The 72,089-nt window shown below is 41.3% G+C and overlaps 1 long non-coding RNA gene across 2 annotated transcripts; it reads right to left on the reverse strand.

The window, feature by feature from the left end:
- Positions 1 to 25,794: 25,794 nt before the first annotated feature.
- LOC120382964 lies at positions 25,795 to 29,774 on the reverse strand. 2 transcript variants are annotated; one of them, XR_005588299.1, is made up of 3 exons: positions 29,692 to 29,774; positions 29,238 to 29,338; positions 25,795 to 26,409 (listed from the first exon to the last, which is right to left on the reverse strand). It is a non-coding gene; the product is annotated as an uncharacterized LOC120382964 (long non-coding RNA). The 2 variants fall into 2 exon arrangements; XR_005588298.1 differs by having other exon boundaries at positions 29,238 to 29,344.
- Between the last annotated feature and the right edge of the window lie 42,315 nt (positions 29,775 to 72,089).

The raw sequence follows: 72,089 nt of genomic DNA on the forward strand, positions 1-72,089 counted from the left end.
AAGGATGCTTCCCTGAATTTGAGCCTGATTTACTATCATTTATCATCTGTGTTCTGGCCCCTAAGAGAATACAGGGACTCATAGCACCAGGTGCGGAACTTACCCAAGAGAAGAGAGTTCCTGCCTAGGACATGGTGTGTGTGTGTGTGTGTGTGTGTGTGTGTGTGTGTGTGTGTGTGTGTGTGTGTGTGTGTGTGTGTGTGTGTGTGAATAGCAGAGAAAAAGAGAAAAGCAAAGGAGGATGAGGGCAACCAGAGGCCACTTCCAGTCTCCCAAGCCAGATGCCTATGTTAGAACATCTGATCTCACAGAGCGTTCTCTCACATGATCCCAAGTCCTGACTAGAATAAACAACTTTATCTTGACTCTTGGTTCTTAACATCGCAGGGTGATAAGAAAACTCTTTGCTACCAGCCTGGGACTGAAGGAGAGGGAAGACAGATTTATGCATGTTTCAAACCAGCCTCCTCCCTTCCTAATCTCTCAGAGCACTGGAGAAACATGAACTTTAATCATGCAGCTTTTTGAATCTCTGCTTTCCAAGAGGCTGTACATCACAGCATCAGCCCCCGCTCTCCCCACCTACCAGGCAATCAGCGTGCAGCTACGATATGTTTGTACATGGAAATTACTGTGTGCCTCCCCCCTGCAATTTATTGCAAAAATGATACTTGGCACTTCTATAGCATTTTCCTTTCCAGGACTCAGAATGCTTTGCAGACATGACTATATTAAATATTATGCCTACAGTACCCCAGAGATAGGATTTTTTTTTCACCATTGTACAGATGGGCAAACTGAGGCATAGACAAATCTTAGTGTCTTGGTTGTATTTATTGCTGTGCCATGGATGTGCAGAGTGCTTTTATCTGATTTCCAGTCCCCTGTTCTGACCTCTAAATGATCTTTCTCACAGATACCTGCAAGTTAATTTTTTGTATTGGTTCTTTCCCTCTTCCTCCTAACCTCAGTTCTTTAGGCAGCTGCACAGCGTTGAATGCAGAATTATATTTGGAAAGTTGCCTCTATGCAGCTTTCATGAGTGTATTAGAGCCTATTGTTGAAAGTCCCTCATCTTAGATTCAGCTTAATCAAAATTCATCACTGTAGGTGTACAGAGTCAGCGATTTAGGGTTTTAAAAAATTTTGCTCAGCTCCTTTCTCAATTTTTACTTATAATACACTCGTCACTCAACAGAAAACATCTTCCAAAACTATTTAAAAGAAGAATGGGTATTTAAAAATAGATTTATGTGCCTCCTTTCCTGTCTTTCATCAGATAAAGGCTTAAATAAAACATATTTCAGAAATGGGAAAACTTTAGCAGGCATCGGACTTAATCTCAGGTCTATTTACTTAACTATTTTACTTAATTTCCCTTGCCAGTTAATATAAAAGTAACAACCGGGATTAGGGGCCTTATTTTTTCTTTTAGCTGACTTTTTTTTCTCTCTGAGCATGAGAGTCTGTTTGTCTCTTTCACACAAGTAGTGTGTGTATGTTTGTGTGTATGATATTACTGTGAATGAATGGGGTGTGTGTGTGTGTGTACTTGCTTACATGAACTTTCCAAAACCTCTGATTCCCTTTACATTAATTTACATTTCAATCACTCATTTAGCTCTTTTACTCAACACCACATATTAATGAAAATATTCGGAACTACATATAAGCACAGCAGCAGACTCTCAGAGCTCTGCTTGGGCACAGTGCATGTGTGTGGGGGGAGGAGGAGGATGCACAAGGAGCCAATTATGTCTCCTTGATCTGCAGCCACCAGCATAAATGAAAGCTGCCGGGTTCCTCGGGGACATTACACCTTTGGAGATTAAGGCATAACAGAGTTTTGCTGCACTTTGCCCCTTTTTCTTCCTCTCTGACCCAACTCAACTTTCAGAATATCCAAGACAAACTCCTCCTTCCCACTTACATTAAGGGGGAGGGGAAGGTGGCTTGGCATGGGTGGTGCGTGCATGACTCGAACTTTCCTTAGCAGGCTAGAGAAATATTTAAATTTCAAGTCGATCTGGTGAAGTCAAGGTTACGATGCTCATTAGTATCAGCTGAGGATCTGGCCCATCATATTAGTTTCCTAGGAACTCAGCCATTGGCATTGATCTGTTATACTCAACTGCAATTTCCAAGTACTAATTTCTCACAGGAAATGGTAGACGGTGTGGAAATGCCTGTACCTTTCTTCCTCTACTTTGCCTTCCTTGGACACCAGGGGAAACTTTTTAGCTTTCTTTTTAATTGTTTCAGAAATGAGGAGGATATAGTCAAAAAGTACCTTCTGGTTAACAACTTCTCAGAGAATAGGAGAAGCTTGGCTGCCTTCCCCTGCACTGTTTGAAGCTGGTATTAGCAGAAGGCTTGTGCCAAACTGCTGACAAGAATCTAGACACCTGTGAACATAGAGAGGAAGATAGTAAGCTCTTAGCTAATGGAAGCATTCCTGACTCTTTCATCGCAGATTTCACGAGAGCAAGAAAGTTAGAGCTTGTTCTATACAGCACCCAGCACATTGTCAGTATTCAATAAATAATTTAGGATTGATTCTCTGTTTTCTTACACTAGCTTTATTCCAGTGCAACTCACTGAGATCAGTTCAATTGTCAATTTGACACTGGTTTCAATGAGGTTACCTCACTGAAGAATTGTTGCAATACTATGGAGAATCAGTCCATGATTGCTGATTCTGGTTCTAACGTGTTTTAGTGAAAGACTTTTGACATGTCGATTTTGCCTGTGTACCTATCCGATGAGTTAGTGTAAATATTTGTGTTTGTCAAAACAAAACAAAACAAAAAAATGGAATCAAAACGTAACTCAAGATGGAAACTTTTCATCCAGTTCTGTGATTCCACAAAACTATATGGATGTGATAGAATCTGGAAATGGCATGGTGGCCATCTTGGAAAAATTTCTCATGTGGACTAAAGTTAGGCAAAGAGGGACAGAGGGAAAATATTGGTAAGAAGGATAGAGATATGATACAAAGAAATATCTTCTGCCCTAGTAATCTATCGGGATGGACAAAGTGAAGTCAAGTGACTCTCCCAAGGACATGCAATAAGTCAGTTGCAGAGCTGGGTATAAAGCCAGTCTCCGGCCACATGAGCTGGTCAAAAAATGATAAAAAAAATTTCATCAAAATGTTGAAAATTCTAGACCATCTGTATCTGACAGTCTGGTGCCAATATTCTCCAGATGGCATTGTCTCCCTCTGAAAATTAGCCTTAAAATGAGAGTTTCAGATTTTTTTTTAAATCGTATATAGCTTAACTGATTGTGTATGGACATAAAACTGTGGCCTAAGCCCTGCTATTTCTTAGGGGTAGGGATGGTTTTTTTAGTGTGTTTGTACAGTGCTAGCACAATGGGTCCTGCTCTGTGAATGGGTCTCCTACCCAGCCAATCTGCAGACTGGTCTGGTGACTCTCCGGGTAGGTATATAAGCCCTGCAGGAGGAACAGCAGCTCAGTTTGCTCAATGTTACTCCAGGGCTTGGAACGGTCTTCTGCCTGGTGCTGGTAAGACCCCCCCCAAACTTTAGCTTGCTCCAGGCTTGGTGTCACTCCAGCCTTGCTCCAAGTCCACTCTGGACGTCTAATTCCAGCGCTGACCTCTGGTTCCAACCACTCCGCATGACTGCCCCCATCATGGTTTCTGATACCCAGACACTGCTCTAAAACAAGTCATACTAATAATAGTTCCTACTCGGATCCAGGAAGTGGGCGGGCGGAGAGCAGATCCAAGCTCTACTGAAGCTAATGAGGCCCAGGTGGTACAGAAATCTGCCTTAATACAAGAAGTTGCCTGATTAGTGCCTTAGCTTGAACAAAAGCTGACCTGAGCATGTGAGAAGTTTAAGTCAAAATATCACACAGCTATAAGTAAAGGTCATCGTGAATGGCGTTCTCTGCCAAGACAGTACTGCAAAGGATCTGCATGTCAGCATTATATTGCAAGCTTCTTTCTTACATCTCTCCCAAGGCACTTCCAATGTATCACTGTGGACTGTAGTTGGCTAAGAACAACTCTCATGAACTCTGATAATGTCTTTATGTAGCTAATAAAAGTGACATTAATTGTACTGCTGATTGGAGTAATGATAGTAAGTATTGCACAATTAAATTATAATAATTTTATTAGTCAATGCTGGAGCCACTGCCAAATATACCAGATACACCCTGCCCTGTAAGAATCTTCCCCCTTTGCTTCATCATCTATTGAACATGTCCCAACTGGAGGCTGCTTGTCATGGTACCTCCATTTCAAGTGGCAGAAAGTAATTAATCACCCAAAGGGTTGCAGACCCCGGTGTTTTGCTTCCATCTGTCTGCGCTCCTATACTGCATCTATCTCCATGATATCTAAGCATCTTTTGGCCCTTCTGAAAAGATAACAAATCATTGATTTCCTTTGGCTTCCTGAACAGCTGAATAAAACTCCCTCTGTGTTTGTGTGTGTGTATGTGTTTGCAAATCTTTTGCTAAGTGAGGAGGCCAGTGACTACAAGTTGGCAGCATTCCTTATCTGTGCTTATTAGCAACTTCCCAAAGAAGCAGTTTGGCATCCAATTCCGAGAATTGTTTGGGTGTGAAGCTCATGTTAGGAAAGCACATCATGCCCTTTGAAAAATTCAGATGCTTATAGACACAAAGACGTTAAATCTTGCACAGACCTTAGAGGGCTGGGGGGTGCCATAGAGTGGGCTCCTACATTTCAGATCATGTAAGAAGTGCTGGGGTACAAGTGGAGATCTTCTCCCATGAAACAACAGGGAGCAATGGATTGTTCTCAACTGGGAGGATATACTCCAGGGATGTCACTCTTTGGAGCAGCAGTGCAACCTCAGCTCTGAGGAACTGCAAGGGGAGATGGGATGCCTCAGCACCTTACAAAATCAGGTGCTCTTGGTGCAAAATCTGAGAGCCCAAGGAGGTGGATTTGAAAGTGGATGGGTCTAATGACTCCACATCTAAATGTTAATTAAAGGAAAAGAGGAGGATGGTTGGGCTGGGCTGGGCAAATTGCAGGAATATCATAGGGATCAGTCGCCCTTCTAGTGAAGCGGTCTCCTTCCCTTCAGTAAATCTTGCCGCCTTGGGAAAATTGATTTTATAGATCACTGTATAAGCAGCAACATGGAAAATAGCTCCTCTCACTCTCTCTCTCTCTTTCATTCTTTGGGGACACAAGAAGGAAGGGGAGGGATAGGTCAGTGGTTTGAGCATTGGGCTGCTAAACCCAGGGTTGTAAACTCAATCCTTGAGGAGGCCTCTTAAGGATCTGGGGCAAAAATCAGTACTTGGTCCTGCTAGTGAAGGCAGAGGCTAGACTCGATGACCTTTCAAGGTCCGTTCTAGGAGATAGGTATATCTCCAATTATTATAATAAAAGGCTGGCAGGTTTTAGATGGCTACAATACAAAATGTGAACTAACAGCAGATTCAGCTTCATCTCAGTTTCCAGTGATGTAATGGGTGGCACTGACTATGTACATTTCCTTACCATTCTGGTTGACATGCTGGATGGCAAGTGTACCGGGTATTGCATGTCCAATTGTTTGTTCCTCTCATCTCCTTGCTCTGAGCTGAGAACCCAAGAGAATTTGCACTAGCTCCTGAATCTTCGAGACAGTCTCTATGCAAAAGAATAAATGGACACAAATCAGACATCAAGAATTGTAACATTCAAAATCCAGTAGGAGCACACCTCTATCTCATCTCCCTGGACACTCAATAACAGACTTAAAAGTGGCCATTCTTTAAAAAAAAACAAAAAAAACCCTTCAAGAACAGATTTCAATGAGAAACTGCAGAACTGGAATTAAGTTGCAAACTGGACACCATCAAATTAGGCCCGAATAAAGACTGGGAGTGGCTGGGTCACTACAAAAAGTAGTTTTCCCTGTGCTGATATTCACCCCTTCTTGACAACTGTTGAGAATAGGCCACTTCTACCTTGACTAAATTGGCCTCATTAGCACTGACCCCACCACTTGGTAAAGTAACTCCCATCTTTTCATGTGCTGTAATACATATACTGCCTACTGTATTTTTCACTCAATGCATCTGATGAAGTGAGTTTTAGCCCATGGAAGCTTATGCCCAAATAAATTTATTAGTCTCTAAGGTGCTTCAAGGACTCCTCATTGTTTTTGCTAGTACAGAGTAACACAGCTACCACTCTGAAACCTGAATCTTCAATGGCACTCATATAAGATGGGTGGGTGCCATAATCCCCAACACTGTTGATCCACCAACTCTGCAGTTTCTTAGAAACATATGCATGCAAGTCAGGAATGGGTTCAAATACTGAGAAAGTTGTAGAAGGTGAGTACAATGATGATACCTTTTAGTAGAAAGGCTACTGACTCAGCTGGTGAACTTGGACCAGATTCTTGAGGAGCGGTTAATGAGGGAGAAAACACCTTTTCTAATTCTGTACAGCATAATCCATTAGCGCAAGCAGGAGAGAGCAGCAGCACCCTGTGGCTGAACAAATTCTTTATTCTGTGAATTTCTAACCAACAACACAGATTGTGATCTCAAGAGCCACAATGGGACAGCATCACTTGAATATGATCTGGTCTTCTTCACTTCACGTCTTTCAGCTCAGCAGCAATGATGAGGCCAAATTAAGTCTTTCTGGTACCAGCTTCATGGCTTTGTTCATCTTTAAACCTTTTTCTTCTATATGGTTCTTCACTGTGTCTATCCAACACATCCTCAGTTTTCCTTTCCATCTCGTTCCTTTACAGTCTGGCATATCACCATATATAGTATCCTTCCCAGGTCCATTCTTGACACACATCCAAAGCCTCTCAATTGTTTTTCTTGAATCTTTTGTAACATCGTTATGCCTTGTCCTAGCTGTTTTCATATCACTTCATTTATTTTCTTCAGTCGTGAAATTCTCAGTATTCCCCTTAGCCAGTTCATTTCTGCAGTCATTAGCTTTTATTCATTGTTTTTTTCTCATATTCCAACATTCCAAACCATACAGCATGACAATTCTCATTTAGATTGGTTTTCATTTTTATTGAAATGTCTTCCAGATCTTACAGAGTGTTTCAAATGCAATAGTGACTAGTCCAATTATTGTTTTTCTCTCATCTTCACAATTCCCATTCTTTGATATTAGTCCTCCAAGAGAGAAACTTTTGCCACTTGGTCCAGTTCTTTGTCTCTGAGTTGGATCTTTACTTCTTCCTCTTGTCTTCCAATTGCCCTAATTTTTGTCTTCTCCATGCCAATCTTGATTCCAAATTGCTGCTTTCCCTTGTTATTTTCTGTAAATCCCCCTTGCTTAATGCTATGAAGTCGATATCATATGCTGTGCAATGGTACCATCTAGCTAACTACCCTCTTCTCCTCCACAGAACCTCAAAGCAACTGTCAAAACTTTAAGATTCCTTCCTCTCCATTTGTTTTATCTTTGTTTTAAATTTGTACTTTTCAATTACTTTCCCCCACCTATCCTGTACCCCATAACACTCGCTCCCCATCTCCTGTGTTAAAATCTACTTTAGTGCAGCCTTCTAGCAGCATAACTTTACAAACCTGGATCATCCTAACAGCTTTTTAGTGTGGGAAAAGTGATACCATTCCAACTACCCTCCTCCCCCAAGGTGAAAATGAGAACTTATTTGCATTTTCAGGCATCCACAAAAGTGTACTCCAGTCCTCATCCCTTACCTCCTATCCCTTCCCCCTCCACTCAGTTTTAACAGCCCTGGAAGTCACAACTCTGATCCCAGCATGTTCGCTGGCATCACTTCACATATTAAGAGTTTGCCCAGAGGTAGTGGGTATTCTGATCCTGCTCTGCCTGTAATTAAATACTTCTCTGCATTGTTCAGTGTTGGAAGCAGGTAGCACATTAGTACAATAAAATCTCTTCCCCCATGTGACTAGAGCACATGATGCACAGGATGTTGACTAAGCGGAGAGCCCTTGGAAAGCAGCATCGGGTAACACAGGAAGTGAGCTCAGCATTAACCCTATGCATTGAATTTAGCCTATTATAGTGAATATGCTGCTGGCAGAAGCACACGCAACTACAACAGTGCTTACACTACAATAGCAACGTTATATTTTTATTAACTCTTCTTTCTAGATCTTTCAAATACTATTTCCTTAAGTAAATCATGTCTTGATTTCCCCCAATCCATGTTCCATTATTCCTCATCAATGATGACAAATACATAAATACAGAGTCATTTTATGCGAGTAGTTAATGCTTCCAATTAATGGGGAAAGAAATTCAGTACTTATTTCTCAGGGAATCACAGCCTCATTTTTTTTTCCTTTGCAGATCACGTGAGATAGAACCTGAGGAGTAGTGTTCAGATACAGACCCTGATTCAGCAAAACACTTATGCACATGCTTAGGTCATATTAAAATCCACAGTTTTTAAGCACATGGTTTAGTAGTTTACAGAATTGTGGCAACGATTTTGAACTGGGGTGTGAAATTCAGATCCCCAGGTCTTTGTCCAGCATATTGGTACTGTTATATCACTATCATTATAATTATTGTTCAGGGAAACACTAAGAAATACTTCCTTTTTTTTCTTTTAAGCCAAGAGAAATGTTTGAGCTGAGTTTAAAAAAAGAACCATTAGTACAATCTCAGATCTTTCACTGTCTAAGCAGAGCTCTGGCATGTGGGACTGTGAAGTAGTAAAAACTTAATAAGGTATAGCCCCTGTAATTGGCGATATTAACATCTTATTCTGTGCCCTTGCTCTCCAGTACCCTGAAAGTGATAAAGTGGCCAAGTTATGCTGATCTGGAAGAAACTTCAATTTTGTACTAACAGGTTTGGCATATTTTGGGAGGTATGTGTTCTGGTTTCCATAACAACTGATACTTGCTCTTCCTCTGGGATAGAGAATTCTCATTAAAGTCAGTGATATGGATGTATCAAAGGATTTAGTTTCGGGATTAATTTAGTTCACAAATCAGAACTCATTTAATTTTTTCTCCTCTCCCTCGACTTCATCAACCCTTTTTCCAAAACATTGTAGAGAAGGATTGAAAGATGGAAGAGGAAAGCTGGAGACATTACCAGTGGAACAGACAGCAGTGGTGTGTGTGTGTGTGGGGGGGATGATTGTTATCATCATTATTGAATATGTACATTACAGTAGCATTCAGAGAACCCTCTCAGAGATAGCCAGAGTTCCTACTCAGACTGTAAGTTCTTTGAAGAGAAACCAACTCTAAATGTTAGGTTCGTAATGCACAATGAGGTTGGGATTGGTAGGTGTTACAGTAATACAAATAATAAAATAATACAAAGAATTTATAATCTAGGGAGTTAAAATTTAAAGAAAGTGGAAGTACTTGCATGCATGAGTAAGGATGCAAGATCGAAATATATCCAACCTGCTCATGGATGTCACCTGTCCTATTACTCATCAGGAGATAGGCACCACTCTCACTCTCGTTCATAACTAGTGGTGCTGATAAGTCATATGAAATAAATTGTTCTTATTCGCCAGAGGTATGAAATGCTGAAAGAGTGGTTACCATCATGATTTAGGGAAAGGCATGCATGAAAAGTTCTAACAACAGCTCAACTGTTTGTTTAGCTAACACTCTCTATCAGGCTACAGTTTTTTACACCCACCTTATTGACTGTAGCCTGAAGATTATTAGTAAAAGATGGGCATTCATGAACTGGCTTGATCCAAGCAGAAGGCAGATCTGGGATCTAGAAAGAGCCATTTTTACCTCTTCCAGTTTGTCACTGCATCTCTTTAGAGGAATATACTAAATTTCAGCTGCTACTGTATGATCCATCTTCCTACATATACAAAGCAAAGATTTTCCCCGACCCTTGTTTAACTGATTCATGCACGTGTGTAAAGCTACTGGATGAAGATGTCACACCTGAGAGAGAACGTTTATGATGGTTCAGAGTGGAGTATTATCATTATTATTTATAGTACAATGGTGCCTCGCAGTTCCAGAGTTCTTGGCACTGTACAAGCACATAGTAAGAGACAGTCCAAAGAGTGGGCAGTCTAATAGATAAAGGCTGTAAGAGGATGGGAAGTAGAAGGATGAAGAGGGGAAGTGACTTGCCTTAGATCACACGGCAGCTTGTAGCAGAATTGACACTTGAACCAAGGGATCCAACTCCCAGCATAGTGTCCTCGCCACTGCACCATACTGCCTCTCTGGCATACATTAAGTTGAAACGGATCTAAATACCAGGGAATGTTCCCTAATAGCGAGGTCTGTTAGACAGCAATAGCCTTCCAAGAGATGTAGAGAGTGACAGAGTTCTGGGAGCTTTCAGGTGAGCCAGCACTCTGATCACTTAGGCCCCAGTCAGTTCCCACCCCCAATGAAGGCTGATTGGGGATATGCAGCTGATTAGGCTGGGATGGCTGATGAACCAATTAGCCTATCAGGTGAGGGGTATTAGAAAGACACAAGAAGGAAGTGGGGGAGAGAGGACCTGGGCCAGCTGAGCCCAGTACATTCAGAGATCTTAAGGCAGGGAGACCTCTGTTCCTCAGGGAAAGGGCTAAAGTTAGAGAAGTGCTGTAAATAATTCATTGCATGAGACTGTATTAGTGTCGGTGATGGGAATGTAAATGAATCACACCAAATTGCCACTTACTGGACAGAGTCTAAGAGGTTTCTGGGGCATCAGAGGATAGGGGATGGAGCCCACCCCATGACATGAAGGTTGCACCATTTTTGAGTCATTTAGAAGGAGAAGTAGTAGGTGAGGAACCAGCGTACTAACAGTATTACTGTATGCTCTGGAGGCAGCTACATTATGTGAAATAGACATCAAAAGTCTGGAGGCAGTAGAGATGAGAGTGCTTGGAAAGTTGGCAGTTGTCAAGTGGAAGATTTTAAGACGAAGAAGCTAGAAGGAGAGTAGGATGTGAAATGAAGGTAAAGGACTGGCTAGAGTAGGAAAGATTCCGATGGTGGGGACACCGCAGAAGCCAAACAGATGGTAGGATACATGACATAGAGGCCAATCACCATGAAGAGACTTCGCATGTCGGGTCATAACCGGACTGCGCTTAGATGTGAAACAATCCATGAATGACAAAATTGCATTAGTCACTGGGTCTGCAGAGATACTTTTGGGATGAAGAGACCTAACAAGACTGATTGAAACACGGAAGAATATACTGTAGGAAGCAATCCTGCATTGTCAGTTGGGGAAATGAAGTGGGTAGCCTAGCAGGTCTTTCCATTTCTCTATTTTTATTATCCTATTAGAAATCTTTACAATAATTTTCTGTATGAATCATACACTACATATTTACTATGCTGCAGTTAACTCGCATATAAAAGTTATGTAGCAACAAAGAAAAAGCACATACCACTCACCTCGGCTATTTGTAACTCAGGAAAACACAAGCCTTCCACCAAAGTATTCACTAACGCCTACTGTAGAGTGCAGTAAACCACTGTCTAGTTATTGGATTATGTAACAGGACTTGTCTGTTCCCATGCCACTTAACAGATTACACATTTCCAAGAAAAAAATGTGTTATATACACTAAAAGGTTAGTGGGGCTTTATGAGTGTGTGTGCTCAGCTGCAAGAAGGCAATTAGTTTAGTATTCTGTCTGGCTGTCCTAGCACAGCTCTCCACTATCTGATCTCATTTGTGTCATTGTAAGCCAGGGTTAACTCCATTGAAGCCAATGGTGCTACACCAGTATGAAAAATATGTGAGAAGAGAGTTGGCCCTTGCATTCCATGGGCCTCAGAAAAGGCTCCAGGACTGGACCCCTGGATAAGTATCCAGTAGTCTGGTGTTTATCAAGATTTCTCTGATGTGCCTGATTCTAGAAGATTGCCTAGAAGATCTCACCCAAAAATCGGTTTGGTGAAATTTCCACTGGTTCCACTTTCGATTCTGGCTAAGAATGTCAGAACAGTTGCCTTTCTTGTGATACTTAGAAACCTCAGATTCCAAAGCTAGCAGGACCCCCTAAGACAAAATGAAAACACAAATAAATAAATAAATAAATAAATACATAAAATTAAACTCCACAAATCCAAAAATTTCAAATGCTTAAAGCTTTGTTTCAGTTTCTTAAGGTCTGACTAAAAGCTCATTAAAGTCAACAGAAAGAGCCTCATTGACTTCAATGGGATTCAGATGTTTGAATCATATCCTAAGATTTTAAGCTGTCTGGGGTTAGGACCATGACTACCTCTGTGTTTATTCAGTTTTTAGTACACGAGGGGCTCTGTTCCTGATTCAGAGGCTGCCATAATATAAATATAACATAAACAGTACTACTAATAAATGGGTGAATCTTTGGATTTCAGGTATTATTATGGACTGATTCATACCTTCTTCTCTACACTGAAACTGAATAGAGGGGAAGTTGCTTACTTTACCGCTCAGTGCCCTTCAGAATGCACTCCCAGTCAAACGGCCCTTACACAACATGAAGGATGAGAGTGAATTTATACCGCTCTTTTGAGTCCACTTTCTTCCTTCCTCCTCTCCTGGACATACCTTAAGATACTTGATGTCAATAAGGGCTGGAACTAAACTAGAAATCTCTAAACAAGAAATCATTTTCCTGAAGTTCACATCGGGCAGTTGTTCAGCTGATATCATCTAACTCAGGATGCCCTGACAAACAAGACGGGATGTGTCAGCCTGGTAACACCAGGACATTAGAGAGTGGTGTCCTGTACCCTCTGAGCGTTTGAAAGTTCACATGGTTATTGCAAGACATGTAGAAATCCTGCCAGGAATAACTCATGTGTGCAGATGCCCCTCAGGACTGATACAGAAATAAGCACAGAGTCTCTCTCTCTTTGTAAACAAGAGGGGATAATGGGAGGGGAGAGAGGCATGGAGGGTATTTGTAACACAGCCTGCAAAGCAGAGCTTCTGGAGTTCAGCTCCATCCAAAGAATAAAAATAGACACTAGTAAGCTGGGAGATGCACACTTCACCTAGGAAATCGTAGGGAGAAACAGTAAGGGAAAGCAGACTGAGTCAATTTAAACTGGAGGGAGGACATGAGGACGGCAAGAATTTCACTGCAAGACAATCGACGTCTTTTTGGAAATTTTAACTGAGGGTGATGCTGACCTAACTCTGTTCCCACCTGAATTCATGGCAAAGCTCCCATTGAGTTCACCGCTGAATGCTTTTGGAAATCCCACTGTAAGGATCAATTGTGCCTATTAACTCTGGCCTGCTGTGGGGTCCATGTGGCAAAGATACTACCCCTGGAAGACCCTTTGTGCATCCATGTAAGAACCTGACAGAATCTGACCCCAAATTAGCACAATCAGCCACAAGGATTAGAGGGTGTGAAAAGAATACTGCAGATCTCTTACACCTTAGGGAGCTGCTCAAAAGCCCTTGGAAGTCAATGTGAGTCTTTCCACTGACTTTGGATCAGGTCCTATGTATGGGATCTCCTGCTGAGAGTTGTACTCTGGCATTTGCAGAAATTTGGATTCTGTGAACTACCATTGTTAGTCTTTCCCATTTCTAACTACTGTGACCACAAGCCTTGGCAGAGCTGATATGCAAGGAAGGACAGTGACTGAAATCTGAGGCTCATTTCTTAACACTGGAAAAGGAAAAGAAGAAAATGTCTATGCCAGAGAAAATATGCAGCACTCGGGAGTCTTGGGCATCGGCTGTGTTGATACATGCCTGCTGCATGCACACAGTATCCTATATGTATAGTAACAAGTCAAGACAACATATAGTTAGAGTGTAGCTTAAGTTTCCAAATACCACATCACTTTACATCACTAAACATCACTAAACACTGAGTAATGCTCTTGCATGTTATGCAACGCTGTGAATGATAGCCTGTTATTCTGTACATTGCCAAGTGAAAAACTCTGGATATTTAGCGCTTTTCTTTTTAAAAAGCCATTTTACATGCCATAAAGTTTGGTTCCTTTTTCATTTATTTTAAATCCGTTTTCTAGAAAAGGAGAGTTAAGTCCTTTGGAAACTATGGGCATGAAAAGCCATGCCAAATGTTTACTGTATGAAGGAGGGAACATGGTAAATAATAACTCTATTAACTAGGCTGATAGGGAGAGCCAAGTGAATGATTCACAGTGAATATTTTATCCAGTTAATTTTGCCTCTTTTTCTGCTCGGGGATTTGTTTATTTTCTCTGTGTACATGCACTTCTCCGACCTCCCCCAAACTCTACAGATTGATTGTGAGCGAGTCTTGCAACAGATCAGTGTGTTTTGGTTAGTTGTGAATGGTGGTGTAGGCCACAGGGTCAGAGTGAAATTCCATGACTGGATGACTAGGATAACATCATCTAATGGTTGGGATCCCACCCAGTAGAAGACAGACATGCAAAAAAAAAAAAAATAGTCCTTCCATTATGCATCTGATTCAGTGCCAGCAGAAATCACTGGGAGATCCTTTCATGATTTCAATGCGGGTTGAATTGATCCCTATAATATCAAAGCTCTAAAAACTCCTGACGCATGACTTCACACCAAACAACCCTAATTACTTGACTTCCTGCTTGTTGGATGGAGCTCTATAGACTTTCAGCCCTAAGTGTGCAGCAAACTATCTGGCTGTTCAAACAAGCAAATCATCTTGAAACCATAAGCAGCCCCTCTCTCCTGGGGGAAGGGAATCAGTGTGTGTACTCTTCAGACTAACACAGCCACCACTCTGAAACCTCTCAATTTCAATGCGTGTTTCAGAGTTTGTTGGAGCCTGATTTTTCCAAGACGGGGCTTCAGAGGAATTAAGCATTCAATGTGCTTTGCCTGTGTGATCAATTTACTCTTCCAATGAAGTGGTCTGTGTGTGGGAGTGGTTTGGAACCCTGGGTTTCCCTTTGCTTCTAAAAGTCAAAGATCAAAGCATGCATTAACTGTATTGCCAGCTGTACCCTTACACATGCCCAAAATTCTGACCTTTCAATTTTAGTCAACGTACATCCATAGGATCATCTCAGTTCACGATTTATACTAAGTCATGTGTCAGTGAGTAGTAAAGGGATTTACAACAGATGAAGACAGTATACAAACTATTGTAGGTCAAAATACATTGGAAAAATTGGAAGCAGAAGTAAATGTAGCATAAATGAACATACAAGGTATTGAGCTGATGCCAGAACATATATGAGATCTAAGTCATTGTTTTCTATGGTCCTGAGCCAAAAATGTATAACATGCCAGATTGGTAAAATTATGAATGAACCATTAAAAATAGTAATCAAGTTTGTTAAAGAAAAAGAAATCTGAATGTTATTACTTTGATTCAAGATTAAACTCAACATAAATGTCAATGGGAAATGGAAACCTTGCAATAGCTAGAGTGAAATGCAGAGAATTTCTATAGATGTATTCACAAAGTAAAACTTTTACTCTGGTAACATCTAAACCTTCATTTTCCTTTCAATGTGTTTTCCCAGCTCCCCATTTATATATAAACTGACTGCACTTATGGTTTAAATTCACCCATCAAGACACCACAATCTATTGAATTCTTTAGAAATCATACTTACCTATCATTTATTTGCAGCATAACACACTGGTCCAACTCTACTGTATAAAGATATGCTTTAAATTACGTGTTTCTAGTTGCAAACTATATGAGAAATATATGCGTGCTTCTAAGCATCACCTGAATTCCCTCACCACCCCACCCAGTTCATACTTAGAAAAAGCCAAGAATCAACAATCCTAGTTCTGGGATGTTTGTTTTATTTCCAAAATTCCTTGTGATCAATAATAAAACAGAAAGCCTTTTGTATGTATCTTCAGTACATCATGAAAGCACTGAGTTTTGTGAATTCTGATCTTAGAGACTTCAAATATGTCATCCATCCATTCTTCACTACATCTTATTTTTTACATTTGAAAAAAAAAACCCACTTAATAAGTGAATGTATTTTTTGGGTATTGCATTCCCAACACATTGGCAATATTCAGAATCAGGTAAATTAATTTCAAAACTCATTCCTTTGGTTTCCATAGGAGTTGAGGGCACTTAGCACCCACTAGGATCATACACAGATGAAAGCTTTTAAAAATATTTTGGATCAGGTCCTCATCTGGTGTAAACCCAGGTAGCTTTATTGACTTTAATGGAGCTGTACTAATTTGTACCAGGAAAGGATCTGACCCCTTGACCTTTATTAACAAAAAATAATCTGCAATCAGTCTGATCCTCAGTAAAATGACAGCCCCACGACTAGTTACAGTTTCCAGATTGATCATTTTGAGTCAAAGTCTGCTCTCAGTTACAATGATGTAAGTTAGGGGTTAGATCTTTACCCCTGCACTGGCCCGTTTGTGCCATGTAAGAGGGCCCAAGAAACATAAAGGGTCTGAAAATGTCCATTTCCATGAAGGGAGGATTGCCCTTGTGCAGGCACTGCAAACACTGCCTCCTGAGGCATTGCAAGTGCCTTAGTAGGAATACCCCCAGGGCAGTGCTGGGGCGGGGCTGCAGCATGCAGGACTGGAAATCTTCCAGGTAAAGCTGTGGCTGGTCGGGCAGCTGAGGGAGGCTGTCACAACTTAGATAGGGCCCCATGGCTTTCAGAGTTATGCTGGGGGCATCTCCGCCCCTCGAGCGGCCCAGAATCAGTAGGGAACAAGGCAGGCGGCTTAAAGCCACATCATAGCCCTCCACCGCGTATCCTCCCTAGCTGCGAGTTCTGTGATTAGCCATAACTAAAGACCCCGGGCTACACTTGGGGTCTCATTGGTACCGTTTTCCATTTCCCTCCTTTTCAGCTGGCTTTGGATTCTGGGTTACACAAAGAGTCTTTCCTCTCCTTCCCCCTCTTTCATTTTATAACAGTATCTAACTGCTGGGGAGACTTTTCTCATGAGTTCTATTTCAGTCTCCTTTACCCATCCTTCTAGTTCCTTTCTTGTTTTTTACATGCACCTTCCGGTCCTGCTTAACACTGCCCTTCCTCACCTTCCTTCCTGTTTTTGTTTGATGTCACTCAGCTGTCATGTCTTGCAGTGACTCTGAGCTTTGGTGGTCTCCGTTTTCTTCTGGGTTGGTCATTTACCCGTTTTGGGAAACCGGATAGCACAGTTGTGAATAATAAATCGTGGCTGGGCTTTGTAAGAGAGTTTAAAGGAGTTTCACAACGAATTCGGGTACCTAATTTCCTCAGGCCTGATCTATGCTGTTAAGATGATTTACCTGCATAAATGTGGGTGCAGGTGTGGGTTTTGATTTTTTTTTTAATTAACATAGTTGTAGGGGTAAAATCTCTAATATAGATGCAGTTATACCACTATAAAGGGGTTTATACCTGTATAGATTATTTTGCTTCGACAAACCAGAGTTAGCTATAGCTGCATAAACTCTTTTGTATTTGTACACTTGTGTTTCCACTAGGTGTTGTTTTTTGTTTTGTTCTGATGCTTTAGTATAGTAAAGTGGCAAAACTTGAGGCTACACAAGCCCTTGGATTCTTTTGAAAATCCCAGCAGTTTTTGCTCTCTGGTTCCTACAAAATGCAACTTGAGTTTTACTAATTCCAAACAGAATAATTTTAATTGGAAAGAATAAGCAACTGGAAAGATGTAATGAATCAGATATGCTAATATCAGCTACCAGCCTACTAATAAAATCACTGGCTGTCAGTCAGGAGGGTGGGAGTAGGTGGTAGGTGGTGTTGCTTTCACAGCAAAAGAGAAATCCAAGGAGATACAGTGCAAACTTCTCTTTTATGCCACTTTTACTAGACGGTCCAAAGCTGCTTTACATTCCTCATTAAATAATCTAAATAGGCAAAACTTCTGTTCAGCTGGAGCGGCATAGAAAATAAAGCATGTCTCCAGTGTACCTTCAGAAATACAGCAGAAATGTCATCTACTGTACAGACCAACCCAAGGAGTGAATTCCCAGCCGTAGGATCTGAAAGCTGGGCTATGCATACACATTAATTTCTTATTAGTGTGGGACTGTCTGGAAGATCCAGACAGCTGGCACTGCACTGGGAACACAAGTTTACTCATGTGTGCTGGGCTCTGCACATGGATATGTCATTTTAGGGTTGTGCACGAGACCTAGCTTGCTTATACTAGTTTGCAGATGAATGTTTGGGAACAGCTGCATTTTTTATCTTCAGAGAAAAGAAACATTGGAAATGTAAGAGAAAAGATCATGAAGTATTTGAGTTTAAAAGATGAATGTTACATAGATTTTGCCCCTATCAGATACTGGCATTGTGCTTTTAAATTCTGTTAGACTATATTCAGTGTTTAATAGGTTCAGATTATTATCACCCAAGCCTCAAATAAATCTGCAATTACTGTATTGCTCAGGTGAAAATATCTTGAATTCCAATCAGATGCCAATTACATGACTTTATGAAAGGACTTTGAATCTGTATTTCCAGAAACCCCATACACCCAGTGTTTGCAATATATTGTTATTTAGCTAATTAAGATTAGTGATTATGGGGGAAAAGGGGAAAAAACAGGGCATCTTCTAAACTGATCATTCTCTAGAGTGCTTCCCCCTCCCCCCAGATCTGCTATAGCAAAAGGATACAGGGCACTATTCAAAACCACATGGATAATGTTGATAAGATCTCCCCTTTTATCTGCAGCTGTTAAAACCAGTAAACATCTGAAGCTGTCAGTGCACCACCAGCATAGGATGAAAACGTAAATAAAGGAAGCTGACTAATCACTGAAATAAGAAAAAACTCTCTGAAGCAAGGAAATAACACTGGATTTTTGTCCATGTGACTGAAACAGAATAAAGTACAAAACAACAATACACAAATAAAAAAAACAGCTGCACCTCATTTGCAGTCTTTCTAAGCCAAATCATTTTAGTCAAACAAGGTGTAGAAAACTAACAAACAAGACAAACAGAAGCTTGGTGGAAGGGTCAGAGTGTCATTAAAGAAGTTTGCTTTCAGATTAGCGGTGATTTCCTTTCAATCTGTTCAGTGTCCCTTTTTGAGAGTTTACTCTGTTGTGAAAACACCTTTCATTTGTGGGCATGAAAACAGATTAGAATGATGCTACTGTTTGTAGAGCACATCATCCGTAGATCTGAAACTGCTTCATACAGGTGGGTATGCAATTTTAAAGATTTCTTCGTCGTCTTTCCAGTGGCCTTATGCCGTTTGTGGTGGTGGGACAATTCAAAGTGTGGGGAAATAGAATTATTCCCATTCAAATGACAGAATCCCCCAAATATGGCATCCTTGCAAAATACAACTGAAACGCAAGGAGTTAAAAAAGCTAGGAACCAAAGTTCTGGGTAGCTGTATTATAGGCATATCCTATAACCCCCACTTGGTTAAGTGTATTAGGTTGTTTAGCTTTTACTTCATTTCAGGCAATTCCTCTTTATCCCTAGGAATCCAGTCCCCTCTGGCAGCAGGTATGTTGCTTGTCACCTGATGCCTTTTATTCCAAGATGCCATCATTTTGGTAGATCTCTTGTCATTAGAAAAACAATGCAACAATATAGTGATATTAATGAGAACCCTAAGATGTGCAATAGAGGGCATTTGGGAGACAAAGGATTCTAAAAGCAGTCATGTGTTAATTAAACAATCATTAGTGCTGTAAGAGTTACTTGTTAAGAGGGTGTTTTATCTTTTTCTTTCTGGGTGTCGCTCTTTCTTTCAATCTGGATACTCTTCGATAAATTGTGCAGTCCTGGCAGGTACTGTTCAAATCAATGCACTAAAAACCTGACCTACAGCATTCTCCCCTAATTAGAGCTGGGTGGGAATGGGATTTTGCTGCTTCACATGAAATTCCGTTTTGAAGCAGAACAAACAAACAAAATAAAAGAAATTTCCCATGAAACAGAATCCCGATGACAAAAGTTGTTTACATTAATTGGAAAGGCTTGTTTTGATAAAATGGAAATGTTTCATCCTGATTTAACTTTATTAATTATTAATTATTAATATATTGTATTATAGTAAAAGAAAAATGGAAATGAAGTCATTTCCAAATAGAAAATTCAAATGTTTCAGTCAGTCAATTTTGTTGAACTCTACACATTTCCACGTGTGGATGAATAAGTATTTTCCAGCAGAAGAATGTTCCACTGGAAAATTTCCAACTAGCTCTATTGCTAATATAGTTGGGAACAGAACGCAGGTGTCCAGAGTCTTGTGCTTTATCTGACAGACCATGTTGGGTCCGTACGGGAAAGCACCATTATTGGCAACCTGTGTTAACAGCCCACTCAATAACATTTCCAAATTTACTGAGTGCAGCATGGTTCAAGGTCTTCTTCGAGGGCATCGGTGTTTGCACGTTCACTTAAGTCCAAACAGATTTGAGCAAGACAATCATCTTCAGAGAAGTTAGAGCTTCTTTGCTAATTGGGTAAGTCGGGTTTCACTGCTATCCATTCTGTGAGTCATTCATCAGGATTGCAATGTGTTATCATCAGAAGCAATCCTGATATTTTAATAACATTATAATAATCTCCTAGGCACAATAGAGACTGTATATCACATGCCCACTGCACGTTGTATCATGCAACCTTCATTTTAATAATGGGTCTGTAGAACCCGTTAAAAAAGTAGAGTTACAAATATCTGTTTCACCGAGTAACTCATTAATTGCTAAGGGCTGGGTTCATGCATTCAGCTGATGGTAAAATGGAAATATGTTAACCGCACTTTCGTGGTGACAGATTAGCTCAGCTAATCATATTGAATTGATCTTCTAAATGGTTCCCTAATCCATCCATCTGTGTTTGCCTATTAACTCTCCATACCCCATTTTATATTCATTCAACACCCATTAATGCCTGGGACTGAAATGGTTAAAATACAAAAAAGCCGGTCCTCCTCTTTGCCTTTCCCAACCTCATTACATTATTTCTCTGCATTTCGAAGAGCCACATATCCCTCCTCATTTTAGGGGCATTCTTGGAAGCATAGTGAGGTGTGTTATGAAGGGGGTTTGCAATGGGATTATGATTCGATGGATTTATTATTATGGTGATAGTGGAGCGATTAAATCAAGCTGAGCTGGATGATGAAGAGCCTTTTCTACATGGGTATGTACGTTGTATATAACATATCTGTACGCCAGCTAATGTACACCAGTGTAGCTCCAGTTAAAATCCATGGTCCATGTGAAGTGCGTCGTGATGGTGCTTTAGTCCATTCTCTGCTCTGTGTCATGTTACATACACACTTCTATAGTGGCTGCTCCTGAGCATTAGGGTTTTCTTTGGCTAGAACCAATTATTTTATTAAGAATGGTTCCTGCGACAGTCACAGATAGGGTGACAAACTTTGCTTGCTGCTCAGCATGTAAGTATCCTTTCACCTAATCCTTGATTTCATCGGTGTGCATTTGCCCTTTGTAACTTGGAACTAGTTCACTGCTTTGGCTTTCATTTGTTTCGGTATGTCCCAAGCAGCCACGCTATTTCTGTCAAAGCCAAATGCTTGGTATTCCCGCTAAGACCTGGTCAACTTCCAGTTTCTGTTAAAAGAAAAGAAAGTAATAACAAAGACCCAGACTGACAGATCTTTTTCCAGACAGACATGGCATTATGGGAATAAAGGTTTACTGATATGTGACGTTTCACACACACAGAACTATGTCAAAGGCATTTTCATAACTTCTCCCCTATGTACATTTCTCCAAAACATCACAAGCCACTTTTCTTTATAGACCCATGGGGAAAAAATACCCGGCAATGCATGTGTCAACAGGTGAAGTCTAAAAATTTCATTGGAAAGAGAGGGGGAAAAAAAAAAAAGCGTGTAGTGATGGTGGTGGTGGGGGGAGCAACAACAGCTGCAAACAAGTTTGGAGGAAGTCAGTGGAGCAGTTTCCATCTGTTTCATATGCTGAAAAGTTTTTATAAGACTTGGAACTCAAATATCACTTATATTTTGGGGAGTGAGCTATTATTGTATCTCTGATTTTAGACAGCACAGCAACAGTTACCCTGCCTCTGCCCTCCCAAAATAAAATAAAAAAAACCCTTCCAGATTATTTTTTTCTTTAGCAACAAAAAGAACTCCACGAGGGGGATTTAATATAGCCAAGGTGGGAATGTTGTGAGATCTGTTATTCTATGTGCCAGCAGCCATGGAATGGCCTGTTCATTGCGAAAAGCAGAGCTTTCATCCTTCCGCCCAAGGGAGCTGGGGTTTTCCAGCTTGTGTGTGACATTATCGTAGAGTATTCCTGCTTCACAGCCAGCGAAGTTGGAGTCTAAAGGCATGTACAGCTTAACAGTCCCTGGCCCTTCAATCCCTGATTGATAAGTGGGACTCTGATAGCGTTCATGATCAGTACATGTGTACTGCCGTGTCTATGTGCAGCCCCATAATGAGATTTTGTAGGTACTATAGTTCTTACCATTATTATTTGTACTGCAGTAGCACCTTACAGCCCCAAGTCATGGATTAGAACCCCATAGTGCTAAGCCCTGGACAAAAACAAAACAAAAAGACCATCCCTGCCCCAAAGAGTTTACAATCTAAGTATAAGACAAGAGATAATGGGTGGAGACAGTCAGACGGGGAAGCACAAGGGAACATTTCTTATTATTGCATATGATTTCACACAATAGTTACATATTTAAGCTTGAAAGCAGTTGATCAGCTGAAAGGATAACCTGACCATTGGACCGCTGCACAAAAAGGTCCCAGTTTTGAACATCCTCTTATTTTGATGTCAGACCACAGACCAAATGGCCAAAGTTCCCCCACTCAGACCTTGATCCAACAAAGCACCAAAACACGTATAATTTTAAGCATGTGAGTCAATAAGCCAATGGCTTTATACATGCTCAATCATAGCCTCAGTTGGGGTATAGCATTCTGGATGGAAAATGCCTCATTGTGGCCCTATTTAAGCACATACTTGTGTCTCATTGAAGATCAGATAGAACTGAAGCAAGTGTTTAAATTCTTTACCAATTTGCAACCTACATGTTGTGATGCTAACACCAGGGACTAGAGCTTTTCGGAAAACTGACATTTTTCACGTGCAGTGATGTTGTAGCAGTGTAGGTCCCAGGATATTAGAGAAACAAGGTGGGTGAGGTAATATCATTTACTGGACCAACTTCAAGCTACACAGAGCCCTTCTTCTGGTCTTGGAAAAGTACTCAGAGTGTCACAACTAAACACAAGTTGGAACAGATTGTTTAGCATAGGTAATTAGCATATATTCTAAGGGACTATTTGAGTTGAATTAGTCCATTAACAAAAAAGGGGGGTTAGTGGGTCATAGATTGTTGTAATAAGCATTAACACAGTGTATTGATTAAGACCATGATTTTTCATGTCTATCAAAGTTATGAATTTAAGTTCCCAGGCTTCTCTTTTGAAGGTTTTGTGCAGGTCTCCTTTGAGAACAAGGACTGAGAGGTCAGACCTGGAGGATATGGTTTTTTTTGTCTTTTATAATTTTTTCTATGTGAGTTTGTTTGAGGGTGTAGTGATTGTCTGGTTTCACCCATATAGTTGTTGCTGGGGCAGTTAGTACACTGAATGAAGTATACAACATGTTGTATAGGACCCATTGATCTTGACTCACACAGCAAAATTAGCTTGCCACATGAACAAGAAAGGGCTCCAGATCTATTGGCTATGCCCACGTGACTTTCTGGTAAATCGAGACATGATGGAGAGTGAAGGAAGTGAGAGAGTAAAGAACCAACCATTTAAGAAGGAAGTGGCCTGTTTGCAAGAACAACAGTTTATTCCTTACTTTGCAAACAGTCCCAGATGCAGCATATGAAAAGGTCACAGAGTCAGACCCAGGTGAGGCAGAGAAGAATCAAGGAAGGAAGATTCACTTATGACTGAGATTAAATTAAAGGCAAGTTTATCTTTTTTCTTCTTTTTAGTAGTCTTCTGCTGTTGTTTATTATCCAAGAGTCAACAGTAGCAATTTTCCCAACCTGGAAGATGAAAACTGGCTGATCAGATATAATGAAAAGCTAATGTAGTGATTTGTTCCAATTCCTGCATCCAGTTGTCTGAGTGCCTGCAAAGCTTCACAATTCCGATGCAAAACAGGAGCATACCAGCAAATCAGGTCCACTAACAGTGTTATTTCTCAGCCAGTCAACTTTTATTCATCCTTTGCTCTTCCTGTGCAGCATGGGTGTATTTTACATATAGCATTCTGCAGTAAGCAGTGCATTACATAAGTGTATTATTTTAATTCAGCTGCTCCCAAAGAACATAAACTACCACAGAACTGATCAATTGAACTAGTCCAGTTAAATTCAGAAAGCATGAGCCAAATTAGAGAGAGAATTTTTCTCTCTCTCACTGTGACAGTCATTCTGCCTAATCTCATTGGATATTGTATGCCAAGGGGGAGGGGAAGAGGATCAGAATTGTTCTGGTTAATGAAAGATAATTTTCTAAACACTCAAATCATGGTGATTCAGATCCAGTTCCCTGAAGGACAGGGACCTTAGACCTTAGATAGGACTAAAGAGACCAGGGTTTCTACCACAAACTCATTGTGTGCCCTTATCCACTCTGTGCCTCAGTGTTCCCATTGGTAACATGAACATAGCTGCAACCACTCTAGCTGGTGTTTCATATCTTTATGATGTAGCTCACGTCAACAGATAAATACAAAGCTCTAAACCAATGAAAATTTCTAAAAAAATATCCATAAAATCATCACATTCATTTCCTCTGCCCAAGCTAAATATTGATTTGTATGAGAGAAAGGAGCATAGAGTTCAAAATCGTATCATTCGAAAATTGAAGAGTCTGTTAATGCCTGAAATTTAAGCGCCATAAACTTATGAGCAAATATTGGAGCAAATCTTCCTCACCAGTCATCTCACTGAAATCAATTGGACAACACATATTAGAAAAGCGAGTAAGATTTGGCCCATGGAAGAAATTAATAAAAATTATGAGGTAGGTTCAGTTCAAATTCTGATCTATTTAATGAAAAACAGTTACATTCTAATGGGAGAATCCCTAGATATCATGATCGTGTGACATGCCAGGTTAATACAGAATTTTATAAAGTATCTCTTTCTAAATCATATCTTTTTCTTATGTGGCTGAGGTATACCCTTCAAAGATAAAAAGGCTTCCTGATGTCTCCCTTTACACTAACATAACTCCAAAGCCTCTTATGTTGATAAGGAACAGATACCACATGCAGTTCTGGATTCCCATTAAGGATGAGCCTGAATGAAAAGTGCAGGTCCAAACACTCCAAAAATGTTTGAGTATAAACTGGGTCATGCCAAAACTCTGGTTCCAGTTGCCATTTAATGTTGTCAAACTATGTTCTGAGTCCAACTTGTGAAGCTCTAATCAAACTCTAAGTCCAATTTAGGATCTTCCACTCCATACACACGGCTTTTCTTCTTATGATCTGGAAGATCACTTTGCACAGGTAAGCCGAAAGAAGGGACTATACTGCATCTTGAGGCCTGATATATTCCACTAGATCAGTGGTTCTCAACCTATTTACCATTGGAGGTCACACATGCAGCTCTCTCTGTGTTATGTGAGCCACATCCACACACACACTATATATATACACACACACTACCCATATGGCCCTGAGGATGTCACATGGGGTGCAGCTGTGTGCTGATTGGGCTGTAGGTTGAGAACCGTTGCACTAGAGGTATGTACACACACACACATATACAATTACTAGCTAGTACTTTTGCATATAATTTGATCTTACACTTCTGAGACAATTTTTTGAAAGATGAATCCACTGGAGAGTAACATACATTTAATTGCAAGTTGTTATGAGCAGTTGTGATCTTTATATATGCATTATTTTACATTTAAACCAGAGTTATATTAAACATCCTTCGAGCCATCTAGATCTCCCAGCTATCTAGATGCATTTTAATTCTAATTCAGCATTTTCTGTTTTCCTTCCACCACACTGTAGGTTGCTTTCTACAAGACAGCAGGTGTTACCTTCAGGACTTGGCTTGTTTTAGGCATGCAGTTTAAATTGCTTTGAAATCAGCATTCTTTGTTCCGTTTGTATAAATGCTTTAACCCAATATAGTCTTAACAAAGAGGAATAGCATCCAGCCACACAATGCCATCCACAAATCATTTTCAAACCGCTTTGCATCCTCTGAGTATGTTTGTCTTCAGTTCCAAGGCTATTCCCAAGCTATTGCTTTCCCCTGAGTCCTATTAGATTCTATTCTTTGTATTTACTAACAGGAAGCAGCACAGGTCTGTCCTCACCAACTTCATTCAGAGGCCCTCTTAATTATTGTTTTTTAAGGCTATTTGGCAAAATCCAAGTTCCTTGTTTCTTTCTTCCTCAGTGTGCAATTCTGTTTCCTTCTCGTTAAATCACCGAATACTGATACTTTCCTGGATGTTGTGGGAAAGGGTTCTGGTTGTCAACCAACTTCATTTAATCTCCATCCTGATTAGCAAATGGAAAAAATAATAGGAAGCACGATTTACATTTTGGTTCAAGTCACCTTGAATAGTGTCAGGAACTCAGCTGGCTCTGGGCACAGTCTCCAACAACCCAGTGAGCTCATGTGGGCCCATTAAGCCCTCCCTATGTGACTGCTGCTCCCTGACTGGACAGAAGTGCCAACAGATCCCTAATTAAGCCCGGTAGCAACAGCAGCACATTGGCTGCTCAATGCGCTTCACACCCACAGCTGCACCAGAGCAGCTTCCTGTCCAGCCATTGCTCCACCTTTTGCCTGCTCCTCTCCAGCAACTCGTCCCTGCTAACCTCTGAACTCCTGCTTCCTAACTCCTGGCTTGTCTCCTGACCATGACTCCAGCTCTGCCCTTTGGTTCTGTTCTGGCACCTAGCTCCACCCATTGGCTTGTCTCCTGACCATGCCTCCAATTCTGCCCTCTGATTCTGCTCTAACCCCTAGGCCAGACACCTGCTCCAACCACTAGATTGCACCACCTGCACCTTGCTGTGTGATTCATTCACTTTTGGGAGGAAATATAAGGTGACTAAATGGTGTTAGAGAAAAGAGTGTAAGAAGCTGGCTGGGGTTTGAGATTTGGTATACATGCTTGTTTCAGACAAAGATAACAAAACCTAATGACTGGAAACTAAAGCTAAAAAACCTGAAATTGGAAATAGTGTGCGCATTTTTATCAGTGAAGGTAATGGACCATTAGCTCAATTTAACAAAGGAAGAGATAATTTCTCCATCACTTGAAGTCTTTCAATCAAGACTGGATGACTTTCTAAAAATGATGCCCAAGTTCAACTACAAGTTTTTGGGTTTGATGAATGAATTATTGGGTGAAGTTCTATGGACTGTGTTATGCATAGGTCTGGCAGAATTTGATGGGTTTTTAAATAATTTCAGCAGATAATATTGGTGTTTATTTTTATGATTTTTTCAAATTTCCATCGATCTACATTTTTCACAGTTGTGAAAATTTAAATTGATAAAAATAAACAATGACTAAAACCCATAATTTTGCACAAGTGTAGGGAATTATGGGATAATCAGACAATGCAGGGGGTGATTGTCAGGAAATAATTATTTAATGACAGACTTTGAAATTCAAAAAGATAAAGATTTATACCATTAAAACACAAGTTGTCAACCTCACAAGTCAAAGTAAACAAAGTAAAAACCCTTCAATCAAACTTCAATTAAGTTCTCAAGCAGATTTTTCTTACTCTGCTTATCTGTAAACTTTGATCATCATCAATGGAAATACTTTTTTTGTGGTTGATAAAATAGATGTTTACTGATGCTTACCAGTACAAATCTAATCCTTCCAAGCCTAGTTATGCAGGAGGTCATATGAGATGATCATAATGGTCCCTTCTGCTTTTATAATATATGAATCCACAATAGCTGAAATGGTATACTCCAGTCTGTCTGATCTATAACTTGCATCATATTTTTTTTCATTCTTACACTACTAAAAGCACTTAATAATAATAATTTTAAACTCTGATGGACTTTCTTCTGCTGATTTCTCACAATCGGCAATTTCTGACCAAGAGAGGCCCAAGTCTGCCACAGCAGCTGCAAGTCAGGATTAAAGGAAATCTGCACATCTTTGGAAGGTCCTGGGATACTCATTATTGCAGGGTGCTTATTATTTGGAATTGAGGTGTATTTCTGGGATTGGGAGGAGGGATAGCTCAGTGGTTTGAGCATTGGCCTGCTAAACTGAGGGTTTTGAAGTCAATCCTTGAGGGGGCCACTTAGGAATCTGGGGCAAAAATCAGTATTTGGTCCTGCTAGTGAAGGCAGGGGGCTGGACTCAATGACCTTTCAGGGTCCCTTCTAGTTCTATGAGATAGGTATATCTCCATATATATATATATTATTATAGCAATCAGAGCTGTAAGACACAGGCACAAAGCATTTCTATTAATCTCTTTCACTGGCAGTAAATTCACTAACAAATTATGAAAATGAAATTCCCTAAGAAGCAAGCAATAAAATGAGGCATATCTATCAAGTGGAATAAAAACTGAAAACAGTCCTTGAGTTTATAGGAACCCAAGTTAATTATTATCTCTATTAATAGTATTCATTATTAATACTAACGAACATCTTATGGAGAACCATAAATGTTCTTGAGAGTTTAAGTCTATAAAACCCCATTACCTGCCTCTCTTTGCAAGAGCTATAAATGCTCATAGGCAATACAAACAAATTACTTCCTTTTTACTAAGATTAACAAGATGAAGAACAAAGTGTCCTTCAGATGTCCCTTAAGCCACTGCCCCGCCAGTTGGATACTTTGAGGGTCCTATCATGTGAGTACACTTGACTTCCATTTATTTTCACAGGAGTTGAAGGCATTCAGCACTTCTCAGTGTAGGGACTTTTAGTTTGTGAAATTCAGTGCTCTCATTGGTTGTATTTCAGTGGATGGAATATACCAATATCAAGTCAGGAGGCAAGGGAATCTCCAGCCCTGTTTCCTTTCCCCCCTCCTACATGTAGGCATCTCAAATTATTGGGTGAATAATTATTGAAAGAGGCCCTTTCTTAGGAGCTCAGACTCAAACATACTGGAAGCTGTATCAGACATCCCCCATCTTGTTCACTGAAGCAGATGACCAACCAAACATTATTAACAGTATTTAATATTGTTCTAGCTCTTCGATTTTTTCAAGACAAAGAGAAATATTAAGGCAGGAAATCTCTCTTTCCTGATCCACTGAAGCCAAAACAAATTGACAAAAAAAACCCCAACATTTTCCAACCCTTAAACATTAACTTGGCAGTTTTCATTTACCTCTCATTTGTATAACCTGCGGAGAGATCTGGACTGGATATGGCCATTGGAATGATTGCTGGCCAGAGTACAGTGTCTGTTTCAAACTTATGCAAACTTTTCTGAAACTCATCAAAAGATAAATCACCATTAGTAAGTCCACCTGTTCTTTTTCCACTTGCATCTAATGCAGGTTTAGAGTTCATGAAAATGTCAAACAATTCCACAAATGGTGCTTAGCTAATTTAATTTTAAAAGTTCAAATGCACATTCTTTTGGTCTCCTAACTATTGACAGATAGATATGTCTATCATATGGGAAGAAATGCTAGTTTGCACTATTGCACGCCATTCTTCCACAATGGGGGTTGGTCCTGCTTTGAGCAGGAGGTTGGACTAGCAGACATTTTGAGGTCTCTTTGAACCCTGATATTCTATTCTATGAACCAATCTTCACATCTCCACCCAGGTCATACCTCACAATAATTACATTGCATTGCCATGTAGAACCAGAATGATGATGATGAATTACATTCCATTCAGCTTCATTTTCATTCCTGCCAAGATCAGGGAGTACGTGGACATATAAAAATGAAAAAAATATTGATTTTAATAGGTACACAAAGTTTTTTAACTCTAAAAAGTTTTGCTTTCTTTTTTTCCTGGAGTTTTAGCCAGAGGTTTAGATACGTTTTTTTAGACCCATATCAGTTCACAAATCCCCAGCCAGAATGACATTTCATGAGAACTTCAGTGAAGCCTCTTGCCAAAGCTTTAAATGTCTAGGGGATTTTTCCTTGTTAACCTCATTGGCTGAGGCAAGGGTCTAAAATGGATCACACAGATAGAACTTTCAGGGGAAAGAAGAAAATACAACCCAGCTTAAATTTTCTACAAGCACTTGCAATTACATCTGTGCAAGATGTCTGCAATATAAATCTGAAATGTATATTGGGTACTTTAAGACTCAAAGCTTCAAAAGTCTTTTGACTAAATCCCTGACCATTTCTGAGTAAACCTGGGTCCCTGTATGATTTTTCAATGAAATCATGGGTAATTTAGTCTCACAAAAACATGTCACTGGAACTGATAAAAACCTCTATATAGTTTTTATAATTTTTTAAAATAAAAAATAATATATTGTTCAAAGTATTTGACAGAAATTTTTACTTTTCCAAAACATTCTCCCTCCCTTTTTCCTTTTTTATTCCCCCCAAAGGAGAGAGAAACCCCATTTTTTTTCCAAAGGAAAATATTTTGATCAAAAACATTTCAATGAACAAATGTTGATCGTGCTTTATTTGGCAAAAAACAGGCAAAAATCAAAGTTTTCTGACCAAAACTCATCCTGAATTTTTGGGTCTGTTCAAAGATGAATTTTAAAGCAGGACCCTGGGGATAAAAATCTATGTGGACTGAAGTTAAAACTAAAATGTTTGCACAAACCCCTGTAATACGATGGTAGTGAAATTTGCCCAGTTCTTTTGTTGAGTTTACATTAGAGCTGTGCAAATAACTGATTTTTTTGGTAGCCAAACCAAAAATATAATTAACCCTCCTCATAAAAAAACAAACAAAAAACAATTTTGGTTTGAACTGAAGCAAAACATTTAATTTTGGTTTTGATTTTTTTTTGGTACTTAAAATAATACACTGAAGTAAAATAGATATTTTGACTTTAAAAAAATATTGAAACAAAAAAAGTTTGGCTATAAAATTTCCTCCAGCTCTAGTTTACATATAGTTTTAATACAGTGCAATGTGTTTTCAAACTGTATCAGTTACATGGTATCTTAGAGTGCGTTATAGTAAAAACGAAACAAGTGAAAGAGAAAAAGTGAATCAGTGTCTTATGGAGTCAGAGGGAGAGATGCAGAAGTCAAAGAGTGACCCAGAACTGCTGAATATCAAAGGAAAGTATCACAAGAGGAGACAGTGTTTGGAGAAGCATGTTGAATGCTGCCCAGCACACCAGGTGTAGGTACCCGAGAGAGCAATTCTGAACTGGATTCAGAAGTGGAGAGGAAGCCAACAATCAAGCTGGAGGATAGGAGACAACTGAAATAATGACAGTTCTCACCAGATATTCACAGCTTCAGTTACTCTTCTGAACTTTTGACTAGTACAAGCTGGGATCTCTAGCCCATCAAGGAATCATTTTTACTGAACACATAAGCTAATAATTTCCTAGAAAGTGAAGTCAGATACGAATGATACAGTTTTGCTCAGTGATCCCTTCACTATGACATAAGCATTTTTGGACTGATAGTTCAGAGATCTGGTGCTTGCAGCTACTGTAATAAAAGTGCTGCTCTGTGCCCTGCATTTGATTATTAAATCTCTGCTTTCTGCTGCTTTTGTGATAAGAATATGTATCCACTCAGCTTGTTTTGGCATCCTTGATCTTTTTCCAGTACTTAAGTACTAGGCAGATATGGCTATTCTCATTCTACCATTCATACAGTGTAAAGTAAGACGTGAAGTTTATGGAAAAATCAAGGTCAGAGCGGCATGAACTTATGCCAAAAATTAAAAACCTACAGTTAGGCACAGATAAGATCAACATTGAGGCACCTAAAATAAAAATGATCTAATTTGTAGCGGTAACGAGCACTCTATTATTCTTTATACTATAGTAATAATCAAAATATCCTCTGTGGCTTACAAACCCAGAGGAAAATGAGGTTCCGTGGCCAAAGCTCAGGCAATCCAAAATAGGAAGAAAGTCAACGGCAGTTGTCCTGAACCTCTGAAAAACAGGCCTCCCATTTAGGGGCCGGGTGTCCAGCAGGGATAAATTGATAGATCTGGCAAGTAAGCTCATTTGAGGTGACAAAGACAGGTTCACTAGAGGATGGTTGGCACTCCACTGTGGCAGAATTTCCTTACATACCACTATGTAGATGGCAAGATGGAGGGAACAACCAATGTTAGCCAGAACAGCCAAGCATATTCATTGCATCCGGGAGGAAAGGGAGAAACATTGGGCAGAGGAGAGGCAGAGGTATGATCATTGAGGAAATTTATGGGGTTAAGATGGTGCTGCAGATATCTTTTTTTATTCCTTGCATGTAAAAGCGCAGGTCTTGTGAAACCATGTGAACTTCTTGTGAATCAGCAAGAGCCTAGCTAGCCTGCGGGAGATGGAATACTTGCTTGTAACCTTTGGGGTTAAAATATGATTAATGGGAACAAATATATCGTTTCCCAGGCTTATTTTAGGTAGAGTTCAGACAGGCAGTGGAAGAGAAAGCACTGAAGTGGTGAGATGATAGCCAGGAAACTGGTAGCTGGACTATAGGTTGGTCTACTCTGTACCTGTCAGTTGCAATTAACTTTTTGGTTTTCTTGGTTTATTGTACAGTCTTTACTCAAGCAAATTTACCATTGAAATCAATGGAAGTTTTACCTGGGTCAAGACCGTAGAATTGAACCCTATGAACACAGATGACAACCCACATGGAAGAGGCACAGCAGCAGTGGAGGCCATGGCTATGCTTTGCTGCCTTTCTGAGACCTGGGGTGGGCGGTGGGTGGGAAGATGGTTTCCCATAGAAAGCTTCTCTGCAAAGCTCATTCAACTCAGGTTTTGTGCAAGGGGTGGGATTTGGGACTAAGTGTTTGAAGTGCTTACCTTCACCTGATGGCATCATTCACCCTTTGTGACACCATCAGAATTTCTACAGCAACCCACTGTGATTTCACAATGGGTTCAGTTGTTAAATAAACACCAGGCAAAGACAAATTCTGAAGAAGGGAAGACCCTTCATTTGATTCGCAGAGGCTCTGAGACTCCAAACCCCACCTCATGAACTTCATCTCGAGTGTGGGTGCTCAACACCTCTGGGAATCAAGCCTCCCTCCCACATTCAGCCAAAATGTCCTTATGAATAAAAATGCATCCAGGGAGAAAGAAAATATGATCTTTAAACAGAATTATTTATAAATAGAAAGTTTCAAAAGTTTTCCATGAGGCATCAGTTGCCCTTTAACCCTTGAACTGTAGGCAATTTCCAGGCAGCCAGCCAACTAATGCCTCGGAGGACAGATGTGTGTGTACACAGAGGAAGGAGAGATGCGGTATACAAAACACTTCTTTGACAAGGTGTCCCCAGACCTGAGGAAGAGCCCGGTGTGGCTCTAAAGCTTGCCTCTCTCACCAGTAGAAGTTGGTCTAATAAAAGCGATTTCCTCTCCCACCTTGTCTCTCAAGGTGTTCTACTAGCAAAGACAAACAGCAGAACTAAAATTCATTTGCAAATTAATTTGGGCTTGAATAGGGACTGGGAGTGGCTGGCTCATTACAGAAGCAGCTTTGCCTCTCCTGGAATTGACACCTCCTCATCTATTATTGGGAGTGGACTACATCCACCCTGATCGAATTGGCCCTGACAACACTGGTTCTCCACTTGTGAGGTAACTCCCTTCTCTTCACGGGTCATTATATAATGCCTGCATTTGTAACTTTCACTCCATGCATCTGAAGAAGTGAAGTTTTTTTACCCACAAAAGCTTATGCCCAAATAAATCTGTTAGGGCAGCAGGCAGCAGGGTGTGAAGCGCAAAGCCTCTCCAGCAGCGCAGCGCGCTGCAGCGCCAAGTAGCCCCGCTCAGCCCAGTGCCCCAGGCGGCTCCCAGCGGGCCCCACCCACACGGTGGAGATGTGGGCAGCGGGAGAGCTTTCTCCCAGCGCTGGCGCTGGCGCTTGACACTTAGCACTCAGCAGCTGCCGCAGCGCGCTTTGAAGTGTAAGTGTAGCCAAAGCCTTAGTCTTTAAGGTGCCACCGGACTCCTTGTTGTTTTTAAGGTGTCCTACTGGCATTCTCCTTCAATTCTCTTCTACACAATAATCTATAATGTAAGTAACATTGTGGTGGATTTAGGATACAGTCCTGGCCTTTTAAAATGCAGGAAAATAAGTCTTTTTCAGCAGGACTTAAACATCAGTCAATGGAGTTCATCATGCAGAGAGGATGAATTATAAAGGGTTGAGGATTGCTTGGGACTTCTATATCATTGCAGCTCATCAAGGAACATAATGATTTGGAAATGAAGAATAGAAGTCCATGGCCGGAGAGTACAGCCAACACAGGTACCCCATGCTGGAGATCACACTGCATTTTTCCATCCAAGACATAGTTTTGATTGTGCAGTTGGTGATCACAGAAAAAATTGTTCTGATGTTGTGTGTATACCAATTAGGTAGAGAAGAAGGGATTATGAAGAGGAATCGATCTTAACTATACCAATGAATCCAAACTCTGGAGATATTTGGATTTGAATCTGGATCTATACTATGTGGTTCAGATCCATTTCTATATGATGGATGAATTGGGATTGGAAGGGCCTATACCTGCAGTCTCACTTATTGCATTTACACAGCGGTGTAGCTATTCACTTCTCTGGTGTTAGTCCTGATTTACACCCATCCTTGTGTTGTAGTCCTAGGATCTCATCTGGTGTAAATGTGCATAGCACCACTGATTTCAGTGCAACTCTGTTGACTAACACCAGCTAAAAATCTTGTCCTAGGGAAGTGAAACTACAACAGCTGGTATGACTGAGCACTGACAGGAAAGCCAACGCCCTTTAATCTCCATAGTCTTGGGGGATTTGCCTTTGATTGCTAGGAAGGGCCCAACTTTCCCCAAAGCTCATTTGTTTTCCCTTTCTTGCACAGGAGTGGTTTGGGTGGCAAGTGCATGTTTTGTTTCGTTTATTTCCTGGTGCTTTCTTTAAGAAGGCCCATCAATTCCCTTTCAGTCCAAAGGTGAGTCAAAGGGAAAGCAGGATTCATGACACTGAGGCAACCCAAACAGTTCATCAATGCATGACAGCCTCAGAGACAACTTTAAAGAGGCCACAATGACTGCCAGAGGAGTGAGCCAAGAAGCCAGCTGCTGCTGGAAAAAAATATCTTCTACAGCTTGGCATCTGGACCAAGTGAGTGCGATATCCACTGATGCCAAGGAAAAAAAGGTTTACAGGCTGCAAGAACAAAGCTAGAGGATTTAAAAAATGTGCCGGCTTATTTGCTCTGACTCAGTACCTAGAAATCAACACTCCCAGCCTGTATGTAGGTAAAACAGGTGTTCAGCATTTTTTTTCTTTTAAAATATATGTGTGACGCTTTATTACTCATAAATGTGAAGGATGACAGAAATAGCAAGGTTACAGTCAGACACTGTGCCAGTGTCAACCCAGATGGCTGTGCCAGTGTCTCTCCATCCTAATCTGTAGCAATAGCATTTTGCTGTAATACTGAGCCTCTCTTCAAGCTAAGGCTGCTCATTTTGGAGCTGGGCACAGCCGAACCTGAAACTATGTGAAATGCCTTTAATTTTGGCAAACCCATCTTTTTTGCACAAGTCATCTCCTACAACAGTGGCTGGTGAACAACCTGACATCACTTTTCATGTTTGTCTGCAGTGTGCTTGGAGCTGAATGGTTTTTCCTGAAAGAACATGAATTTGTCAAAAGCAGGATCTTTCATGGAAACCTGTCGGCTTTTGACAAAATTTGCTTCGGACAAAAATATAAACAAAGATTTTGATAAAGTCAAAACATTCTATGTTGACATTTTTGGAGTGGAGCATTTCAAATTTTTCATTTTGAACTGACTTTTTGTTTAGAAATGTCTTTTATTTTATAAAGTTATTTAAAATATTTTAAAGGTGCAAATCAGAATTAATCTTTTTTGATCAAAACAAATTGACACCAAACTAAGTTCTTTTCACAGTTTTATTTTGCTGAAAAATTCTGAATGTTTTTCTTCTTCATTCCATTGCAGAATGGGGGGAAAAAAATCATGGGATTCACTGTGAAACAGGAAATCCAGCTTCCACAGATTTCTGCTCAGTAATATGAGTATTGACTTTACAATCTAGCTGTTCTGCCATGTTTGGAATTTTAAGATTAAAGGTACAACTAGCTCAAAAGAAACCGTGTGTTCTTGAGTAGGAGACCAGAAAAGCAGGCTAGGTGGTGCTGCTCTCATGGTAGCTTGAGAAACAGCCACTGACAAAATTTCAGCCTCATTTCAGCTCTGAGAAGCAGCCACATGTTTGGATCCTTATGGAAACCTTTATTCGGACTATCTGAACCTTGAGGTAATGGCATTTGTATTCCAACTCCTAGCACATTTCTGATGGTATCATTAATATGCGGCAAGAATGCAAGTACTTGGAAAATATGTTCACAGTCTCCGGCTGATTCTTACAAGATGGTGCTGTTGTAGGAAAAAGGATTAGCTGAGTTATAAGTGCATGGGGCTCAGCAGTCATTAAGAGCTACAACTGCTCCTAGCAAAAATACTTCTTGCAGCTGCACTCTGGAGAAATGTTTCACATTTTTGGGGTTGTTTGGTTTCTTTTGTAGCTGTCAACATGCTTTGGCAGCCGCGTCTCTCCACCTGCCATTTGGCAGGCATGACCCAAGGTAGGTGGGTGGATCGTGTTTTAGACTATTAGATCTGTCAGCCTTTGGGGGAAAGTTAAAGAGAGACTTCAAGTTCAACTTTAATGCACGGGTAATGGCATTCACAGAAACACGGGGACTAATTATTTGGGCTAGGATCAGGCACAGTGCAAACTTTCCTTGACAGCTTTTGCTGCTAATGCCCCTCAAATCGCTTTCAGACACCCCAAAATTGCAATCGGTTATCCTCCCATGCAGCTCTGCCAGATCTGCAACAGCCCCTGGTATTCCACTCCTGGGAGTTACTTGAGCCAAAACTGTAACTTATATGGTCTGTTCATGATGGGGACAAATAGCCACTAGAGAGTGCTACCCAACATTCATTTTATCTTGTGACCCAAGTCAGGATGCATACCAGATTCTCTGGTAGAAAAAGTCTAATACAGTTACTACACCATAGTAACTAGCCCTGAAGCTACTATTTTTTGACTTGAGATAAACTTCTATTATGGAGACCTTTCTGTTCCACCCCACTGAAAGAAAGGAAATAAACTCTATAAATCTAAGAAAATAGACCATTGTGATGATCTAGTGACTAGATTCTAGTCTAATCTTCTGGATTACATGGGCCATTGAACTTAACCCAGTTATTCCTGCATCAAGCCCATAACTTCATGTTGAGCTTTCTTTGATGTGATTGCTCATTAAAAGCGACATTTAAGCTTGAATGTGGGCTACACAGTGAGGGACACTCAGAGTTCCTTTAATTCTAAGGAGTTTTAAGCCAGAAGGTATCATGAGATCATATCGCATGACCGCCATGTATCACAGGCCAATACATTTCACACGGCTACTCCTGTACTGAGCCCAATAATTGGTTTATCTAAAGTATCTCTTCCAGAAAGGCATCCAATCTTGATGTGAAGACAAGAAGAGATTGAAAATCCACCAAATCCCTTGGTGGCTTGCTCCAGTGGTTACCCTTTATAGCATCACAGTCTAAGAAAGCTAATGCTTGGATAGAGAAAACCTAAGTAAAGCAGCCATCCATCTTGTACAGAATGTGATGGAAAAGGTAGAGTGATTAACGCAGACTAGAACATGGTCAGACTGAAATTTCCTTTTGAATTCAAATGTATATCCGAGCCTCATTTTTCAGCTGTTGTTTTGCTCCACACTAAAGATTCAGCAATTTTTGACGTGCAGGAAGGTGCTCTATAACAGGGGTTCTCAACCTGTGGGTCAGGACCCAAAATTGGATCACAAGAACGTTTCAAAGGGTCGTGTGGCAGCTCCTGTCCTGTGGGTCTGGTTGAGCTCGCCTCCCTGCTCCAGTCACTGCAACCTCTGGGGTCCCAGTGCCACACAGATTTGGCCCAGCCATCATGATAATGGGAGTCCGGGTAGGCCAAATTTGAGTGAGTGGCACTGCAACCCCATAAGTCAGGTCACAACTCCACTCACTCAAATTTTCATCCAGTCAGGGAGGCAGGGCCATACCTGTGCCTAGAACCACGCCCAGCCAGCCCCTTAGCACAGGAACTGCAGTAGCCGCCACTGGAGGATAAGTGCCGGGCAGGACCCAACCCCCCAGTAGGGGGCAGGACCTGATCGAAACCACCCCAAGGCCTCCATCCCCAGACTATTTACTGGGTTGCAACAGGCCGTAAACATTTACAAATGGATCCTGAGCCCCAAAAGGTTGAGAACCACTGCTCTGTAAAACCAAATTCAATTGGTTACGGCTACATTTCTCATCATTGAGTTCACAATGACCTGTGAGACCTTAGGCTAATCTTTTGGCTACACATCAGGCATTGTTCTGTTCTCTTTTTGGATTTGCAGTCTACTGCTTTGGCCACACACTTTTCTAATATTTTCTTAGCAATATAATTTTCTAAGCTGACATCAAGATTCAAAACCTTTCCATGGAACAGAGATTTAAAAAAAAAATCAATAACATTAAGGAACTACAGAGAGTCTAATTTATCTAACAAATGGTTGGTGAACAATAGTCTGCTGGGGTTTTTTTGGCTCCCCAAATTCCCATAAGCCTGAGTTGAATGTGCAAACACCTGTGTACTCCAAATAGTGTTACAGCTGTAGGATAAAAATGCAAAACAACCACCAAAAAGCTGAATACAATAATTGCTAACCTATGCACACATTCCCAGAGAGACAGGAGACATTGGTACCAAGGACATTCTTTTGGATACCAGGATGTTGGATTTAGATTAATCACTTTTATTTATCTCCCTCATTTAGGGATAGAATGAGAATTTCTTCTCATCCATCAGATTTGATGAGGTCTATAAAATCATGAAGGTGTGGAAAAAGTGAATAGAGAAGAGTTATTTGCCCTTTCCCACAATACTAAAAACAGGGGTCACCCAATGGAATTGGTAGGCAGCAGGTTTAATACAAATAGGAGGAAGCACTTTTTCACACAATGTAAAATTAACCTGTGGAACTTGTCATGGGATGCTGTGATGGCCAAAAATACAATAGATTAAAAAAAAAACCCACTAGGTAAGTTCACGGAAGATAGCCAGCAATGGACCTATTAACTAAGATAATCAGGGATGCAACATCATGCTTGGAGTGATCTAAAATTTCTGACTGCCAGAAGCCAGGAGAAGACAGGGGTGGATCGCACCAACTACCCTGTTCTGTACACCCCCATACTCCAAATCTCTGGTACAGACCACTGTCGGAGACGGTCAGACCATGGTTCATCCAGCCCAGTATCCTAAGTATAGCTGCTCTTATGTTCTTATCCCACAGGGTGCCACCTCATGAGGAGATCCAGAAAAAGATCTAGAATCACCTCTTTGAGTCATAGTTCCTCCAGATATCCTGAGATATTCAGGGCCTGGGGATCAGTGAGTGCTGTGATGGCTTCTTAGCAATTTAATTTGTATTATTTGTTTTCCCCAGCCTAAAGGTATATATATTCTACATGCACATCCCTCTTTCTCATCTTTGTCTTTTATGCCTTTCCAATGAGTCCCTTGAAAACTTTCTAAGCTTTTGTTCATTTGTTTTCCTCTGTCTTGTAAAATAAATGTACCCAAGCTGCTTGAGGCACCTAAGTCACTTAGTCCCTTTTGAAAATCCCATCCTATGTTTTTGTTGTGTTTCATGACTTAACCATGATACATGCATTGGTGTTATGGTTGCTTCCTCCTTCAACTCGTCTGATCTTTATAGAGATTCCTCCCTATTCTGTATTCTTCCTGCTGTTGTACCTCTGCCCATCCATTTCAGTTCAAGCCATAGCTAATACTTCTATCTAATCTGCCATCTTTTGTTTGGATGTACGTCTGACTGGATTTTGGTAACGTTTCTGAGTAAATGGGCTACTCCTTGAAGTCATGGAATATCAGGGTTAGAAGGGACCTCAGGAGGTCATCTACTCCAACCCCCTGCTTAAAGCAGGACCAATCCACAGGCAGATTTTTGCTCCTGATCCCTAAATGGCCCTCTCAAAGTTTGAACTCACAATCCTGGGATTAGCAGGCCAATACTCACTCAAACAACTTAGCTATTCCCCCTCTTCAAGTTCACCTTCCTTTGGGATACTGTAAGGCAGCAGTCCAATAGTCCTTACTGTTAAGATTTTTTTCCCCACTTTCCTGTCCCCTGTTTTCCTACCAATGCTCTCCTTGTCCACTGTCAACAACTCTTCTTCATCCTTTTTAGTTTACAACCTTCAAATCTTTTCAGACTGAACCTGTCAGGTCTCTATTTAATTATAATTTAGCCAAGTTATACACACAATCGTAGTCTTTCCTTATAAATCAAACCCTCTATAGTCCTATCAGTTTTATTGCCTCTTTACTCGTATCCCACTAATTTATTGGTATCTGTCTGGTGTTAAGGTGCTCCAAATTGCACTCAGGTCAGTTTTATGCAGTCCCATGTTCTGCAGCAGGTCCTGTATTTCCTTTTCCTGTAAGACATCACATTTAGAACCGAGGCCAACTGAGATAACTGGATGATTTTATTAATAGAATTTTCTAATACAATCATCATCCATACATCACATTGATGATTTTTCTACTCAGCATCCGCATTAGGCAAGTTAAGTATTAACAAATTCTACAGAAGGGGATGCTAAGGCTCAGATGCTGGCTGCCAGTTTTTCAAAAGAGCTCATCCTGTTGTGTGCTGAACTCTTTTTAACTATCTGGCCATAGATGTCACATTAGGAGCTACTGGATTCTGAGCACTTTTGAAAATATGCTTACTGAGGTGCCAAGGTGGGGGTGTTCTTTTGAAAATCTAGCTCTATTTATGGGTGATGAGCCCTTGGCAATCTGGCACTTTAGCAATTTGGAAGAGAATGGGATGATAATGATGCTTTTCAGAATTCCATCAAGCTTCTCATTTCACACAATAAATGGATAAACCCAGCAAGTAGGTAAAGTATTTAGACAGATACTCATGTTCCTCAGTTCCATGTCAAGTGGACACTCATTCCCATTAAAGACACCTGTTTCTTAGAGCTGTTCAAAAAAATGGGCGGACTTTTCCATGGACAATTTTGAGTTTTGGCAAAAAACAACAACACAACAATATTTCCATTAAAAATAGTGTCACTGTGCTTCATGGAAGTTGTAGTTCAGGTGCCTTATGCTTTCATTCTCTTCTATGGGATGGGCTCTCTGGCTGGTCTATAAGAATGCGCATGAAAAACTTGTTCCCAACAACGGTTAAAACTTTCAGTTCTTTAATTTTCTCATTCAAAAAGCAGACAAACATGGGTGTCATTTTTTTTTTACTAATAGCTTAAGGCTGAATTTGATTCTCATGAAAATGAGCAACAATCTGTACTGGCTCGAGTGAAGAATAGTGCAGGTAGGTGCTGAAAGAGCTACACCTTCACTGCTCTGCAAATTCATCTCATTCCTTACACTACCCTCAGCACTGATGTCCCTGTTATTTTAAGTCCCCGCTAAGCATAGACTGCTGGCTGCGCTGATAAGTTATCTGTTTCTGTTGCTATTGAGTCAGTGGTAAAACTCCCATTGGCTTCAAGTGGGAGCAAGGATTTGGCCCTGGATTTTGCTTTTTGTACTGTGGACAAAAACCCGCTTGGAGCCAAATTAGTTTTAACTGTGACCTATTATTATTAATACTACAATTATTAATACTATACTCATATTAATGTTAACGAGAATATTATTATTTTTTACATAGCTCTGCTCTCCAGAACTGAAAGAACATGGGAGAGATTTTTCAAAGGTATAAATGGGAATTAGATGAATGAGAGTGGGGTACATAACCAGGGGCGGCTCTAGACATTTTGCCGCCCCAAGCAGGGCGGCATGCCACGGGGGGCGCTTTGCCGGTCACCAGGGGGCGCTCTGCTGGTTCCGTGGCTTTGGTGGAGCACTGGAGCCGCGGGACCAGTGGACCCTCCGCAGGCACGCCTGCGGGAGGTCCACCGGAGCCGCCTGCCGCCCTCTCTGCCACCGGCAGAGCGCCCCCCGCGGCATGCCGCCCCAAGCACACGGGCCTGGAGCCGGCCCTGTACATAACTGCCATTTGTGTCTTTGAAAAATCTTCCCCAGTAGACATTAATATGTCTCCTGCACAAACCTAGAATCCACCCCAGAAGCACTCTTCACTACAGGTTTCTGCTCAGACTTCTTGCCTTTCACAGAGGCTGTGCTCATTCCGTACTGCAAATGGATTCTTGAGTGCACACAGAAAAGGATGGACTAAATGTTATCCTCCTGACACCATCCCAAGAACATACATTAGCTTTATAACCACTGAACACACCGATTATGGTTATTAAAAAAACCAACAGAAATTAAGATTTTGTAGACAAAGACTGATCAAATATAAAAAAAATGTGTTTAGGGTTAACAAATACCCGGGGGGTTATCTCACAACCTGTTCATGATGAGAGTAGGTTTTTTTGTTTTTTTTTAAATGAAATCTTCTAAGCATGTGCCTTGCAGGTGTGGAAATAATGTAAAAGGTATTTTCAATTCCCACTTGGCTATAAAAGCAAAGTTATTTGCAGTCATCTTTTTCCCTGTTTCCCTCTGATTTGGGGCAAAAACTTGCCCAAATGCCCTCTTCTTCAGCCACGAAGGGCCCAAGAGCATAATAAACTTTTTTCCATTAAAGACTATAGTTGGCCTTCAGTGAATGTATAAAAGAAAAAGGAAGTCAATAACTTAATGACTAATGCAACTGCTGATTTGGGATTTATGATATCATACTAGTTACAGTTATAGTGACAATAGAATGGACATATTTTTTCCCAGAAACCAATCTCAAAAAGTCCTAGTCAGTCACATACATGCTGGGATCAAGACATTTGGGGACCTCATGCTGCTTTGTTTGTTTTCATTTAGTTAGTGCTTCATTGTGGGTAGCATATTTCCTTCTTTTTTTTTTTAAGTGTAGAAAAGAGTTATTTACGAGGGAGATAAGGAGAACAAATATGTTATGTCAGGGTTGGTTTGGCTTGAGTAACACAGTGTACAGTCTGCATGTGAAAGTGAAAGGGATATTCAGTAGAGGATCTGATCAGATTTAACTATTTTTGGCCACAAGTCGCTGGATGGTGCAATCCCAGTGCCAGACGTGATGGGGTTAAAATTTCCAGACAAAGTTATTTTGGTGTTCAACACCTGTGAATCAGATTAATTAATAAAAATAAAAATAAAATCCTTAACATTAAGTTAAAGATCCTTATATCTCCTGATAGTTTAAAAATCCAAGGAGATACACCAGCAGATTTTTACTCTTATGTTTAAAATTCCCGTAATGTTAGGGTGGGAAAAATCTGTGGAAATTTGGGTCGAGATGGAATATCTTTTTTCCTTACAATGGTTTTAGTACAATCCAAATTTCCAGCCCAAACAACATTTTTTTTCTCCCTGTGGATTTTTCATCATCCGGCGACAATTTGCCATGTGTTATTTCAAATAATTGTCAAACTATTTCCAGATCTCTGACCAGATCACTGTATATAAAAACACAACTTCTAGTCAATTTCCTTTTCTTTCCTTTCATTTATTTTCCAAGACAAGTGCTGTGGGGCGACCATCTGCTTCTTATTTCAAAGACTTTTTTTTAAAAATACCTGACGTCCTGTGTCTCGTGCAAAAGCTGAATTACAGATTGATAGGCAGGTGTCTTACTTCAATATATATTTCTCTTTCTAAACAGCAATGCTTTTAGAGTCCAACACTGAAATTGTTTTGTAGATTTCCCTAAACATTCCTTAAAGTTCCGTTATGGGCCCTAGTTCTGCAGATATTTAAGCAGAAGCTTAACCTTTCCCTTGTGAATGTTGTCATTAAACTCAATGAGAATATTTGTGGACTTAAACTGAAGCCCATGTATAAGAATTTGAAAGATCGGGGCTTAGTCAGAAAATAATTGGAAAAAGTTAAAGCGTGGGGCTCTATATTTTTTTCTTCTTAATGACTTCCATATTAAATACATTCAGTTTACAGGTCAAAAGATGCTGTCCTAAATACCAGCATTGCAACCAACCTTAGGATCTGACTATCAAGCTGGATTCCTTTTGATTTCTACGTTGCCACCTGTAATATTCTGCAATCAGAATAGAGTTGGCAGTTTAACTTTTTTTCCCTTTACCATTGTGAACACAGATCACAGCTATACCAGGACACACCATGATCTGGTGTAAACTGGTATAGCTCCTTTGACTTCATGTACCTCTGGCGGCATAAAGGGGCTTTCACAGGCCCCCAGCATAGGAGCACAGAGAGAACTGGGAGTGGACAGTAGGAAGGATGTCATAGTATAAGGTTAAGAAAGGGGCCTGGACACAGTTCACTGATCTATAGGTATCACCTGCTTTCCAGGGCAGGTAAAAGGGAAGCAGAGTGTAAGTTAGAGCAGCCTCAGGGGCTATGAAGGCCTCTGGCTGCCCAGAATATGGGAAACACAAAGGTAGCATAACACCACCTTTGTTCCTGTACCCCTCTTCCTGCATCCAGCCCAAAGACGGGAAGCCAAGAATTGAGCCCTAGACTTTTATACTCAGATTAGAAGGAGGTCCAGAAGACTGTCCAATTGATACAGTAGGTGACTATACGTCTTCCTTTTATATTTACCAACAGACAGAACTTTGTGTTTATGGCTTGCTCACTCTCTCTCTTTTCTCCACTTGTTCATATTTTTCACTTAGTCCCTGTCAACTCTCCCTCTCTCTCTGGAAATTTTAGGAATGATTAGTTTTATTTTTTAAAAGTGATCCAAGTTGTTAGGTGATAATTTTGAGGGATTATCCTACCGAGTAACAAGCAGTTTTATAGCAGCCTTTCAGACAGTACATATTTCATTTGGAAAATGATCATTTTTTCTCCCTAGGTTACAAGGTGTTTAAATCACTTTCTGAAGGAAGTAGGAAACAGCTGTGGCTAAAACGTGCTTATTTTATGTCTGTCATTTTTTCCCCCTTTTTTGCATTCAGAGCTGCCAGAACAAAAGCATTAGCAGGGTCACAAATATTTGAGGTTACAAATGTAAATTTGAACTCATATTTTTGGGGAGCGATGCTAGAGAAGGAGGCTTTTCTTTCTCTTTATTCTCACCAATGCTTAGAATTTTGTAAGTCAGGGCTTGATTCTTCCAACCTGACCTGAGTGAAGATTGATTTTGAGATATGCCGAGCAGAAAAGCTTGCATTCTCCCTTGCATTTGACGTTACAGTAAGAATAACGATAACAGTTTTCACCCTATCAAGGGAACCATCTGTAGCAGTTACTGGAATTTGAATCCACCACACCAAGTGGAAGGAGAAATAGTGGCTTGCCATGAGGAGGGATCTAGGCTAAATCCCTGGCCCACTAGAGGCTGAGAACACTGCAAACACAGTATTTTCTAACACTGGAGGCTCATTAAGAGAATTGGCTCAGGCTTCACGTCTGAAGTTTGGATTTAGTTCAGTTATGCATCCAAAAGCTTGACTGCTTACCCAAAATATTGAGTCTTCTCATCAAGCCCTGTTTTATTGTATGACTCCTTCCCCACCATCAGTCCATGTGGACCCCCCTTAATCACACCTCCCACTGATTTTACCCTTTCATGTGGGATCATAGGAATTACATAACTAGATCAGACCAATGGTCCATCTAATCCAGTAGCCTGTCTGCCATTGAGGCCACTACTAGATTCTTCAGAAGAAGGTGCAAGAAACCCTGCAGTAGGCAGTTATGGGATAACATGTCCCCAAGAGATGTTCTGTCCTGATTCACATTGGTTAGAGGCTGGTTATGTGACTGTTTATATCCCTTCCATAACTCTTTGTTTCTATCCTACTCTTGTAACTCTGTATATGACTCAGTCATTTTTATTGTCACTGCAGAATCAATAATCCAGCAGAGCGATAGATACATTCCTCATTGGGGTAAAGTTTTTTTCTTTATTTCACCTGTCCCTATTAAGGGACAGAACTGGTGGGTTCTGAGGATGAATACAGTATATATGAGCTCTCAAAACCAATGCATTCAGTACTACTCAGCCAGTCCAGTCCTGCTCATCCAGAATGATGGTAATCATCATACAGGGTCACCAGAATATGAGTGTGGAACTGCACAATGAAGTGCACTGGTTCCTTGAGGATGAGAAGCAATTACAATGCAGTAGTTATTGTTCACTTCTGTGCCAGCTAAAATTGAATTGGCACTTGTCCCCAAAAAGCGAGCGTATATTTTGACTCTGTGATTTTCTTTTTCTTCTTCCTTTACAAATTGTCTTTGTAAAGTCAGCCAGGATTTAAACAAAGATGTCTGTACCATGATAATGATGTAAAAACAATAATAATTAGGAAGACAGCCTGAAACAACTATCAGAGGACACTTGCCACATAAATCACCTCAAATATTTGGATAACAAAAAGGCGGTGATGGAAACTCTGAGAGGAGTCTCTGGTTGAGAATTTTAACAGTGTTTTGATTTGCATAGAAGTATCAACTGGAGAAGGGTTAGATTTGTGTGCTTTCTGATTGGCACAATCCATCTCTAAAGCCTAAGAAATCAGGGTGTTTTTCAATAAGCGTGGTTTAAAATGGCCAGAGAGGGGGAATGGGCAATGTACATATTCCCTTCAAGTCATGCTTCTTGATGAGGGAGATAATGGCTGTGAGATAATGAGGCTGAATGTGTGAATGATTTGAGGTGTTTGCTAAGAAGCCAAGAAACCAAGCCTCTGTACAATAAAACCCTGAATCTAAGTATCACTGTTTTATTGTTGGACAGTGAGGTTGGCACTTGCGATCAATGTAATAGGTCCCCCTGAGCCACAGGCACGCAATGCATTCTGAGGTGCCTCTGACCCAGGAAAGCCATGAAGAATTTAAGACAATATGGGAGGAAAAAAAAACAGTCAGCCCAGCAGAGATTCTGCCACTGTTCTGATAAGATACTGATAAAGGTAAATGCTGGGGCTTAAAGAAGAAAGGAAATTTCCTGTAAATCCAGATTCAGGTTGCTCAGGCAGATGGATCAGCCACAGGTTTGATTGTTCTCAGGGAAGCCAGGTAGAATCGTAGGGGACCTCAAGGAACTGCTGGTGGAATTTCTGTATGTGGAGTGTCTGTTTCAGCTGGAAAAAGGAGGAAAGGGAGAGAAAAGACCTCCAGATATTTTGTTACGTTTCTGCAATTTGAGGGATGTATCCAAACAAAACTGTCCACAACATTTCTGAGACACAACCACATAGCATGAATTTCTCAACAGGGCCAGCTCCAGGATTTTTGCCACCACAAGCAGGAAAAAAAAAAAAAAAAAAGCGTGATCATGATCTGCGGCACTACCGCCGCTGGTTCAGTCTTCGGCGGCAATTCGGCGGCTGGTGCTTCGCTCCCAGAAGGAGCCGCCCCTCTCCGTTTGCCGCCCCAAGCACCTGCTTGCAGGGTTGGTGCATGGAGCCGGCCCTGTTTCTCAAGGTCCCAGACCACGCTAATGAGTTCAGATCAGATCAGAACCATGGATCCTTTTACGTTTTAATTCCTTTATCACATCCTACCCAAGACCACAGCTATACACAGCTACCTTCTTTTGCTATGTCAGATGTTTAACAAGGAAACATTTCTACGTGTAATCAGTATGTGTTGTGCATCCTCCCCAAAGTGACTGACCCACAGAGAATCTGAGTCTACTACAGCTGTTAACGACAGGACTTTCTCCTTTATCTCAAATGATAGAAGGTCCTGCTTTTGGTATTGGAAGTTCTAAATTCAATCCCTACTGTTAGACCCTGATGACAGTCATTACATAAATATTAAAAGTGGAGTTTCCGATATATTTTGAAAATATTGGTTATTTTTCTCCCTCCTGAATTGGTCAGCCAAGCACCAGAAAATCGGTCAGTCCTGCAATAGCACCGATACCCTAACAAAGGGCTGAGATAAAATTCTATTCTGGCTGCTGTTTCTTCAGCCTTTCTCGTCTAGTTTTGCCTGGTGTATTTACTCATAAAATCCACAGGCCAAATCCATGGATTCTTATTTCAGTAGTTTGAATCAGATGGGATCTGGCTTGAGTAAGGACTGCAAGAAAACCCAGCACCTCAGACTTGCGCTCGTATTTCTCATCATAGGTTGTTACCCACTGTGTCACTAAGACATGGGTTATGCTTCCATCTGGCTCTAGGGTTGCCAACTTTCTAATTGCACAAAAACAAACACCCTTGCCCTGCCCCTGCTCTGCCCTTTCCCAGAAGCCCTGCCCTTCTCCACCCCTTCTCTGAAGCCCCATCCCACTCACTTCAGCCCCCCCTTCCATTACTCGTTCTCCCTCACCCTCACTAACTTTCACTGGGCTGGGGTAGGAGGTTGGGGTGTAGGGGGTGAGGATTGGGGTGGGGCCAGAAATGAGGGGTTAGGGTGTAGGAGGGATGTGGGCTCTGGGATGGGGCTAGGGATGAGGGGTTTGGGGTACAGGAGGGGGCTCAGGGCTGGGGTAGGGGGTTGGGGTGTAGGCTCTGGGAAGGAGTTTGGGTGCGGGAGGGGACTCAGGGCTAGGGTACATGGTTAGTGTGCAGACTCCAGGAGGGGGCTCAGGGCTGGGGTAAGGGGATGGGGTGCAGGACTTGGGGAAGGTGTGCAGGGTGCGGGCTCTGGGAGGGAGTTTGGATGCGAGAGGGGATTCCGACCTGGGGCAGAAGGTTCTGGCTGCGGGCTCCATCCAGGCGGCGCTTACCTCAGACGACTCCCAGTGGGGAGTGCAGCGGGACGAAGGCAGGCTCTCTGCCTGCCTTGGCTCCACGCTGCTCCAGGAACAAGCGGCTGGCATGTCCTGCCCCTAGGTGGAGGTGCGGCCTGGTGACTATCTGTGGTTCCTGGCCACTGGGACCTGCAGAGCCAGTGCTCAGAGCGAGGGTGGCATGTGGAGCTTCTCTGGCCGTCTGTGCCTAAGGGCCACAGGGACATGCTGGCTGCTTCTGGGAGCTACAGGGAGCCAGGGCAGGCAGGAAGCCTGCATTAGCCCCACTGCGCTGCCGACCAGACTTTTTACGGCCCAGTCAGTGGTGCTGACCAGAGCCGCCAGGTTCCCCTTTTTGACCTGGTATTCTGGTCGAAAACCAGATGCCTGGCAACCCTGTCTGGCTCTCTCACTCAGAAAGGTCATATAGCTTCTTCCACTATTATGAGTCACAACATGGACTTTATTCTTTCAGCAAGAGCTGTGCTCTAGGCAGCACGTTCCTACGTGAAAATACGCAAGACTACAGAAACATCAGTCATTGTTGTCATTTATTAGACCTTGCGTTAATAGAGATTAATAATATCCCTTTAAAATCTATTTTAAACACTGATTCCTGTCATACTAAAAAAATCTGTTTTACTGTATGTCTTTGATTACTAGGATTTAGATAATTACTGTCACTCTTCGAGGGGGCAGAAGGGGGTGGTAGCAGAAGACCATAAGTATTGTTCAGTTTGTGCTTTTTAAAACTGACTTTGGTGATGTGGGTGTCCCCCAAAATAAAACAAGCCGTTGAGATTTCCTTCCTGTAGAAAAAAAGCACTTTAGTGGAGTTATTGACATTGGCTTAGAGAACTGAAATATTATCAAGTATAAGGAAAGCTGCTGAAAGGCAGTTGCTTACTCTGTCAAAAAAGCATGGAAGTCAGGATAGATAAGACTAAGCAAATTTGGCAACTATATATTACAACTGATCCGAAAATTTCAAACAAAACCTTTTTAATTGAAAAATGACCTTTCCTCAAAAATGATGTTCTTGGGGAGAGAGGGGAGAAGTGTGTGTGTGTGTGCACACGTATATACACACATGTATGTAAGTATTTATGTATATATATATAAAATCAGTTGTGAGTGAGTGTGGCTTGAGGGAGGTTGGGAAAATGGAGATTGACAAGCATTGTTCTTTTGGGGGTGGAACCACCAATGGCTAGCTATAGAGAAGCCAGGCACAGCTGTGCATGTTCAGTTTATTGGATTTATTTTTAACAATGTGATCTCATTCTGAGGCATACAACCAGCATGGAAAATTTCAGCCCAAATGGTTAAAGTGTGGCAAAGTTACAAATAACTGAAAACAGGGTCTTATAATGGAAAGTGTTATTCAACCTTAACTGTAGGTGGTGTTACCAATTGCACATATAATAAATAGAAAGTATTTAACCTAACCAAATGTATGCTCTCGACAGGGTTGAATTTTGAATGTGGCAAATGTACAGTTATTTGCAGTTTTTCAAAAGTGCTGCTATTGTGTATGAACTAATGCTGCTATTGTGTGTTGTCTAATGACTTGAACATGGGAATCTTGGAGTCAGGAATCTTGGAGTTCAATTATCACCCCCAGCAATTCCCTACAAAATGCCAGTAAATCCTACTGATAAAAAAGGAGGCTCTGTTTCCCACTCTGTTATGGACTCCCCCTGTGACCTCATGCAAGTTCTTTAAGTTCTCTGGCCTCAGCTTCCCATATAGAGAGTGGCTTTAGAGATACTTCTCTTCACCGAAAACAGTGTGCATGGAAAGTATGATGTTGCTTTGTTTCTTTACCTTTATAATAATTCTAAATAAGGGAAATATATTGTGTGTGAATCTGATTATTGGATTATTTTCCACCTACATTGGACATTTCTTTTTTTTCCCCTCCTCACAACAAAGCCCAGCACCTGTTTTGTTCATTAAGGATTTTTTGCTTTAGTTTTAGAACCAAATGCAAATGTAACACAGACAATTGCCTTGCAAAAAATAGATGCCTACATAAAGAATTGAATAAAGAATCCTGCATACAGCTACAGTTAGAGTAAAGCAGGGATGCCACATTACAGAAATGTAACGAATGCAGAGGTAGAATAAATACTCATGTCCCAGGAAATTCATTAGCTAATCGGATCTAAAGAGCATATCTAAATGTGTAGGCGATAAAAGGCTAAACCAACTCAAATTGGCTCTCTCTTAAAGATGCCTGACTATTTGAGCCATGGAAAGAATGAAAATGCATGTACCATATTACATGTCACTCGCCCCATGTACAGGACACATTAAACAGCAGGGAATAAAGGAAAGAAGACAGAAACAGACTGGATCTGACAAAAGTCTCAGACACACAGCAGACAGAACTGTCAGAAGTATTAAGTATTGTATTCCTTTCACTCAATGCCATTTTTGATTAAGTGAATGGTATTTCACAACCAAACAAGTTAGAAACAACAATACTGTAGTACTTGAAATATTTTAGTGTTTATATATATGCGAGAGCCTAATTTGAAATCAGTGGCATTGTGCAACCCTGTTGATATCAATGAGATTGCTCGAGTGTAGTGCAAGGCAAAAATCTGGCCCCCTACGGTCTGTTGCACAGGTTACCATTACTGTTTGGGTTGAGAACGTGCTCTGCAGAGCAGCTACTTTCCTACATGAATGGGGGTGAAGCCTGATACGCAAACCAGCAGCGTGGACTCCTGCACCCACACAAAGCCCCTCTGAAATCAGCGTTGCTCCGCTCAGGCACAGAACTCTTATGTCAATGAGACTTCATGTGAGGGCCGACACTAAATGAATTGCAGAATTGGGGCCAGAGTTTGTGCACTTTACTATATATACACCGGCACCTGGGCAGTGCAGCTGACCATACTAGTGATTTTTCAGTTCACACACATTTCCCTTCTGTACCCAAGATTTTCCCAGGTGTTCTTGAGAATTAGTGACATTCATAACACATCCATTTTCACAAGCGTACAGTTTTCTGCGGAATGAAGTTAAGGATGGAAGCAACAGGGTTCTCTAGAAGTTAATGTGAAAACCTACAGACAATTGTATCCTTTCTACAGGCTTGTTTGATTCTCTCATCCACCTCCCCTCCCATCTCCAGTTATGATGAAGGAGAGAACTCACTTTTACAGCATTTGTTTAGCATTGTTTGTTTGTTTGTTTTGAAATTTCTCAGATGTGGCTAGCGCTTTGTCTTTATCAAGTTCCTAGCCTGTCTTTACAAGATGGCCATGCTACGTGTTCTGGAGTGCGTCTACAGAACAGCTGTGCATCTTCATGATGTACATATGTAGCATCTTGTTTTGCTAGTTAACCAGCAGATGGGAACGTTTTATTTTTGGATAGATATGAAAACCCTAATTTGTTGCAGAGAGAAAGAAAGACTAATAATAGCTTAAAATAAAGTCAATAACTAATTAATTTCATAATAAAGACTGAAACAGGTTGCAGCATGTGAGCTGAAGCCTCTATTTATCTGTATGCTAGCTTTTCCTTCCCCATGATTGCGTGGCAGACTGTTTGAGCTAGAATTAGACACAGATCCTCCCATAACTTCAGCTTATTACCATAGGCTACTGCAAACTCATTACTGAAGTTTTCACTTAGTATAAAGCAGCAATTTGTCTTATTTTTACAACATGGTTGTGCAATGGGTCAGTGGATTTGTCAACAAAAATGGTTTCTTTCAGGACCAGCGGCCCGTGAATATTTTATAGCTGATGGCCTGGTTGTTGAACATGTCTGAGTACAGATTTGGATGCACTGTGGTTGGGGAAGGCAACCATAGAGAGGGCAAGATGAAACGAACGTCAAGCCTTTGCCTATCCACATCTCTGGGGAGTTCAGCTTTTTGTTCAGTCTCTATCTGCAAAAAGCCCCAGTGGGTGTCTCAGAATAGCGTTGTGCCTGGCTATCAGGTCTCAGATGACCACACGTGTTTGCTGTCAGCTCTTTCCAACTAGGTGCAGGAGCCTATTTTAAGAGCTTCCTTTCCTCACGCATACACTGTTGCCATAGTTGCAAAACTAATGCACATGGAAAGAAAGGTTCTTACACTATTGACTCAGCAGAGAGGCATGTTGCTGAATCTCTCTGTTTCTTAACTCGTGTAAGTGAAAAAGATATTGGGCCAGATCCTCAGCTGATGTTAATTGGCATAACTCTGTTGACTTTAATGTAGCTGTGCTAATCTACACCAGCTGAAGTACTGGCCGTCTGTTTTTCCATTACTATACCTTCCAGGTTTTTCTCCTCATACTTTATACTTATGACTTTGGCTTCCATTTCTGTACCACCCAGTTTAAACTATCTCAGACTGGCGGGGATGGGAGGAGTTCCTTTTCCTGTTATTCATTATCATTCATGCTACTTCCCAGCTACCTGAGTATGCAGAGAGAAAACAAATGTCAGGTATACTTCAGCCATTCACTTCCACTGCATTTACAGGGTCACAGAGACAGTTGCATGAATTTTTTGACTCAAATGCCCTCACAGTCAGCTTTAGTTCAAAACCTGGCTTGGGTTGGTGGACCAGCAGTGCCTTGCATTAATTTTGTTCACATCCACAGATCTTTCCCCAAGTCTTGATTCAAACATTTTTACTCCCTAGACATTTGGAAATATTTTGAAGCTGTTGTTTGCCAATGCATTTCAAGATGGAAACATAAATTAACCTTTCTGCACCTCCAAATGGGTTCATTTCAGATTTGATTTTAATTTTGAGTGGGTTTTTATTTCAAGTGAAATTTCCAGCCCATTCCTAACCTTAAAACAGTTCATGAGCTGATGACCTAGATTTTTAAACCAGAAAGAAGAGCACTCAACAAAATGGTAAGACAATAGGTGAGCTGATGTGAATGCGCTTCCATGTAGTTGCACCAACAGAGGATGTGAAGCTAATTTTCAATCACTGGAAGGTCCAAAGCAAGGAAGGCACAATGGAAGCTACACTGTTGGATAGTGTCAGGCCATTTGAGGTTTAGGAAGGTTCTTTTATATCAGTCCTCGTGTTCACAGACCAACAATATTGTTATGACAGTTTGAGGAATCTGCCTATGTGATCTTATGAATTCTGTTTGATTTTATGCACTCTGTGCGAATATAAACTTGACAATGCATTGCTCTATACACTATAATTGTCATGTTGGGTTGCATCCTCACTCTTGAGTTAGGTGCCTGGGTATCAGACCCTAAATGAGAGGGCTAGCAACATCTGAATAGCCTTACCATGACAGGGCAATGAAGGCTACAGGCACAAAGGTTAACTGTTAATGACCCACTATAGCAGCAGCACACAGTGGGTTGGAGACCACAGTTCCACTCAGTGGTGAATCGTGGAGAATCACAGCATAAGAAGAAAAAAAGTATCACAAACTGACTTTAAAAAAGGACATGCTTTCTAAGCAAGAGAGAGACCATCACCAGGAAGACAAGACAAAGAGCAGAAAAGTGTGTGTGAGGGGGTGTGGAAAGGCCTTGGACTCTCTGAAGAACAGTGATCAAGACCCAAAAGGCTCTCAGGAGGTGTGAGGAAACTGATGGAGGGGCTTGCATGCAGGTGTGTTATCTTTGCCTAGGTCAGTAACTCTTGTATTTTTCTATGTGTAACGTGTGTATGGCTAAGACATTCCTTTGCAAAATCTATGTATTACTTGCTCTAACTGTCATGTAGTCCCTGAAGTTTTAAATTGTAAACCAGCGTACCCATGAGGGCCAGGGCCGGCTCCAGACCCCAGCGCGCCAAGCGCGCGCTTGGGGCGGCATTTTGCCGGCAGGGCGGCAGGCAGGTCCGGCGGACCTTCCGCAGTCATGCCTGCGGGAGGTCCACCGGAGCCGCTGATCCAGCAGACCTCCCGCAGGCATGACTGCAGACGGTTCGCTGGTCCCGCGGCTCGGGTGGACCTCCCGCAGACATGACTGCGGATGCTCCACCGGAGCCGCGGGACCAGCGAACCCTCCGCAGCTGCGGGAGGTCCACTGGAGCCGCGGGACCAGCAGTCATGCCTGCGGGAGGTCCGCTGGTCCCACGGCTCCGGTGCACCTCCCGGAGGCATGACTGCTTGGGGCGGCCAAATTCCTAGAGCCGCCCCTGATGAGGGCAGAGCTCAAGGGAGGGCATGGGTAAGCTATTGGGGAAACCTGAGAGGTCAGCACTGGTATTGGCTAAGGGTAACTGGACAGCAGGACCCTGCATCTGAAGAAGGGGTCCTGGACAGAGGTATCTCAGGAGTGTCAAAGATTTTGGATGCTGCTCAGACATAGTCAATACAGCAGTGTCTGAACACAAGGGAGATTTCAGGGTGGGAGAGGTTCTGTGGCCTGCAATGTGCAGGAAATCAGACTAGATGCTCACGATGGTCCCTTCTAACCTTAAAGTCTATGAGATATAACTTCTATATCACAGAGAAAAGGTGTTTAGCCAATTCCCGCCTCCTCCCCCCATTTTCACTGGTTCAACTTCATTCACTGAGGATTAATGAGATTCAGTGACTTCAATAGTGTTGTCATGGCATAACTCAGGAGTAGCTGAACCATTGTTGCCTAGACATTTTGGAAAGCTGTTTGTGTGTCTCAACTACTTTTCAGCAATACAAACCATTTTTCTAAACCTCTGTTTGATATATTTCAAATACAGAGGAACCAAACCTCCAGATCTAAACATACCCAAACTTTTTTTTTTTAAAGTAAACAAGGAAGTGAATGTGACAAATGGACGTCACTGATCTAACGGGCTTACCTCAAATTCTGAATCCAAACACTAACAAGTTCGGGTTGTTCCCAATCTGAACCCAACTCCAATTCCAAGAGGTGTCGTTAGAGAGATAGAAGGGGGGGCATTCTTCAGAAATCAAAGGAAATTCTAAAATCAAATACAGGGAAAATAGTTTGAGGCAAATAGCTAGAATTATTCACAGTTCATTCTCCATCTATTTCATTCCTAACAGAGACTTTTCCCCACCCTAGACAGATTGCACGTAGCTTCATTCAGGATGTTTGCCTGTTTGTGTAAGGACAGAAGTGCAATATATGGGTTATTTGCCAAACTGTAATGATTATTTCTGAACTTAAAGTTCCCATGCATCCAAGTTTCCTGAATCCATCCCCCAGGATTTGGGGAGTACACGCCACAGGAATGAACAGTAGAGAACTAGTCAAAATTAAGAGGGATAGCTCAGTGGTTTGGACATTGGCCTGCTAAACCCAGGATTGTGAGTTCAATCCTTGAGGAGGCCATTTAGGGATTTGGGGCAAAAATCTGTTTGGGGATTTGTCCTGATTTGAGCAGGAGGGTGGACTAGATGATCTCCTGAGGTCCCTTCCAATCCTGATACTCTATGATTCTAAGACATGTTCCTCTTTTTGTCCTGTTTTAGCGAATGGATAAAAAGGTTTTCTAGATGGCCAAATGTTTGTTACAGTATGTTAGACAACAGGTGTCTATAGTACATACACCATATGCCACGTTTTGATAGGACACTGTGCTCTGGAAGAGAATTCAAGAGTGATATGGATAAATGAGATCTGGAGGCAGCTATGCAATCAGTTTTTATTTTAGCTATCAAATAACAGGACCCAATTCAGTCAATTGTTTACATACCTGTTGCACTTTAGCACATACTTAGACACATGCTTAAGTCACCCTGAAGTAAGTGGGATATAAGTGTTTTGCTGAATTAGGCTTCATAGGCATCTCTGGCTACATCTACAGTGCCGCTGTAAGGTTCGCAATTTCGCCGCTCTTTGTCGGCAGAGGCGGTAACTTTGTCAGTGGGAGCATGTCTCCCATCGACAAAGCACTGTTCACACCGGTGCTTTTCATTGGTAAAACTTTTGTCAGTCAGGGGTGTGTTTTTTCACATCCCTGCCCAACAAAAGTTTTACTGACAAAAGTGAAGTGTGGACACAGCCTCTGTGTCCGCCGAGAAGAGTTTGTAAGACTTTAGTACCATCAAATCCTAGCCTCTATTGGGGTTTGAAGCCAACCACCATATCTTACTTTAAATCTATTAAGATCAAAATCTAAATACCATCACCAGAACCAAATCTTAGCTATTATTGCTGATAAAATTATCCAGCCCTTAAAAACAAACAAACAAACAAATCTTAGTTTCATGACTCCTCCAACAGTTAATTCCACAAGTTGCCCATGCATGCATGAAGATGTTTTTCTTTTGACATCTTTTAAATGTATTTGTCATTAAGCTTGAACTCTTGATTGCTTCTGCTGGAGCAATGAACTAACTAGGCAGCTGTACCCTTCATAGTATTTAATACTTTAATTAAACCCCCTTTGGAACTTTTTCATTTCTATTCTCTCTTTAACAGCCTCAGAGATATGATCACAACTTTAACATCTAAACCCTGGAAACCATGAACATGTAACAGTGCATAAATAATTCCTTGTTTCCCCAGTTTGCTTAATTATTTTAAAATCTAATTTCTGGAATGAATTAATCAGAGTTCTATTTATTTATTTATTTTTTGCTTACTAGTCTTGTTAAAGTCACTTTGCTTTTGGCCTTACATGCATAACCAGTAACAGACATGTAAGGATTCAGAAAGATGCTTGCATGAGACAGAGTTCAAACTCTGAATCTTCTATATCTTAACAAGACAACAATATTTAACTTTAACTAACAAAACAGCTGATCTGCACCTTTAATGACCTTTAAATGAGAACGACAACAGATTTGGCTCATGGATTAAAATCTCCATCAGTTTATTATCCTCATCTCTTGTTTTGCATCCAGCCATTGGTGTCTGGTATTTACTGGCATGTATAGTGACTGTCAAAAATGTCAGTGAATTGGCAAATGGCAAATACCACTGACATAAGGAATGGAAAAATAATCCTCCACTGCCTCAGAGTTTCCATTAAGGCGCTGACATAAGCAAACATCTTTTTTGACCCCCTAACTGCTTTGAGTAAACATGAAAACAGAATCTATAGGGAAAGAGAGACTTTGTGAAATTGCTTTACATTATTTGTAGTGCATACTTTAAGTGAGAGCATACTATTAATTTCTGCTTTGGGGCATGCTCTTGTTCCAACTGAAGAGGATGGGAAAACGCCTATGACTTCAATGAGTGCTGACGTGGGCAGTTGATTGGTAGATTTACAAGTAAATATGTACCTCAGACCTCACATTTTGCATGCTTTCTGGTCCAAACTATCTGAACCTATCAGACTGGCTTTGAGTTTTGTTGCGAATTTCAAATGCAGATTGGGTGCACTGGAAATCAGTTAAGGTTTCCAAAGCTAACCTGGGCCAGTTTACCATACAGTGTTGCAATTTCATGTTCGCAGTTTCCCATGGTGGTGTTGTGAAGCCAGGCAAAACATAATGGTTCCAGTTGGGTTGTGATTTAGTTTTGTAGGCTCATTGGAGCCCCCAAAACAACGAGAAACCCAGGCAATACAAATCCACATGGAATGAAACAAAGCAAATACTAGCACAGAGCCACTGCAGGACAGAAACTATGGAACATATCACACTTCTACCACCCACACCTATGAGGGAAAAAAATCTTCAGGAATAATGCCAAGCAGTACAGCCTACAACAGCATTACAACGGCATTCTCTTGGACCAGGGCTTCTCCAGCTTTCCTAATCTGCAAACCATTTCTTAAAAGAGAGTATTTCATGGGCCCACTTTTCCTCCCAAATCCCAAAGTAACATTCTGTTCCCTTTGGGGATCCCAGAAAATGCCTCATTGTCTTGCTGGTAGCCCATGTGTAACACAATTGATAGGGGATGACCCTTCCAGAAAGGTGACCAGACCTCAAGTGTGAAAAATAGGGATGGGGGTGGGGAGTAATAGGAGCCTATATAAGAAAAAGACCCCAAAATCAGGACTGTCCCTATAAAATCGAGACATCTGATCACCCTACCTCCGGAGGGGTTGTATGAGGGGAATTGAACTGCTGCGGATGTCCAAAGATCTGGATGAGCTTCCCCAGCAAGAAGGACTGTGTAACCCAGGTCAACATGGCGGGCTCTTTCTCCCACACAGGGCCAGCTCCAGGCACCAGCATTCCAAGCAAGTGCTTGGGATGGCAGTCTGCAAGGAGCGGCAGTCCATGTGTTTTTGCCCCCAAGCAGCGTGCCAGACTGCCCCTGCCGTTGACGGCGGGGGCAGTCTGTGTGCCGTTAGGGCGGCAGCAATTCGGCGGCAGCTTCTATGTTCAGCTGTCTGCGGCGGAGCAGCTTCTGTCTTCCAGCTGCCGCCGAATTGCCGCTGCCGTGGAAATGTGTGTGCTGCCCTAACGGCACACAGACTTCCCCCGCCATCCGCGGTGGCAATTCGGCATGCTGCTTGGGGCAGCGAAAACAGTAGAGCCGGCCCTGGTCCCACACCTTCAGCCAGACCCCATAAAGAAGTTTTTGTCTCTGATGTTGCTGCATTGATAGAGATACTTGTTGAACACAGACAGTCAAAGCTCTTACTTCTAGATTCAGAACTCCTGGGTTAAATCCCTGCCTTGGAGTCTTCCAGTGGCCTCAGTGAACATACTTCATGGTTTAACATACTGCAGTGTTCTATTGCTGTTTTAAACGAATGCCACTAATAAATATAAAAGTGGAATGCGGGTGGAGGGGGAGGGAATTAATTCTGGGAGCAAATCCTGGCAGTGAGTGAGTGAGAACAGCCAGGGAACGGCTGCTGCACGTTCAATTCTCTTCACCTGTGATCGGAGGGGCAGCATGTTCTCTATTATAAAGATGATTCATTCCATTCTAAATCAGATGGATGAATATTGCTGGGATTGCAGGGTGGGATTGCTGGGATTGCAGGATCTGATCCGAGAGAGCAGAAACGGGAATAGCATAGCTGGGGAGGGGAAGGAGTGTCAGAGATAAAAGTGGATTATAAAATAACTCAGAATGTCAGCACATGATTATGTTATTTTCCCCTTTCATTATTTAGATTGGAGTGTTGCAAAACACCCTGTAGCTTAAGAAACCGCTAATGAACAACAGCTTTGGGGATGAATTAAATGATCAATTTTAATGGACTGGGGAGCCAGTTCAGTGTATGTTTATAGTTCCAATAAGAAGAGACATTTGACATTTGCAATTCACCATAAAACTAGAGAGAAAGTGCATTACTGGGATTCTTAACTCAGTACTAAGGCAGAGTTATAAAGGGAATGTCAGGAGGAATTCTGAACCCATAGTACTGACACAGTCAGTGACATTTTTGAAACTTACCTAGGGCCTGATACTTCACTGCCTTGAATCTTATAATCATTACACCTGTGCACAAGTCTGAATTTACACCTAAAGCTATGATCAGGATCTGTTTTGTTATTTGCAAGAGATTTGATCATTCAGGCAATTTGATGGACCTGTAGCAAGCTACAGAATTTCTTTACTCTTCTGTTTGTACCTGATCTGTAACCAGCTTATGATTGTTTCAAAAGTGTACATTATTTGATTAATATAACACATTTACCTTATGTACTGATGATGAATATTCAAAGGGTAAAGATTTCAACAGCATCTATGCAGCTTAAATGCTTTGGAAAATCCCAGTAGTTTCCTATCTGCACATGTAGATGCCTAAATATATTTGAAAATCTTGTCTCTAGGCACTTAGGAACCTAAATCTCATTGAAAGTAAATGGCATTTGGGCTCCTAAGTATCCAAATAAGTTTTGGAAATAAGACTTAGGCTCCTAAATCAGTTAAGTGCTGCAATGCTGAGCAGAGCAACACCTAAATACCTTCACAAATTTGGGCCAGAGGTTCCAGGGTCAATTAGGCATTTTTGAAAGTTTTGTACTAAATCTGAGCTGTGATGTTTCATTGGCTGAGCTTGCAAAACCATACACTCAATTTGATGGCATTTCTCTATTTGTAATAGGATAACAATTGAACACTGCAGTCCAATTCCATAATTTCAAGAAATGTTCTCAGCAAAGAAGTACCTTATTGATTTTGGTGAAAGTTGGAAAATCAGAAGGAGGAAAGTGGGGACACACACAGCCCCTGACATCTGGTTACCATCTTTAGTGTGTATAGATCAATGGACCTGGTGATGGCAGCCATTAACACCTTCCAGCATAGCAGTTAGAGCTGGCTGAGAAACAGTTCCCATGTGCCAGGAAAAAAAATTGAGATTTTGAGATTTTTTCCATCCACAATTGGGATGAAGAGTTGAAATCTTTTGACAAATAGACATTTCTGACAGAAAAAAAAATTCATCTAGAAATTCCTAACCCCAAATCTGCCTGACCTTCCAAAAGACTTTAACATGTTGACATTCTGAATGATCCTTTTTTCCTTAACAGGAAAAAACTGGAAATAGTGGTGGGTTACCATGAGAGGCACAAAGACCCCTGGGCATGGGGTGGGACAATGGGGGACCATCATATGGGAGGGGTACAAAGAGGCATAGGCATAGGGGAACAAGGATTCCCACAGGATCCTTGGTGGTGGGAGAGAATGGGGGACCTTGGCATGGGGACAGGGATGAATGAAAGGCACACAGACCACCGGCATATGGCATAGAAGAATGGGGGGCACACAGAGCCCTTGGTACAAAGGCAGGTGGGTTTGCAGAGTCCCTGAAATAGAAGGGGATGAGAGGGTGGTCACAGCTTGTTGGGAGGGGTGGGGAATGGAGGAATGAAAGGAGCTTCTGGTGTGAGTAATGAGCTTGGCCAACAACAAGTGCTCATCCCCTTAGTTAGGAAATGGTCTTATAAGTCCCACTGGGTGAAATCCTAGCCAATGCGAGTTTCGCCACTGACTTCAATGGGACCAGGATTTCACCTGCTATATTTTGTCTGCACATGGACTGGATGCTTGCGAGCATAGTTTGGTGCCAGTATTGGAACTCACTTTGCCATTCTACTGCTATTTATACTCTCACTAGCTTGAGGAGCACAACTCCGAGTATGTGTACATGAGCAGAGGAATAACACTCCAAGCTTGCAGTATAGACATAACCCGAGTCCCATTCCTATGCTCTATATTGAATCATGAGTGTTATGATGCATTCAAATACCACTGTATCTGCAAAAAGAACAGGAGTACTTGTGGCACCTTAGAGACTAACAAATTTATTTTAGCATGAGCTTTCGTGAGCTACAGCTCACTTCTTCGGATGCATAGAATGGAACACACAGACAGGAGATATTTATACATACAGAGAACATGAAAAGGTGGAAGTATGCATACCAACAGGAAAAGTCTAATCAATTGAGATGAGCTATCATCAGCAGGAGGAAAAAAACTTTTTGAAGTGATATGGGTCATCTTAATTATCACTTCAAAATGAAACAAAAGAGCTTTTATCAGATAAACTAGGGGGTGATTGCCAGAGATAAATTAGGAAGAGATATCCAGTTGTAATGATGTCTTTCAAAGACACTGGAAGAAATTGACAGACTATAAAGTGATCCTGACTTTGGAAGGCTGTATCCCGCCAGCATTAGCTTTCTGTTCTTTGTTCCACATGAACTGGTTCACATTTTTAAAAGGAATGGACATGCTAATGATGACTTTCACTTGCTAAAATACACCAGAAAGTTGACCTATTAGATAAACAGATTTGTCTAATGCTTACATTTTCCATCTGCCAAATGAAAACACATAAAACTGCAAGATTCAACATTTTTGTATACACTTTCTCCCCGACCAGCACAATGGAAATTGTTTGTACTCTTCGCCAAAACAGTAAGGCCCTGTAGCTTTGAGTTTGGCAGGAACACAGTCTAGTCCAAATCACACTCCAGTGATGGCTGGAAGAGAAATTCTGGTGACTTGTTTTTAAGCTTGTCATGTACAGCACAAATGGATCTGAAACATTTTTAACTCATAATATTCCTTCCTATGCCCCTTCGGGAGTATTGGAAATCATAAACGTAATCAGATCTGGGCCACATCTATAGCAGCACAATTAATACACAGGCGTGACTGAGCTGTGTTATATGGCAGTAATAAAGGGCATGATGATCTTTGACAGGGTAACAAGCCTTGTGGATGGGTCGGGGAAGTAGTAGACGTGGCATATCTTGACTTTAGTAAAGCTTTTGTTACTCTCTTACATGACCTTCTCATAAACAAACTAGGGAAATACAACCTAGATGGAGCTACTATAAGGTGAGTACATAACTGGTTGGAAAACTGTTCCCAGAGAAGCTAGAAGGGCATATCAAGTGGCGTCCTGGAGGGATCAGGTCTGGGTCCAGTTCTGTTCAATATCTTCATCAATGATTTAGATAATGGCAGAGAAAATATCCTTATAAAGTTTGCAGACAATACCATGCTGGGGGCAGGGAGGGGTTTGCAAGTGCTTTGGAGGATAGAATTAAAATTCAAAATGATCTGGACAAACTAGAGAAATTATCTGAAGTAAATAGGATGAAATTCAATTAGGACAAATGCAAAGTACTTTGCAAGGAAGGAACAATCAGTCACACACATAAAAAATGGGAAATGACTGCCTAGGAAGGAGTACTGTGGAAAGAGATCTGGGGGTCATAGTGGACTGCAAGCTAAGTATGAGTCAGCGGCGTAACACTGTTGCAAAAAAAGCAAACATCTTTCTAGGCTGTATAAGCAGGAGTGTTGTAAGCAAGACAGAAGTAGTAATTCTGCTCTACTCCACACTGATTAGGCCTCAAATGGAGTATTGTGTCCAGTTCTGGGCATCACATTTCAGGAAAGATGTGGACAAATTGGAGAAAGTCCATAGAAGAGCAACAAAAATGATTAAAGGTCTAGAAAACATGACCTATGAGGGAAGATTGAAGAAATTGAGTTTGTTTTGTCTGGAGAAATGAAGACTGAAAGGGAACAGTTTTCAAGTACATAAAAGGTTGTTACAAGGAGGAAGAAAAATTGGATAGGACAAGAAGCAATGACTTAAATTGCAGCAAGGGCGATTTAGGTTGGACATTAGGAAAAAAAACTTCCTAATTGTCAGGGTAATTAGACGCTGGAATAAATTTCAAGAGGTTGTGGAATCTCTGTCATATGAGGTTTTTAAGAGCTGGTTAGACAAACACCTGTCAGAGATGGTTTAGATAATACTTTGTCCTTCCTTGAGTGCAGGGACTGGACTAGAAGAACTCTCGAGGTCCCTTCCAGTCCTACGATTCTATTATCCAAAGCCCAGTGGATAAGACTCCCCAATGAGCTTTGGATCAAGTTCTAAAGCACCATCTGGCTTGATGATTCCTTTTCAGACAGATCATGCCAATACTGCCTCTCATCACTGCAGTTAGTGGCATGCCATATTTTCATTGCCAGGGCACTGTATAGTCCAAGACACTGTTTAAAGTCTTTGGGCTGTAGCCTCCCCTCAGACACATGAAAAAATCGCCACTGAAAATTAACTAGAATTGTGCATGCTTCATTTTGTCCCTAATATGTTAACAGGTAATGCTTCAAACTGAGATGCCTTTTGAATTTAAAGTTTTTTATTGCTTATGCAAAAAGTATAAGATTCATAGATTCCAGGGCCAGAAGGGACTATCATTGTGATGCTCTAGTCTGACCTACTGCTTTCAAGTGTGGGTCAAGACTTAGGATACATATGCTCCAAGGTTATGACCACACTGCAATTAAATACCTATCGCTGGCCCATGCAGCTGACTCAGGCTCACAGGGGTGAGCTGAGGTGTAGAGCAGTGGTTCTCAAACTAGGGCTGCCGCTTGTTCAGGGAAAGCCCCTAGCGGGCCGGGCCGGTTTGTTTATCTGCCGCCTCCGCAGGTTCGGCCGATCGCTGCTCCCAGTGGCCAGGGTTTGCCGCTCCAGGCCAATGGGGGCTGCAGGAAGCGGCGTCGGCCGAGGGACGTACTGTCCTCCACTTCCCACCACCCCCATTGACCTGGAGTAGCAAACAGCGGCCACTGAGAGCTGTGATCAGACGAACCTGCAGATGCAGCAGGTAAACAAACCAGCCCGGGGCTTTCCCTGAACAAGCAGTGGCCCTAGTTTGAGAACCACTGGTGTAGATGTTTGGGCTTCGGCTGCAGCCCGAGCTCTGGGACCCTCCCACCTCTCAAGGTCCTGCAGGCTGGGCTCCAGTCTGAGCCCAAACACCTACACCACAATTAAATAGTTCCTTAGCCCAAGCCCTGAGAGCCTGAGTCAGCTGGCATGGGCCAGCCGCGGCGGGTTTCTAATTGCAGTGTAGACATACCCTTTGGTATACACAGGTGTGTTTAGAGGGATGCTCTTCAGAAAATGTTTCCTTTGGATGTATTATTTTAAATCATAAAAGTAGAACAGGTTGTTTTTTTAAAAAAAATATATTTTTTTAATCAAAATGAAAATTTGCATGGGAAAGGCACACTTTCTTGAAAAGAGTGGCAATTTTTTTCAATGGCAAAACTCCCGCTGATTTCAATGAGGCTAGAATATCACCCATGCATCTAGACAATTGTAAAACCCTTTGTTACAGATTCACAGCCTACTTTATACTATTTTTCTTGCATATTCCCTTTATTTTTGCAAGGTTAAAACTAATCAAATTACAATACAGCAAACTGCATTTTTGTCAGGTTGAACAATCAATCTTGCAAAACTTATTTATCAACACAATATTTGCATGTCTCTAACCACGATCACTGACACCCATCAACTGCGGCAAGAAAAAAATTCTCTCTATGGAAAATAAAACAATTTTTTCATACACTCCAAGCACGAATATGTAGGTTAAATACTGTGTCTGGTGTTATTTTACAACCTGATGGCTTAGCTCAATAACTTATTGAGCCTTGTAAAGTACAGTATTAGCAACTGTTGATGTACTTAACACTAAAATAGTTTATTGGTGGTATTCTGACTGTACTGACTAAAATTATCATTTGGTATACTGGAAATTCTGAAATAGAACCAACAACAGTGCACTAATAATAAACGGAGTGATTCTAGGAGACTTGAATAATGATCCTTGCTAATGCCAGTTGTTGGGAAGGAATTTTGTCAGATAGCATACTAGCTATCTGGATGGGGATTTTCCTATATTTGCTTGCCATTGCTCGTTATAACTACTGGCTCAGGCAGTTTGCTGCACTCACGGATTGATTTTTAGAGATGCTGACTGTCACAATTCAGGGCAACTGCAACTATATTTGTCTTCTATGTTTCAGAAAGGGCACACACAACGCTCCGGGCTCCTCAGCTTTCACCTCTCTTGAGCCGAGACCCACATCTCTCCCTTCTCACCAGGGTATTTCCAGGCTGAACAGTTCCTCGCCTTCAGTGTTGTTCCTCAGCAAAAGACAGGCTGCGTAACCAGGCTACTTCACTTCTCTCTGCAGAGACAGTACATAGCGTAATTACACAGTGAAGTTATCACACGGTTCTTTCTAAACAAGCTCGTTTCTTCTTAAGGTGAAACCATTACAGAGAAAATATATTAAAATAGTAAAAGAATCTACACACATGCTAACAAGATAACCAGAGATCACCCCCTCACTCCAACAAGGGCTCCAGTTGGTGATTGGTCCTTCAAGCCCCACACAGAGTGTTTTTTTGTGATCACAAGTTGATCACAAGGTCAGTGGCCCAAAGACCTTCCAAACCTTCCCTAAGGACTGAGGCCCATCTTAGGCCAGGGGCTCTTCCCATTAGCTGGATCAGAAAGATGACCCCCAAGTCAGTTTTAACTCAGGCTATTGAACCAACAATCCTTTGCTGGTCCTTGGAAAATCCAGTTGACTCAATATATGCCAGCCCCTCTCCAGTTGATGGTAGCTCTCTGGGGATGGTACAACCTGAGTAAATTTGCCTAACTATCTGCACACTGTTCCTAGTTCCTCGAGGGCTCTGATCACCCCTTCCTCATGAAATCACATACACTCCCTCAATGGTCCGTAAACATTTTATTTTTAATACAATGAACTCTTAAAATACTTAAACTGAATTAAGTAAGGTTTGTCCAGGAGATTGTCTTGTCACACTGACCATCTGCAGATACATTTCAAGTTCATGGGAGCTGTGGATGCTCAGAACCTCTGAATATCATGCCCTTAAATTTACTGGTAATTGACTATTACCGGTTCACTGGAATGATGTCTTCATTGAGCGGAAGAAGGTTCACCAATGGCTGTGTCCTGCACTGGTATAGCCCATTTCTGAAGTCCACATCTTTGTATCTGATGGTGAGGGCAAGGTGAGTACCATTTGCATGAGGTAGCATTTTGGAAGAAGCAGGTTGCTACATCTGGTTATGGAGCTGCATGAATAACTTTTTTTTTTCAGTTCCCTGGCAATTATAAAAAAGAAACAAACTGTTTTGGGTTGAATGAAATGACATGTTTCATTCTGACTTTCAACATTTTATTTTATTTTTTAAAAATAAAATAAAAGGAAATTACAAAATAAAAAGGGGTTTTGAATTAAAAAATGAAATGTGTGGTTTAAAAAATGACAAAATGGTATGTTCAGGTTTTTTCGGTTTCTCTTCTGACTGAAATAATTTGGTTAAGCCGACATGAGTTCACAAAATATTTTGGTTTTGCCAATTCTGCATTTTTTTGCCTGGGAAAAAACAAAGTTTCAGTTGAAACATTTCTCCCAGCTATACCTGGGTATCAGTACAGGTCCTCATTTTGGAGACACAGGACCTGACCTTGCATATTCTGGGAGATGCATACTCCCCTTTAACTCTCATTCACAGGGAACCATAACTATTTTTTATGCCTTCTTGAGGAGAGTGATCTATGACTAAGTGACAGCTTTGAGTATCTTTCCTCAATTATGTGCAGCAGGAACAAAGTGTCTGCACCACCTGAGACCAAGAATTTGTAATAGCTGCACAAATTGACCCCAGGGACTTCATTAATGTTGTCATTGTTGATTATCATGGTTGCGAATCTATAAAACCGTGGCCTTCTAATTTGACTTAGATGTGGTGTCCATTTATGGAGCACTTGAAGAAGCTGCCAATTTAACAGGACACCACTATCAAGAGGAATATTTTCCATGATAAAACTAACAATGTCGTGCTGCATTTTCCCCATTTTTCATTCAGTGAATATACGTTTTTTTTTAATGGACAAAAGAACAAACATTGTGTTCCTGGCCTTAATTAGGGCTCCAGGCAAAACTGATGTAGTTTACATTGTATGACAAAATGAAACAATGGCCACAGCTTCATAAAAAATACATTCTGGTGCAAGTGATGCACAAAACAAAAGGATCCCATTGTTCCACCATAATACAGGTCTATAAAAATTTCAGGTGTTAAGATATTTTCAGAGGGGGCACATCCAGCCATTTTTGATAAGTGCTGAAAGCTATTGAAACCTCTACAGATGACAGTGGAAACATTCAGATAACTAAGGCTCATTGATAGGCTATTCTTACAAATGCTTATTTTCTTTGATTTAGTGTTATGTGTCAAGCAGTAGAAAAGTAAAGAAGCTTGGATAATTTGCAGATTTGACTTCTTCCTATCCTATTCTAAATATTAATTCCAGTGTACAGCTCCTCTGGTGTTGAAATTGGCCCTTGCTACCTTCATAGCCATAAAGATTCATTTAAAAAACTTGAATGAAATTAATATTGCCCTCGGTTCAGCAGCTGATCCTTTTTAATAAGACTTATGCATGTGTCAAACTTAAGCCACCTTCTTAAGTTCCAATGCGACTAAGCAAGTGGTTAAAGTTAAGCATGTACTTACGTGCGCTACTGAATAGGGATGAATTTATGAACATGCTTGGATGTTTGACTGAATTGGAGCCTTAGGATAAGACACTGTTCCATCAGTTAACAACCAAAGAACTCAACTATCATACAGTATGTGGAATCAGAATAATGACATCTGCCCTGATGGACAGGGTGCTTTTGTCTCAACAGCTGCAATCAGGCAGTTGTCGTTCTAAAGAGAAGTGACGGAGTTCCTTGTCTAATCTTTGTTTTGAGCAATAGCGTCACTTGCTCTCTGCATGGAACTCAGCTTTATTTGTGACAATAAGGTGGCTCATGACCCACGCCACTTCCCACAGCTCCCATTGGCCAGGAACGGCAAACCGCGGCCACTGGGATCTGTGGGGGGCTGTGCCTGTGGATGGGCAACATCAGCAAAATGTCTCACAGCCCACAATAAGATTACCCTGATGGGCTGCAGGTTGCCCACCATTGGCTTACAGGGTGGATGAAGACGGCAGAACAAGTCATTAAAGCCCAACCCTGCAATTCTTATTTAGGCTAAAGTTCCACTGATGGTGACTTCATAATACTTTAGCAAGTAGCATCCAAATTATTGAAGCCCTTGTTCAGCCGGAGAAAAGAAATAAGGTGGTGAACGATACTCGCCTGAAATGGTGAGTGTCATGGGCTCACTGAAGGCAAAAATTCTGGTATAGTTTAGTTGGTAGCACGGGACTATAGGCTATACCCTTAGTCTTCATTCACATCTCAGGCATCTCAGGAAAAGGCAACAAGCAAGGCTTGGAGGAGATGGTCCATATACTAAGAATCTAATCAGGAATTAGTCTCCAAAGCGTTTAAGTGTCTAGGCAGTTTTGATGCTTAACCTTAATTTATATGAATGATCTCTGTCACCCTGGTCCACAAAACACATACCTTCTTCCATAATTCATGGTACTTCTCCATTTTCTATGCAGCCTGGGAATATGCAGACTAATCTTTCCTGTAGTATTGTCACTTCCGCTTCTGGTTGCAACCAGAAGCAAGAGGCACATTCAACCACTGCCGTCTGGCTGTTATGCTTATTGTAACATTGTATATTGCACCTACACTGTACAGCGACTAAAGCCTTATAAATGCAGGCAGAAAGAAAGAGAATTACATAGACAATCAGCTAGATAAGCAGTGGGTGAAGATTCAAATCAGTTCTTATTTCATCCAAACCATGTCACCTATTCATAGTGCTGTTGACATTTTACAAGAAGCAGCGGTGCATTTTCTATGGCGTGCTCACAGCTGCAGAATAGCAGCCAGTTCTTTTTCTTTTGTGAAACAAGAGCAGTGTTATATGGGTTACTGTATCACTGTTGTGGAAAGCAGGAATTGCCTAACCTTTCCCCTGGTGTGTATTTGTTTTACAGATTTGTTTTTCACGGTTGCCATTGGGTGTAGCACCACAGCTGTCCTTGCTTATTTTTGAACACTTATCTCCAACCTGGCATTTATTTCCCCCCCCCCAGTCAGTGCTCAGTTTCTCCTTTCCTTACCCTGACTCCCTGCAAAGAAGAGAGGACCCTCATTTGCCTGTGAAAGTTGTCTGATCTTGCTGTATCACTTGGCTAGTGAACAGAGCTCTGGGAATACCCAAGTTCTAATTACTTGATTCTCAGCTTTGGGCAAGCCACACGGCCTCTCTCTGCTTGTTACTTCATTTGTAGAATGGACACAACTATCTGCCTGCATAAGAGAGGTGCTTCGAGAATTCAGTAATGGATAGCATGTCACACCATGTACAGCATTATATAAGTGCTAAGTATTTATACCAGGTCTTGTCAAGTTGTCCATTTCAAGGGTTTCAGGGTGGAGACCTTGGCTTCCTGCTTGTGGGTAAATTGCCACACTCATCAAACAACGAGTCCTTATTTCAGTTTTACTCAACTCTGGCTGAGGCAAAACTCCAGTTTTCAGCCTGTTGGCATGACATTACCCATTGGAGCCCATCCACATAAACTGGGCTTGTAGAAAGACAGGACAGAGGCTTATACAGCAGCTGGGGAAATAAAGGATGATTCAGTGGTTAGGGGGCCAGTGTGGGGCTCAAGAGATTCGGGTTCTATTGCAAACTGTGCCACAGACTTTATGTGACCTAAAGCAAGTCACTTACCCTCTGTGCCTCGGTTTCCCTTCTAGAAAATAGAAGAAGGCACTTCCCCCTACCTCCCAGGGTGGATGTCAGGATAAAGGCATTGAATTTTGTGAGGTGCTTAGGTAATGGAGGCTGTACCATACAATGCTATGGTAATGGAGGCTGTATAAATGCCTATGTTAGGATATAACTGAAATTTTGACTCATAATATTTAGGAGAGAGAAAAGTCATGGATCAAAATTTTCAGACATAGGTACCCAAATGTATGCTTCTCCCTCCACATTTAAACACCTACAGAAGTTGTCTGGCTTCTGTGGGAGCTGTGAACATGCAGCATATCTGAAAATCAGTTCACTTCTTTTGGTAACTAGAACTGGATTATGTAGCATCTTGCATGGAACTTGGAGGGAGAAGCACAGAAAATTTCCATTAGCTCTGGTGGAGCATGCTGTACATGAAACAGATTTTGTATGTAACATTAGGCAGATAAGTCTGACATTTTTCGGCCAGGAATGAGGTTAAGGCCCAAAAGCAGATTCTCTGCTTCTTATCCACAGAATGGCAATGGCCTGAAGAGTGCATGGAGCGATGAACATGAGCGCAAGTCTGGAATGTACCTGTTAGCAGAAATTAACAGAAAACCTATGAGAAATAAAGTAGGGATGAGTCAGCACATGTATGTTGTGATAACTTGGCCTACCAAATTTACCCTAATTGTGAGTTTAGCTGTAAAAAGTGAATGTAAATTGATAATAATGTCACAATAACCCAGAGTAACAGACGCTGATGGGAATGGGTGCAAGAGAACCAGACAGAGAAACTGGAGTAGTCTAATTTAAAAAAAAAGGCCACTTTGATTTAATCACAGGACTGTTCAAATTATGCTTGTTAAAAACAGACGATATGAAGATGGAAATTAATGAACCAAAATTGTTGTTGGTGAACAACATAATGAGGGGATGGGCCATTTTACCCATCACTTCCTTTTCGGTCCTTAAAGAAAGAACCGACAGAGAGAAAGAAGAATGGAGGCTACTAGAGTGAGCTTCATTATCATCGCTGCCAGCCCAAAAGTGACCCTGGCCTTCATCATCTTGATCCTGAGAGATGTCCTGTCCAGAATGGGCCAGAGGGAGGCGTCCAGATGACATCAACACCTCTACCAGCTAATGGCGGAATCCCTAGCACTACCTGGGCTTTAACAGCAGCAGCAGCAGCAGCAGCCCACCTCAACTAACTTATTTCCTTTCCCTGCAAAAGGCAACTACTACCATCTTTACAAGACTGTCAGTTGAGGTGTTCTGCCTTCCAAAAACACCCTTTGGAGAAAAGGAACAAGAAATGTTGTGGTGTTAGAATTAAAGCCTTAATTAATACTGCCCCTTTCAAATGCTTTAACTATTTCTCCTTCTTTTCTGGACCTTTAATGAAAGGTTAAATGATA

Source organism: Mauremys reevesii, linkage group 15, assembly GCF_016161935.1.
Source record: "Mauremys reevesii isolate NIE-2019 linkage group 15, ASM1616193v1, whole genome shotgun sequence".
In the NCBI taxonomy this organism is placed as follows: domain Eukaryota; kingdom Metazoa; phylum Chordata; order Testudines; family Geoemydidae; genus Mauremys; species Mauremys reevesii.